Genomic DNA, 50,655 nt, shown 5'->3' with positions numbered 1-50,655 from the left:
TCTCAATTTTCATCTCTAGTTGTGTAAGTGATCCAGGGAGAACAAAGAGAGAGACTTACCTTACCTTACCTGTCTGTCTAGGAGACGAGCTGTGTCATTCCCCATGGCTGTTCGTTTCTGCTCGTCCCAGAGACCACATCCCACCCAATTTACAATAATTTTTATTTCTATTCATATATAAAATCGAACCAAGATTTTATGTCTTTCAAAGGAACAGGAACGACTGCTTTTCTTTTTATTTATTTCTTTTTCTTTGTGTGTTTCTCATTGTTTCCATCATGTTTATAATAAAAAAAAAAAAACAATGACAATTACATCGCAGTCAATCTTTAGTATTATGTTGTCGTGGAAAAAGGTTTGCCCAGTTTGACGTCCATCAACCTTGGCGAAAAAGAAAGAAACTGTGTGTGAGAACGTGGAGGATTGCTTTTGTCACTGCACATAATCTTTGTTTGAAGATTCTCTCTGCCACATAAAGATTCTTTACTGTACTGTGTTGTTTCACGAAAAAGAAGAGAAAGAAGAAACAACAACACAGAGAGATAGAGAGAGAGAGAGAGAGAGCTCAGAGTAGCGTCAAGCGTACGTACTGCTGTTCATGTTGTCGGAGAGGCTTCGGAAGTTGATCGGAGGAGACGGACGTGATCGGAGAATAATAGTTGGGAAGGATTAATGGTGGTGGTGGAGGAAGAAGTGGAAGAATACTAATATTCAAAATGGTTACTTACTAAAATTTACTAAATGAACAGTTTCTGTACTTCTGTAACAAGCAAAGTGATCGGACGGGAAGGGAAGGGAAGGAAATGGTAGCTTGCAGCAAAGCATGGGATGCTGAGCCACTGCCACTTCTTATTAAGAGTGAAAGCAAAGGCCCTTTCACTTCAGTCTGAGCCCTTTAATTAATTTTGCATGGATCACCATCTTTGACCATCGTCAATGCCATATCACACGTACGATAGATAATACAAGATATTAATATAAAGTAACTAAATGCATAAATTCCCCTTTTAACTTTATATCAATGTGTTTATCCCACTCTTTTTACTCATCTCCTCAATTTTAATAAAAATAAATAAATTATAAATATAAAATTTTATCTCATTACAAAAAAATAAAAATTAAACTCATAATCTATCGATACAAATTCGACATATCTCGATCGTGACTTATGCCAAAAAATAATTCATCATTTAATTTTCACTTTTATTTTACAGTGACATCTCATCTTTATTTTATTTTAATTATATTCCTCCATCATTTAATATTAAATGAAATAAATTCACCCTTTTAATTTTGACCTTTTTTTTGTATCATCCTTAATTTTATGCCACATAAACAGTTAATCAATGTGGTTTATAATGTATGATGTACACTCATCTAATAAATAGTGATCGATTATTAGTATTAATCATATAAATTTGGTTTGTATTACAAAATCTAAAATCAAAAGAAAAGATAAACTCAATTATTCTCTTTCATTTTTTTTTTTCTTAAACGAACTCTTAATAACATCCAAAATTCACCCACAAAACCTAAAAGAATTGGACAAATCCCCAATCCAATAGCTGTACCTTCATTATCATTGTCACCTTCATTGAAAGACATATCAAGAACAAAAATAATATTATTTGATCGGGTTAGATTAGAAAGCTTTAAAATCAAAACAAAGATGGTGTCAAAAATTTGAATTTGAATTTTAATTTCACGAGCATTAACAATAGACTATATGGTGAATCCAAATCTCAAGTTATCATAAACATGTAAATATCAGTCATAACTCCAAAACTAATCAATTATTCATATAGCCTGAAATTAACTAATTATATCATACGATTGGAACCAAACAAAGTTAAAAGATACCACAATAAAAATATATGAAAATTAAGAGATAAATTTACACCATATTAATTAGTTCAAGAGTGTAATTAAAATTACATAAAATTAAAAATATCACAATAAAACAAATAAAAGTTAAGGGATGAATTTATGTATTTTGACCATCAAATATTATCATATGTGTCTTGATGGATGGAGGTGTGTCCCTGACCCACCAACATCATAAAATGAAAGACTTTCCATTTTGTGACACAAAACTAGGTATAAATTTTGCTAAAAATTGTCAAACAATCCAATATGCTGTCTAAAGTATGTCTCCAGTGACTTGATGGATTCTTCCCCCACACTAACAATTAATTATTTTATTAAAAAATATTTTTAATAACTTTTAACATTTAAAATTTATTTTTTATTTAGGCTAAAATCTACTTAAATCCCTTCAAAATTTATAATTTGGGACACTCACCTAATTCTTGGAAAAAATCTATCACAATACTCCAATTAATGTTAAACAATTAATCACAATTCTGTAATTACAAAATAATTAACACACAATTCTCTTGCAACTTCCCTCACTTTTTCTATTGAGATCAGATTAATCAAATTAGATTGAAGCCAAAATGTTTTTCACGTTTGGATGCACAAACGGGGAACAATGAATGACTTGAGTCAACCTTGCTACTGTGTAATTGTGTACTACTATGCAAATCTTGCGAAGGTGGACCCCAAACTTTGCTCCCAGTGCAATTATTTTTGGTTATTAAAATTATTATTTAAATATTTTACTATGAAGTTTAGAAGATATTTTGTATTAATATATTATATTATATGTTATATAAATATAAATATATAATATAATTGGATGTTAAAAAATAAAATATATAAAAATATACATTGTCTACAAAATTAAATACATTTATTATTAGTTAATTAGTTTTTTAAGAGTAATGACTAGAGTTATTTATTTTTAAAATATTATTTACATATTTATATTTGACATTTATAATCATATATTAAATTAATATTTTTTTAAAATGTTATGTCAATATAAATATATAAAATATTATTAAAAGTGTTAAAATTTAAATATGTGAATAATATTTTGTTATCTATTTATCTAAAAGAATGGATGAGAGAAGAGAAGAGATATGTGGCGGGGGTGCAGTACAAGGTGAAGGAGGGGATATGGTTGGGAGCAGACGTTGACTTGGGTCGCTATCAATAGGCGCACACCATATATAATGTCAGTTGAGTTTCAGCCTATGATTATCAGCTCACCTGCTTTGCACCTACTGTAGGTACGGTGGAGTGCGATTTTGTGCGATAACTTTACCCTTAGTTTGGGGGGTAAAAAAGTCATTTTGGGTCTCTCCCACCCCCTCTCTCTCCTCTCCCTCCCGCCTTCCTCCTCCTCCTCTCTCTCTCCCCTTTCATTGCTCTCGCCGCCACCACTGCATCCTCGCCGCTGCCGCTACATCCTCCTTCTCCGAGGCGAAGGCGGTGAGAGGAGAGAGGAGAGGAGAAGAAAGGAGGGTTGCGTGCAGCGGCGGCCGGCGTGGCAGCGAGAGGAGAGGAGAAAGGAGGCGAGGCAGCGAGTCTAGGCGGCGGCGACGGCGGCAAGCAGCTTGTTGGAGAAGGAGAAGGGGAGAGAGGAGAGGAGAGAAAGGGGGGCGGGGGGAGTGAGAGGGGGGGGGTGGGTTTCTCGTAAAACTAATTAAATGGGGTGCACGAAATCGCACTAACTCCTCCCTCATCCATGACGCGCCGGCGCCAGACCTGCCGATTCCACTCCCGCGCCTTCCTCAACAACACTCTTCTTTTTTTAGTATCTTCTGGATTAATTACGTGTCATTAACAACGTCCACGTCATGATCACAAGATATTTCTGTACTTAATGGGATATTTTGTAGTTGAATGAAATTAGGGGGCGGAGGTGCGAGTAGGGGAATTCATTAAATTAGAATATTTGATATTTAATATTATAAAAAATTACTCAAATTGCCTCTTAGTGATACGAAATATATATGAAATATAATTCTTAAATGATAACAAATGATAAGAGTTGGACGATATATTCACAAAATCTCAATATACATACTGTAATCAAAATGAGATAAATGAATGTTAATAATAAAGGCTATTAGTACTACAAAGTTAAATATTTTTAAATTTGATAATTTTATTTTATATTTTTAATTTTGATAAAAAGTCTAATTTCTTAAATTAATTGCATGATCACAAGATATTTCTGTACTTAATGGGGTATTTTGTAGTTGAATGAAATTAGGGGATGGAGGTGCGAATAGGGGAATTCACTAAATTATAATATCTGATACTTAATGTTTTAAAAAATTACTCCAATTATCTCCATTAAATGGGTGATACAAAATATATATGAAATATAATTCTTAAATGATAGCAAACGACAAGAGTTGGATGATATATTCATGGAATCCCAATGTGTATATTGTAATTAAAATGGGATGGATGAATGTTAATAATAAGGGCTATTAGTACTAAAAAGTTAAAATATTTTTAAATTTGGTAATTTTATTTTATATTTTGACAAGAAAAGTCTAATTTCTTAAATTAATTGCATGATCACAAGATATCTCTGTATTTGATGGGATATTTTGTAGTTGAATGAAATTAGGGGGCGGAGGTTTGAATAGGGGAATTCCCTAAATTAGAATATCCGATACTTAATGTTGTAAAAAATTACTTCAATTGTCTCCATTAAATGGGTGATACGAAATATATATGAAATATAATTCTTAAATGATAGCAAATAACAAGAGTTGAATGATATATTCACCGAATGTGTTTACCGTAATCAGAATGGGATGGATGAATGTTAATAATAAGGGCTATTAGTACTAAAAAGTTAAATATTTTTAAATTTGATAATTTTATTTTATATTTTTAATTTTGACAAGAAAAGTCTAATTTTTTAAATTAATTGCATGATCACAAAATATTTCTGTACTTAATGGGATATTTTGTAGTTGAATGAAATTAGGGGTAGAGGTGCGAATAGGGGAATTCACTAAATTAGAATATCCGATACTTAATGTTGTAAAAAATTACTCCAATTATCTCAATTAAATGGGTGATATGAAATATAATTCTTAAATGATTCCAAATGACAAGAGTTGAATGATATATTCACCGAATTTCAGTGTATTTATCGTAATTAAAATGGGATGGATGAATGTTAATAATAAGGGTTATTAGTACTAAAAAGTTAAATATTTTTAAATTTGATAATTTTATTTTATATTTTTAATTTTGAAAAAAAAAGTATAATTTCTTAAATTAATTGCATGATCACAAGATATTTCTGTATTTAATGAGATATTTTGTAATTGAATGAAATTAGGGGGTGGAGGTGCGAATAGGGGAATTCACTAGAAATACTTAATGTTATAAAAAATTACTCCAATTGTATAATAGCCCAAATAATAATTGTGGTTTTCATGAGTTACGTGTGCCCGTGAGAATGGCGCCCGCGTTTTATTATAGGGTTCAACCCGGTGGGCGGAGAAGGGTGAGAAACGTGAAAGTAGCCCCCACTCACATACACTCGTTAATTTCTTTTTTTATTTATTCACGAGTGGGGCCCATACCAACTCCCTATTTAAACCGCTTCTTCACACTCTTCGTCTCACCACCTCTTCATCGTTCTGGTTTCGTTCCTTTCGAACCAACCCCCCTAACCAGAAACCTCTCTCTCAACCAGAAATGTCGTCGGAATCCTGCGCTGCGTTTGATCCTCTGATCGGTAACTCCTCCTCGGTGCTCAGCGCCGAGATTGTCCTCTGTTTCGTTCTCTTCGCGGCAGTTTTCGGATTCTGGCTTGCACCCGGCGGCCTGGCGTGGGCTTTGTCCAAGGCCCGATTTAGGGTTGCGCCTGGGCTCGCCATTCCGGGGCCGTCCGGCGTGCCTCTTTTGGGGCTCGTGTTTGCTTTCACTGGATCTTTTACTCACCGAGTTCTCGCCAAGCTTGCGACGAGGTTCGAGGCTGTTCCGTTAATGGCGTTTTCGGTAGGGTTTACGCGGTTCGTGATCTCGAGTCATCCGGATACGGCCAGGGAGCTTCTCGGAAGCTCGGCGTTTGCCGACCGTCCGGTGAAGGAGTCGGCTTACGAGCTTCTTTTTCACCGGGCCATGGGCTTCGCGCCGTACGGCGAGTACTGGCGGAACCTGAGGCGGATATCGGCGACTCACATGTTCAGCCCGAAGCGCATCGCTGGTTTCGGCGAGTTCCGGCGGAGAATCGGACTCCAAATGACGGCTCAGGTCAAGGACTTGATGGAGAAAAACGGCGTCGTTGAGGTGAAGCGAGTTTTACATTTTGGATCGTTGAACAATGTGATGATGAGCGTTTTCGGACGGTCATACGAGTTTTGTGACAATGGCGGCGATGGCGCTGAGCTCGAGGGTTTGGTGAGCGAGGGATATGATTTGCTGGGGATATTCAACTGGGGCGACCATTTTCCGCTTCTTGGCTGGTTGGATTTGCAGGGCGTGAGAAAGAGGTGCAGAAAGCTCGTCGCGAGGGTCAATGTCTTTGTTGGAAGGATCATATCGGAACATAGGTCGAAGATCTCTGAGAATGGTGGAGTAGTCGACGAGAGTTCTGGCGATTTTGTTGATGTGTTGCTTGGAATGGAGAATGAGAACAAGCTCAGCGATTCTGACATGATAGCCGTTTTATGGGTATTTTTCTTCAGTCTGTTCTCTTTTTGTTTTTTCTTTGTTTATCTTTCCTGTCTGCAACCAGTACCTCCTTGGGCGTGCACTTGATAAACTCACCGGCTCAATAGTTCACACACAACATGCAGCAGCTAAGCAGATGGAAGTCTGTGTTTGAGCCTGGTTCGGTAGTGATATTTCCCCACTGGCATAAGAGGCCACTATAGAGCCTTGCCACCTGGCCAACATGGGGTTATTTCCCTCTTCATTTCAACCTTGCAGAAACATTCAAGAAACCACTTTCCTTTTGTTTATTCTCTTTGTTAATATCTGTTGTGAATTAGGTGGGCCCTTTTTCTTATACTGGTATCATTGAGGTTTTGTGCTCTAGTTTCTTAGTCTGTTTATTTTTATATGATTTTTGTTCGTGGTTTGTGATTGTATGACTGTTTGCTGCATTTCTATTGCATGTATGTCCTTTTTATGTTTTCTTTTTTCTCATTTTGTATGGGTATTATAAGCGTATACTAAGTGCAAATCTGTTTCATTCTCTTTTTTGGGCAACTATAGATATGGAGAATCTGAATAATTTTCCCTCCTTTTTTGCCTGTTTGATTTGGACTGATGAAGACGGGATTTGTATTCCTTTCCTTGTCTCTTGCTTTTCTTGTTTTTCACTTGATGCCTGTGGAAAGAAAGTTCTTTTTGTTCTATTGGAAATTATCTTCTCCTATGTGATAATGTTAACAAATTTTCCATTTTATCTCAGGAAATGATCTTCCGGGGAACTGATACAGTTGCAATTCTTTTGCAATGGATCATTGCCAGAATGGTTTTGCACCCAGATATCCAAGCGAAGGCTCAGGCTGAAATTGATACTGTGGTTGGGAAAGCCAGAACAGTGTGTGATTCTGACCTGCCAAACCTCCCGTATCTTCAAGCTATTGTGAAGGAAACTTTGAGGATCCATCCTCCTGGTCCATTGCTGTCCTGGGCAAGGCTTGCTATCCATGACACTCATGTTGGCGGGCACCTCATTCCAGCCGGCACCACTGCCATGGTGAACATGTGGGCTATAACCCACGATGAGCGTATCTGGCCCATGGCTGACAAGTTCGATCCAGAGAGGTTCGTGGAGGAGGAGATTGCAATAATGGGGTCGGATCTGAAGTTGGCTCCGTTCGGTTCAGGAAGGAGGGTCTGCCCCGGGAAGGCCTTGGGGTTGGCCACTGTGCAGCTGTGGCTGGCTCAGCTGCTCCAGAGCTTCAAGTGGGTGGCTGCTGACGGAGGGGTGGACCTCTCCGAGGTGCTCAAGCTCTCCATGGAGATGAAGCATCCGTTGGTCTGCAAAGCTGTTGCGCGCGCTGCCTGAACAGTCTAGAATCTGATCTGCCAATTTGATCTAATCCATGATTTTGAAATCTCTTTATATGGATGATCAATTGTGTTTCTAGTAGTGAACCGGTGCTGCCTCTTAGTTGTTCCTAGGTTTTTAGTTGCTGAATGGAAATTATGTGGGTGCTGGCAAAGGGTTTAGAAAAGCTGTGGTTATTTTGTAATTTTCGGTTTGTTTGGGAGGGGTTGGTTTATTTGAGCTTTGAAACTCTCTTGCATGTACACAGCTTTTATTCCGACTTATATCTATAGCAATCGTAGTTTAAAAGTGTATGGTTGCCTTACATTTCTGTCCCTTTGAAAGGCTAATGTTATGATCACTGGGCTCTCTCAGTTCTATCTTTTTACTTGATTGCATCTGTTTTGAAACAATGGAGATCCTACTTTGAACTTGTGTCATGATCATTGGGCTCTCTCTCAGTTCTGTCTTTTTACTTGATTGCATCTGTTTTGAAACAATGGAGATCCTACTTCGAACTTGTGCCTTAGTTCTCTCTTGTTGCACGATCAGAACCATGAAATGATGAAGTTGACTTAGTCTTCCCATCCTCCGCTCAAAGGTTAAATCATAATAATGTTTGTTGTTCTTTGTTGGATCAAATCAACTAATTCTTAGACACGATATCGTAAAAAATATTATAATATAATGGTTCTATAGAATATGACCGTGAATTTATAATTCACAAACACGCGGTAGATGGGATTATTGTAATGCGCACACATGCACAATATCATCCATCTCCAGGCATCTCATTTTTAAACCCTGCTGGTGCTTTCTTTCGCTTTTATCTTTATTCTTTCAAGCTTTGTGCATCTTTATCCCACCCTACACAGCCTTTTTGAATGTGAAAGAAATGAAACCTTGTTGCTTATGTTTACATACAACACAAAAAGATTCCTTAGTTAAGGCTCCTATCCCCAGTGTAGAGAATTTTCCTTTCCTCTCCTCTCTCTCTAAATTGATCATCTTTACAGTACACAGAAAATTTAAAATGATTGGGGAATAAGAACCAAAGCCAAATCAATGATATGGCTGGTCTCTTTTGAGAGGGATCCAAATCCTCAGGAAGAATATATTTCTGCCGAAGTGCTTGTGAAAAGCTTCTCTCCTTTTCCAACCCATAAAGAAAGATGCATTTAGGATTTGAATATCCAAATTATCATTTATTTATAACTTCTTTATCCCTATCATTGCAACTTGCTTTGGTTCTCTTTCCCCTGATTCTCAATCTCCCCCGTCTCTATATATTCCTCCCTCTCTCTCTCCCTCTCAGATTTCAGTAGACATGAAAAATTCTGTGGTACCCATCTCTCGTGGGTAGTAAATTCTCTTAGCCAACAGCATATCCGTACGCTTGGGCACACATATGTTTGTCAAATAATGCAATGAAAATGAAAGTATCCATTTGTTTATATCCTTGCAGCATTGTTCCATTTTGATTCCCACTTGTTTTTATGTTCTTAACTACATGTAAAGCGAGATGTCTGGACGAATCAAATCTTTTTGTTCACAGAGATTAGTTTTGAGATCTCAGTTAGATTTCAGTGGATATCAAAGTGTGCACCAAAATTAAACTATTTGAGGGAGAATTGTTGCACAGTTAATGCCATTAATCTACTTAATGTTGCAGCCTCTTTTGTTCCTGAATGATTTTTTATTTGCAGATAGAACTTAGGTTGGTCACGGAAGAGGATTATTCCTTTGACCACCCAATCAGATCATTGCATCTCCGAATACTATCAGGGAACTTTGATTTTAATCTTCACATTCAAGTGGAATATATTTGCAACTAGCAAGCAAGAAGGCAGTGCTTTCTCGCCTGATTTTCTCTTTCTTTTTCCTTTTCTTTCCTGATGATTAGTAGTGAATACAGTGATCTTTTCTAATTAGTAATTTTTGTGCTTAATTACCCAACTTCCTTGTTTTCATTTTCTATAGCAGAATTGTTATTAACATGAAATCCCAGTTATTTAGGGTAAAATAATCTCTACAAACTTGCACAACCTAACCTTTCTTTTAACAGATTTAATTAATCGCGGAGCAGGGTGAAGGTTCATTAGCATGAGTAGCTTAATAAGTATGCAAAAAGTTTATCCATGTAATGTGGCATCATTCAACAAGGGACTAATATATACTGATTTAGTCGACAAGAACAAAGATGAGCATGGATTATTGTGAAATCTGGAATTTTTACTGACTTCTTAGTTTGCTTATCGTCTAATTAAGTATAGATTTTTCCATATCAGTAAACAATTCGCGACTGTAACTTTTTCTTTTGTTTTTGTAAAATTTAGAAACCAGTTCAATTAAGTATGTCCTCCTCATAGGACTTTTAGCAGTAGAATCATATATTCCAACCCTTATGTGTGGGGTTGTGTTAACTCTTTGGAGGTGCATCATTAATCACCGGCATTGCTAATTGTAGCATCTACTTTACAAACGCCGGAAATTCCATAAATGGCAAAACAAACGCCGGGAAATCCCTTATTCTTTCTAGTGACATGGATATATATGGCTCGCAATTGGGGTGTGCCAGAAAGAAAGAGACCATATAGGTGAAAGGGGGTATGTGTTGTTAACTGATCAGTGCCTTCCAAGCTGCAACTCATCATTGATTCTCTTTCTTTATGTGAATCCAATCATTTTCATTGCTACAATTATTTAAAAGAACAGAAGAACCACCACCACCCACCACCTCCTTCTGCAGCTTCCCAGTTGTTTTCTTCTCCTTTGCCTTCAGTGTCCTAATGATTATTAATCCTCATTCCTTTTCCCTTTGTCATCTTCTTCAGCTTGAATAAGCTGAATTTTCATCTGGCTTGCAACCAAAAAGCAGAAGATTATTCATCGACATGGAACACAGAAGAGAGAATAAGTTCTTGGTTGGCAACTAAAGCAATCTCCCTTTTACCACAAAATTAATTAATAACCGAAACCCGGGCAAATTAAAGCCCACAGAAATCTGATACTAATAAAAAGCATAAAGAACAATGTTAAGCTAGCAGTACATCTAGCTAGTGTTGTTTAATTCTGTCGATTCATGAGGCGCCTCATCATCAGCCCACATGAGAATGAGAATCATTCTGGGCATGAGGAAGCGCTATGATTTTAATTTGCAGCCAAGTTACAATAAAGAAATCAATCACAAACAGGAGCCAATCTGCAAAAGTTCATAGCCCCTCTAGGGTTCTGAAATTGGAAAATTTAATAAAGCATCTGAGGAAGAAGAATTGTGCCAAGAGCAGTGTTCCTAGTTAAAGAGTGATCATCATATTCCGTTGTTGGATGCTTCTCCAGCAATAGTACTGCTTTGGCTAAAACCAGCCACAAGCCTTAAATCATGAAAACTACTGGTCTTGAAAGCATCATTGCAGCGAAGATTTTGCTGGCTGCAGCAAAGTACTGATCAGTTCATATATATGCTTTTGGTGGCCCATTTGTGAGTGACGTGTCACATAAAAAATGGTCTTAGCATCTTTCATGAGAGCTTGCTAGAACAAGTACTGAAATCAATAAAAACTGGCTGGAAGATGATGGTAAAGCTGCTCCCTATGAACAGGTCCACATCTCACTTGCTTAAATAACTTTATGCTCTATAAATTTGATCCTGTTGTGATCGTCATCATGATCGCGACAAGTATTCATAGTAATAATGATGATGATAATGACAAGAGCATGATTAGCCAAAGCGCGATGCTGCACGCGATTCCCTTGTGGGAACATGCGGGCTCAAGCCATTGTTATACTGCAACTAATTAATAGCTAGTCTGTGCATTTGATTCTGAGGCTTTTCTTGAAACCTTAGTGTCTAGCTAGCTCTCTAAAACTTCAATAATTATTTCATGATGCAATCCTAATAATCAAAAGGCCATAATTAAGCAACCTGCGAAATGTCTAACTTTGATCTTCAGTTCATGATGGTAAGAAGCCTTCATGTGTGTGCTTTGTTCCGTTTCCATATGGATAGAATGATGTTTTCTCAGGCCAAGATTCATGTTGTTACCGTATTAATTAATGACCCTATGTTCTAGCCATATAATACAGTCATTATATCCTCCAGATTAAAATAGTTATTAATTTAATCTGTCATAAGATTACAGAAGCTTTGCAGCTTTTTTATGGAAGCCGATCATCATACATAGATCATGCTCTGTGATTAGTGCTTATAATTGCATTTCTTTTGGAACATTCTTTATCCACACTTCTCAGTTAGCTTCTTTTTTTTTTTTTTTTATGGAAATTGCTTACACTAGTAGAGTTTATACACTAATTTCATTTCTAATTAAACACAATGGTATGTGAAAGTGTGGGTGACATTTCTGAAGACATCAACCGGGGTTTAGTTATTTCGAGCTGATGTGATCCAATTTCACTACTAGAAAAATTATGCAACTTTTCTCTGTTTGTGTAGCACTAGCATCCTGATGACATGTAGACGTCGCAAGGGATTCTGGTCGGAGCTAAGATTGACCTGCAACCAAGAAGAGAGAGACTGCACAAGGAATGAAGGAAGAGCCTTAGATAACTTGGGATTGGGAAGTTGGGATTAGCTAACTGCATCTTGATCCTTTGGACTTAGAATGATTAGGGTTAAGATAATGCCAAGAATTTGTTATCGTGGCTTTGAACTATTTGGGAATTTACCCATTAGATTGCCAATACCGTTACTATTCCTTTTCTACAACATTGACACTAGGTGTGTTTTGTGGGCCCCACCAAATCAGATTCCTAATACCGTTACTATTCATTTATTGTTCGTGTGAATACCTTGTCAACTTACTAAAGTTAAGTTATTTCTCGTCCACATGTTAATGCATGATCTTGGACCATGTTAATACCGTTAACATTTTCTAAAAAGTTACATTATGCATGCGATTGCTTTATCTTTTATTGGTGTGACTTAATAAAATTAAACGAATAATTTAAAAGGTAAAGAAATACCCCAAAAGCATATCTTCTCTTCGATACTGAATTTGAATCATAAAAAAATTGAAATAGCTCCTGGGAGCCCAAAATGCCAAATGCAAAATTATAAGGACCAATGAGAGTTCTTGACTTTAAGATTGATTTCTTCCCTAATTAATATACATTCATCATAAAATGAGAATTTTGAGTTTCAACCAACCAACCAACCATAGAGAGCATTTGCTGCATGAAATCTTGTTAATTAAGACTTAGAAAGAAGATGAGTGAATTTTGATACTCAAGTTGGATTATTTTTCTTGTCAAAAACCAAAAATGTTAAATGGAAAAATGTATAGACCCAAATCAAACATTCAATTTGAATGGTTTGAAGCAATCACTAGCTTTCATTGTTTATACTGTAGTTTACAACACATGCATGTGAATGGAAGATTTGATATATATAAGAGTTAAAGGGAATATTTTTATTTTTTTTACTTTTAACTTCATTCTTATTTTATAAAAAAAATATTTTCACAGCTCAAACCCGACATCGGTTTGTTCGTTTGGTGGGAAGTTTTCAGTTTTTGTTTTCATTGTTTTAGGATGAAAATAAAAACTAATATTAACATTTATTATTTTTCATTAGCCTAAGCTTTATTTTCTTCATTGTATCTATAAGATAACTTAGATCAGACTTCTGATGGCTATGTGCACTATTTTCTTTTGTTATTTTTGTATGAAAACATATATATATATATATTACTGAAGAGTTATCATTTATAATTATAATAGAATTTTAAAAAATATTTATATGCTTTTACCTGACTAGACTAGATATTGTGTTGGGTCATAGGCCGTAAGGCCCATACCCAGAACAGCCCAACACCGTTTTTATTGGGCTGTGTTGGGTCGTCCCGTTTCGTTTCACTTTCACATCTCTAGATCTCTAGTAATCGGACGGCTTACGAGATGAGCGTAGCTTAGTTACAAAAGAGCCGCGTCACACCATAACACTGCCCCGTCTAGGGTTTACCGGTGAATGACTTTCATGGCGAAACAGAACCAGTGAACGCTCCTCTCTCTTTGAAAATGCGGAGACCATCGACGCCATTGCCCTCGCCGCAGCAGCTGGGGCGCGTCCTCCTCCTCCGCCGCTTTTCTTCCTCTCAACCGTCACTGCCACGACCTGGCAGCCACCTCTCTCTCTCCAAACCGCCATTTCTCTGTCCGCCGCCGCCACTCCACCGCCACCACTTTCCCACACCATCCTTCTCTCTCTCCCTCTCCAGACTCTTATCGTCCGCCTCCATTGCGGATGCAGAACCAGAGATCGTCCAGTCTCTCTCGTCCGAGCTTGTGAAGGACTCAGATTCAGATTCTCTCTCCATCACTCAACGCCTAGACCTTAACTTCTCTCACATCACTCCGAGCGCGTCCCTAATCCGCCAAACCCTAAATTCCTCCCCCGACGCCGGCCGTACAGTCATAGGGTTTCACAAATGGATCCTGACCAGGCCCGATTTCAAGCCTTCCGACGAGACGTTCTCGCACTTCGTGGACTACTTCGGTCGCCGGAAGGATTTCAAGGCGATCCACGAGGTCCTCGTGGACGGCCGTGGCGTGGCCGGGGAGAAAACTCTCGAGTCGTCCGTGGACCGGCTTGTCCGTGCCGGCCGGCCGACGCAAGCGGTATCCTTCTTCGACGGAATGGAGAAAGATTATGGCTATACTCGGAACCGTGAGTCTCTAAACTTGATTGTTACTAAATTGTGCGAGCATGGCTTTGCTAGTTATGCGGAGAAAATGGTGAAGGCTTGGGCGAACGAGTTCTTTCCTGATGAATATATATGTGATGTGTTAATTAAGGGGTGGTGTGTTGATGGAAAGCTTGACGAGGCCAGGAGGCTGGCCGGCGAGATGTACCGTGGGGGATTTGAGATAGGTACTGTAGCCTATAATGCCATTCTTGATTGTGCTTGTAAGCTTTGTAGGAAAAAGGACCCGTTTCGGCTTCAATTAGAAGCCGAGCAGGTGTTGGTGGATATGGATGTTGCTGGTGTTCCACGCAATGTGGAGACATTCAACGTGTTGATTACTAATTTGTGTAAGATTCGTAAAACCACTGATGCAATGAACTTGTTTCACCGAATGGGGGAGTGGGGATGTTTTCCAAATGAGACCACATTTCTTGTTCTAATAAGGAGTCTGTATCAGGCGGCAAGGACTGGTGAAGGAGATGAGATGATTGATCGGATGAATTCTGCAGGGTTTGGTGAAGCTCTTGATAAGAAGGCATATTATGAGTTTCTTAAGATTTTGTGTGGAATTGAGAGGATTGACCACGCCATGAGTATTTTCGGTAAGATGAAGGAGGATAGCTGTAATCCTGGGATCAAAACATATGACTTGTTGATTGGTAAGTTGGTTGCTCATGGACGTGTAGATAAAGCAAATGCTCTTTACAAGGAAGCTGAAAGCAGAGGGGTACCAGTAGCCCCTAAGGCCTATAAGCTGGACCCCAGATTTAACAAGAAACCTACGGTTTTGAAGAAAGAGAAGAAACGAGAAACATTGCCTGAGAAAATGGCAAGGAAGAGGAGACGGCTCAAACAAATTCGATTAAGTTTCGTAAAGAAACCAAAAAGAATGACGCGGAGGGCCTTTTGATCTTTCCCAAATTTTGCCAATATGTTATTGCAATTATCAAGTGACAGGTCCATTGTAGAACTTTGATCTCATTTGTTTTGATGAGTTTGGTTTAAGTTATACTTCTTGATTTTCTTAGAAATAAACTTTAGTTCAATATAGAATATCGGTTCATACTTTGTTACGTCCAGCATGAATATCTGCAGTTCTCTTGCAGCAAGACGAAGCTCTTGGGAGCCTGTGTCTTGATTCATAGAGCTTAGAAACTACTGCTATCCTGTAGTTGAATTACTTACAGCTTAAATGAAAGCTGGAGGTCCTCCTGCCAATCTTATTATCTCTTTTGCTCACCACTTATTGTTTTTGTTATGTGTTTGGCCGTTTCTCTCTATTGTTGTTTTCTTTTAGTCTTTAACTGTTGTCTGTATCATCCCGGTGCATAATCGTGAATTTGTAAGGCGTTTTGATTAATACTTGAATATGGTTGTGAAATGTACTAATAATTGCATCTTTAAATCACCTGGCTATTATTAGTTTAAATTGCATATAGTTGAACTGGATTAATCCGGACTGATGGTTGTGCTTGGTTTCAAAAGCATACTTTATTACTTGGAAATCCAGGAAATCTTTTTTTTGGGCTGAAGTTAGTTTAAGGGAAGTTCATTCTTTAGTCTTTCAACTTTATTAACACGATGATACTAGTCCGTCAAGAACATTTAAGTGAACGTTTGTTTTATTTTATTTTCATGGTCAACATTTAAGTGAAAGTAAACTATATTATTAAGGTGGTGAGTTGTTATGGAGGGAGGAGCTTGTACACCTCTAAAAAATGTTCTTTCTGTACCCGTTGATGTCTGAATGCTGGAATTTGGCAAGAGTAATGTATATTAACTGGTGCAGTGGGGATAAGGTTTGATACGGTGTTGTAGTGGAGATATTAATTGGTGCAGTGAGCACATATCTGTCAGCTCTAACCAAAGATTAGGTTGCCTGGCACAGTGAAAGGCCAAACTTAGAACACAGAATCACTGAGCTTGGGCAAAACCTTAGGTTCACTGAGCTCATTTAAATTTCTTCTGAAACCCAAGTTTTCCTTGGCTGGGCTATATCGTGGCTTGATTAATCTGGTGTAGCCCAATCAATGGAATGAAGAATAATGTACAAATGTTAGTATTCTATGTTAATTGAGGCAGTAGCAAGTCCTTGAAGATTGATAATTCTTGTGAAGTTTGAATTTCTTGAAAAATAAATAAATAAATGGAGATATTGTTGACCAGCCCGAAGATACACTTCATCAAGTAAAGAACCGACCGGAATAGCTTTTGATTAGGATAGGATGTGTGACCATTGGTCTGGTCAACATGACTCTGTTCTGTTCTGTTCTGCAACAAAATATGTCTTCGAATGAGATTCGGAACTGAAAAGGAAAATCAAGCCACCAGTACCAGATCTGGAAGCTACCCCACGTTGATTTGCACAGGGTAAAGTGAACTTACCTTGTCGGGGACTTCTAGGGTGTCCAATTATTGATACCTTGGACTCTTGCTATAACTTAAAAAGGCAATGCAGTGTAAATGCAAAAAGATAAGAGTGACATGAAAAAATTAAATAAATCGCTTAAATTGTCAAATCACCAAAAAAAATAGTTATAATTTGTTAATTTTAAAAATTATCTATAATAATTTAATTTGAGTTTTGAATTTTAGTGAACTATCAAATCAACCTGGCAAAAAAATTGTTTTTAATAATTTAAATTTTTTATTTTGTCATAAAATTATAAATTTTAGTTGGTTATTAAGTAAATTAGCAAATCCACCATAATTGGCTTAATAATTTGAAATTTTAACCTTTGAAATAATTAAAATATCATTATTGTTGATATGTTTAATATCTTTCTTATTAGTTGTTGTTAATGTTATAATTAAAATTACCCAAACCATCCAAACCACTAACCTACGAGTTATATAATTTTAAATATGTAAAGATTTAGTTATAATTTAAAAAATAAATAATGATTTGATTTAAATAACACATTCAAAACCTTCCTTCCTACATGACATGACTATTGTAGTGTCGCTAGATACTCTAAAATTTGCCTAATTTGTCACTTATATGCCCAAGAAAACTCGTCTCAACCAAAGAGTTCAATAAGAAAACATTGAGAATCGATTCAGTTGGAAAAATATGCTCAATTGAACTGGGAATTTTTAATTCTTTTGAATGTTAAAAATAAAATAATTTAAAATTTTAAAAGAAATTAAACGCCACTCATAGAATTATGTTAAAATTTGTTGATTCAAACTCTATTCAAAATAAAAATGCAACACAATGAAGATATTTATAATGATGATATGTAATAAGAATATGGTTAAGGAAAAGTCAATTTTTTGTAATTACTAATTTGCAATATAGTGTTATTTTAACAAATTTTTTCAATTTTATATTTTAAGTTCTAACTATCATATTGATATGTTGCTCATATCGACGCGAGATAGTAAGGGATGGTATGTGAGTCCCGCCACCCCCATGGGGCCACGCCCCTTCTCTGAAATTATTCGTATTAGGTAATTATTATGTTATCTGACACGAATAACATAATAATTATGTTATTTATTTATATAATAATAAACTATTATTCAACCTAATTTAACGATGCAATCCAAGCGGTTCAATAGCTTGTTTACTTTTTTTCACATTCCAAATGATGGATTGATTTGGGTTCTAAGAAAAATTGATCAAATAAGGCCGGGGGGGGGGGGTTCCAAATCCAGGCACAGAATAATAACCCACAAGGAAGGAATTGTTGAAACCACTGCTAAATTGTTGTATGGTGCATGCATGCGTGGACTCTGAGAGAGAGAGAGAGATGCAAGGCTTGCAAGCTTCGTTTTGGATGCGTCTAAATAAGTTCCTTCCAGAACCGAACTGACCTGTCGTTCCCACAGGAAACGAACGCTGCTTCTGTCGGGGAGTGTTCAAGCCAGCGGGGTGCACCGATGTGGTTGGACGGCCACCGTGCCACTTTTTCTGCTGTCAAGGCATCCCAGACGACGATCTGCACATCCACCCACAACAACAACATATATCAAGCCAAGCATTTATCCCAATATACAAAGTCGCCTAAATGATCTATCTATATTACCTCATTGCTGGGCTCATCTATGGATATTACAAATTCTTCTGTATCATTGAACACAGCCTGCAGAGAACAGAGTAAGGCGGCATTTTGATTACATTTCAATTCGACAAAGAAAGTTTCAAATCTTCTAGTAGTTTGTTTGCTTCTTCACCTTCACAATTCTAAGAAACATATATATAACTACATATCCAATCACCTGAAAGAAAACTTTTGTTTCACATTCAAGGAAAATCATACATATGGACTACTACTAGAAACAACAACTTTGTTAGTCTACTAATAATCAAGGGTTTAGTGTTATCAAGCAGTGGGATCAGTGGCCTGTCTCGCCAGGTGTGGTAATATCCAAAAGAAAGCGAATGCATAGTGAATAACCTTCACTAAATTGAACAGGAATCAATTTTAGCAAATCACCCGGAAAACCTTAAATTCAGTAACCATTACTGGCTTTACAGCACATGAGATCCTTCCCAAATCACACGTTTGAGACAAACTCCATTACTAAACATGCCAACAATATATGAAAGATTGATGTTCTTCAGGTACCCCTATCATCATCTGTTTCCCATGGCAATAAATTTGAACTATCAAGCATTTCTATAACTAGAAAGTATTTTTCACATTCTTGGAATGTTGCACTCTGACCTGCAGTATCGTGAAAAAAGATTGTTTCAAGAGGTACTACAAATGCCTCTAACCTGTAATTTACAACAATAATTACAAGTCTTGATGTCACTATGCAGGGGCGGAGCTAGAAAAAATTTCCAGCGAGGGCGCAACTTACTAAATAAAAAATAATATAGGAATATAAATATACTAAAGATTAACATTATTTATTTAATACTTTACAATAATTCTTTGTGATGTTTCATATTTTGATAACGTTATATAATAACTTCATTATTAATCTTCAAAAATATCTCTTTCTCAACATAAACAACTAGACTATCATTCATTCACTCATCTCCCATTCGATTGATCTCGAATATTAACATCATAGTCCAAAATTGGAATCCTTAGTCCAGGATTGGTGGGAAGTTGTGTAATATCAAAAGTAACACTTTTTTATTTTTCCTTATCAATATCTTCTACAACCGACGGAGATTTTCGTTTAAAAAATTTATCCATAACTGTTTCAAATTCAATATAACAAATGATAATTAAAAAATGCACAAATTCATAAATTTATCAAGTGGGAATATGCAAATTGTAATTAATCAATATCCATATTATGTGTGCCTGTGCAATTGATCCAACAATCAGAATATCAAATTACGTACGCCTGTGCAATTGATCCAACAATTAAAATATCAAATTATGTGCGCCTGCGCAACTGATCCAATAATCAAAATATCAAATTACATGCACTTGTGCAACTGATCTAACAATTAAAATATCAAATTTCATGCACCTATGCAATTGATAAACTTATTTATCAATCTTAACATCACATTAATAAATTTATTTTCGAAAACAAAACCCCAACATCAATTAACCAAACATTAGCGAACAAAATTTAAATTCATTTAACTTTAAAAATGAGATAAAAAAATTTACCTTTTTGGATAAAATTGATCAGCGTAGAGGGGTCGCCTCGCTGGGTCGGAGCCCTCAGCTCGGAGGAGCTGGCCCTAGCCGGCGGCGAGGGTGAGGCAGACTCGCAGAGGCGGCGAGCGAGCGACCGATGAGGGTTGGGAGTGAGCGACCGAGGAGGGTGAGCGAGGCGAGCGACTCAGCGGCGACCCCAACGATGGTTCGAGTCGTCAGATCCGACGCAGGCATGGAGGGAGGCCGGAGCAAGTGAGGGTGAGAGACAAAAAGTGGAAGCCGACGGGGCAGCAGCGAGTCGCTGCGAGCGAGAGCTAGCGACTCTGCGAGAGAGAGGGAGAAGGATAGAGGGGGTGGGCGGCGGGCGAGCGAGAGAGGAACTGTTTGAGGATGAGAGAGGGTTTCAATTTCTAGCGGGCCTGAGTGCAGGCCAACTCAATGGCGGGCCAAGGCCCAGTGAGGGCCATGGCCCTCACTGGGCCTACATTGGCTCCGCCCCTGAGTGCAGGCCAACTCAATGGCGGGCCAAGGCCCAGTGAGGGCCATGGCCCTCACTGGGCCTACATTGGCTCCGCCCCTGTCACTATGCATGGTTGGCTACATGAATTCTAGACCTCTGTCCATCTCTAAACTGTAATTTAATTAAATCTATTTCCTCAGCTGCATGGAAGCCTCAGTTCGTGAACATGATTGAAGTAGAAGCGAGGTTAAAAAAATAGACCTGCAAATGCCCCACTAACGTTCTTTAAGAAAGACCTAGAACCAGAAAGTACCTGACATCGTAACACGGTATGTGTAGCTCCAAGATATTGTTTGACCAATCTTCCAGTGCCAACTTCCCACAGCTTCACGGTAGAGTCCTTCCCAGAGGAGAGAACATACCTAAGCAACTTGACGAGTCAGTCATGCCACATAGCCAGCATGCAAAAGCATGAGATCCAGTTGCATCATCAAAGTTAAGTGGTTTGTTTCCATAGTTTCTGCTTTACACCACAAGGTAGACAAAATATCTACTTTTGGAAAATTTAACATTTTGTATAGCTTGTGTTATACAATTACAGGTATTTCCAGAAGATCCAAAGACATCAAAAACATAAATAAAGTTAATGAGCTACAATTTACTAGATTGATTATCAAGACAAATCTTGTCATACAAAAAGGCCAGCATAGCCAGATGTCATAACTCAAATTCCTCCCAATCTACCACTTTCTGTATGTTCACAGAACAGCAATTTAACACTTGGCATTGAACCTGTCGGAAGCAAAGAAGGGAAGAAGACGGGTTCATATGCTCGCCCAGATATATGGGTATTAAAAATCCAGATAAATTCAATTTTGCCAAAATTTGATGGTTCATTCGAGCAAACACAGCATATATAATGTTTCAAAAACTAACGAAAGCATAAAGTATAAATAAATTACTAGAACTTGAATTCCTATAAATCTGAAACTCCTCATTTATAAATTTCAAGAAATTAGAGAACGGATTAAGAAATCTGAAACTAAAATAAAATCTTGAAATAACAAACCATCAAACATAATACAATACAAACAACTTTTCAGGAGCAGCACCATCAGATATCATATACAGACAAGCATCTTAGAGCCAGCATACAGTTTACCTTTGGTCCTTTGTAAAATGGGCGCTGATGGCCTCTGTTGTACCATGGGCACCAATTATTGGACGTACACAAGTGGCTGTCACTCCATCCCAGATCCGAATAGCACCATCTTTAGAAGCTGTCACATACATGCCACCAGTTGGAGAATATCTCACCTGCAAATACCAAACCAAAATTTAAAAAATGGCCCTTCATGACCTTGGTATCTGCACTTCTGCAGTATGAAAATAACCATTTCTCCTCCCCCCCCCCCCCCCCCCCAAAAAAAAAGAAAAAGATAGCAAATATAGAATACCTGATTTATCGCTACATCAGTGCCAATTTCTTGGACATTTGCTGATAGGTAACACTGGAAAGTATTCACATCATACAAGTGTGCAACAGGATGATCAGTGCCTGCAAATGGTTTCCAGCCAATAATTCTTAGAAAAGGGAGTGTGTCATTTATGTAGGTTTTCTGAAAGAAGACTAAAAGTTACGTTCCACCAAATTTCCAAGGCACAATATTATGGATAAAAAATGAAAACAAATATGATTCTTTCTGAAAAGAGAGAATATTAGAAAATGCCCAAAAAAATCAGCAGAGAAAGCAAATGACACTATCAGTACCCACCAGATAATCACTAATTTTAGGAATTTTTATTTTATTTTATTTAGTTAGGATAGTAGTTTTGTATCATTAGTATTGTCTAAGTTGAGAAGTGTTAAGAACTGAAAACATAGTCGCTTTTGTTAGCACCTCATTTAGAACTTCCAGGCAACTTTAACATTACTTAGGTAAATCACAAAAAGATACCCAGTACCTTAATTCAAACTGATCAGACAGTGATTCAGAATGGTCAATGTAAAGAATATAAAAACCTGCCAAAACAAACTCTCCAGAGGGATGAAAACATACAGATCGCACATTGTGAGTATCCTGCAATAACAAATGAATAAGTAAATAAATACATAAATAATGAAATAACGAATCACAAATCCAACAATGATGTTCCAGAAAGACTGTAAAATTAAGAGGCAAATAAACCTGGATAACTTTGAAAGCTCTTTTTGCTACTGTTTTTGAAAAATCAAAAAACCTGAAATTGAAATGAAAATTTTAGATGTCCACCAAAAAGACAAATGAATTGTCTAATGAATTACAAATATGTACAAAATCTACACAGGATAAACATAATAGATTTTACGACAATAAAGTGCTGAGGTGAACTCAAATAACTGAAATTTTACTTTATTGTGTGATCTTTGGCTCCAGTTATCAGCACAGTATTTTGAGGATGAAAATCCAAATCATTTATGGGCTGCAGGAGAATCAGCAGAACATCACACAATGAACAGATACCAATATATGATCTAATTGTCCATAAAAACACAATGGTTAAGATTTTGTCAAAGGATACACCATATTGACAAAAGCGAAAGTAGAAAGTAGGAGAAACCTTGCTGCAAAGCAATATCATCATTTAAATTAGAAGAGCATGTGAATGTATAAGTCTGTCTTCAACAGTATAAATGCCACTGCAACTTATAAGAGACAAGATCTCCATTAATCATCTGTTTTCATAGGTCAGAGACCATACAGTAAACCTGGAATGCGGGGAATGGCATTTATATGCAGTACCTACTGGTGGTTCTGCTTAGCAGGCTGAAGAATGTCTTATAATGCACCTTTTGAAATGTAGGACCCATTTATCATGAGACTATTTATATCTCCGAACTAAATATCAGCAATTAATTATTACATTTCCAGTTAAAGGACTTTTCAGGAAAATGAAATGAGAAAAAGGAGTTATTTGCTTAAAGCAAATGGGAACCACTATGTGAAAATTAGAAGCAGGTGAATATGCCAAACTCCAGGGAGATTACATTTATTCATTTATCAATTTTTAATATTATTATTCAAGTATCAATTTGAAGAGATAAAATTCTTTATTCATCAAAAGCCGCTTAGCCAAGTTCCATTTTACGGTGTCAAACTTAAGCAGTCTAACGCAAAAAGTAAAAACTATTGAGACTTGAACAGAATGCCAAAAACATATCAAACAAAAGTTGGACATTTTTCTGTAAGATCAACTGTTTATGGACTTTGAGGCATATGATTCAGGGAAGTTGGGCCAGATAAACTAATTCTTGTTTCTTGCATATCATAAATGATGAAAAGAGTAAAATAAGTCCAGAGGTTTAGACAAATGTTATTAGGGGAATCAACTACTCCACTCCCACTCGCCACAAAAAAAGAGAAGCAACTTTTAAATATCTTCCAACAAGTGTTTCCCCTTTCACAGGTTAAAACTTTCAGAAAACAAAAGCAAGCTCTATGGTAAATTCAGAATTAATGAACTTGAATGAACAGCACAGCTGTCAGCTGGAGTCTTAAACTCAAAGGTTAAGTTCTTTAAGCAGGTTAATACTATAATGAACTCCGCAATAGGTTTAATTGATTATGGTGTTAAAAAGGAAAAATCAAGGACATTATAAGAACAATTAGCATATGTGTGGCTAATTTGTTTATCGAGGTGTAAAGAAAGCTTAACCTGTAAATGGTCATAAAATGTTCGTATGACAGGTCGAATAGGACCATCCCTTGCATCAGGCAGCATCATTTGTTTGATTTTTGCTATCTGTAGGGGAATATAATAGTTTGTGAGTTTCAAGTGAGTCTGGATCAAGCAAAAGATTGTTCACATGACTAGAGAAGAACACCTCAAAGAGCTTAATGGATGTGTCTGCACTCCCTGTTGCAAGAAACCTTCCATCAGGACTGAATCTAGCACATCTGGCAACATTCTACAGGTTATGATCAAACAGTTCTAAGTTAGATGGGAAAGTATGCTAAACTCCATTGTCTCCACGCTAGTGGTATACAGACAAATGGTATACACCATCTTTCCTGTCTCTTCTCACAAGTACAAACCTTGTGCTCTGAAACATGTCGTGTCTCATGCTTCCGGAAGCTCTTTGATAAGCCTTTTGTATCATGAACAGCACTGTTTGGAAATAATATTAATTAGGTCTATAGAAGAATTTCCAAAAAATAAAATAATCAGCCTTATAAATCTTCCAACTGTGAGAGGTCATGGGCTTCATTGTAGCACCACCCAATGAACTGAACATTTTGGAGCAAAAACACATCTGGTTCAATGAGGCTGATGCAATAACTTTGTCAAGAAACAATTGATTTGGCAAACAGAAAAGATAAGGAATAATAAAAGTCACACTCTACCATTATTCTTTTAGACTAGCATGCTTAGAGTTCATAAGATGCCCCAGTTAATAAAATTAACAATGTCAATATAGAGGAGAGCTATACCTAACCTGGTTCAGGATAACAGAAAAAGGCATGGCATTTTGTCATTTAATGGAAATTACAGTCCTTGGTAGAGGAGAAATAGAGAAAAAAAAAAAACATCCAAATGGCTAATCCCAAGTAGTTGGGAAGAAGCCTAGTGGCGCTAAGTATGCTAAATACGTACTACTCCTTGGATGTCTAGTCATTATTATTTCCTACCAATTCCATGGCTGCTCTGTAAATGTTTAGTAGAGGAAGGCAATCAAGGAGTTCAGATTATCCATTATCGCACAAATATGGAGAGTAGGGAAAAGCACACATGGGACTGCTGGAAGCAGTTAACAAGAAGATTACACATGTCAGTGCAGATACAGAATTCTAAACATATTTTGTAATAGCCTACCAGAAAGCATAAGTTTTGTGCAGCACCCTAATTGCAAGAACAACCATATGTACATACATAATGCGGGCATATAGGCATTTATACATAGGTTTTATGGAGAAATAAAGATCATTAAAATGATTAGCACTATTATCACCCTATGACTTTTTATTAGCACTTCATGAGAGGAACATCTTAATGATAAGAACAAGAGCAAACAAGTAAAAACACAACACCAATATGTAGATGGGCAAGACTGCAACTAGAGAATGAGAGGAGGGAGAGGGAGAAGAAGCACAGATCTGTTATCAGAAGCATGCAATGGATTTTCTACCAGTGATTCTATACCTGTATGGAAAGGGTAGTGTAGAAGGATCAATGTACCCTCCACAAAACATGCTGTCTCCAATGGACATTTCATGTCTTGCCGTAATAGTGCCATACCAAAATCATCTATTAAGTGATGATAATGAATAGAAAGGTTCTCATAGCAAATTTATCCATCTCAATTCTTCATCCATCAGATACAGGACATTTGATATAGTTTACAAGCTCCCTAATGGATGACGTAAAACAATTGAATCAAGCCTAACAACAAAGAATAAGAGGAGAAAAACTAAAACTGTAATTTGGGAAGAAAAAAATGCCTGAAATCAACAGCAACAGTGCGAGTAGCTGGTATTGAACCATATCCTGTGGGTATTGCTGCACCTGAATCAAACAATGCAGGTGAAGGAACCCCTCTTAAAATCTCATCTTTCTCAACTGCAAGACCCTGTTAGCTTCTTAGATTTGTAATATTGTCCCTCTTGCCAGTCAAGGGAAAACAATTAGAAGTGAGAAAAAAGATAAACAAAATATGGAGAAACCTTAGCGACCAGTTCAAGAAGCTTGTTCAGAGGAGCTTCAACATTCAATGGCGTCATTGTAGCTGAGGCAACTGCACTTGCTGCCTATAGAGCACAATATTTCAAACTTTCATAATCTCAACCTTCAAAACAACTAAGACTCCATTTGATTTCTGAGAAATTTGAGGTAGCAAACATTGACGTTCAAAACGACTGATAATGTTATATGCATTGATATTATAATTTAGAGCACTGGCAGTTGATTAGACAATTGATTGTATATCCGTGTGAAGGATAATCACTGTATATAGTTACCATATAAGAATGTCTATTTTCACATAGGCTTGGAGCGGTTTCAGAGTTTACGTTTAAGATTAGTTCAATCCAAAAGCAACCACCATTAAGTATAATTTCAATTTATGGTTCATTCTTGTTCAATTGGAAAAAAAAAAAAGAAGTCTCGTGCCGAGAAAATTATGGCACTTCCACCACTATGATTGCAATATCAACTGTGAACCCTAAATAACCATTCAAGGAGACAAAACCAAAGCAAGTGCAATTTCTTCGTCCGCTATGTTCTTTCCACAAACAGTTTCTCAGCAAACAAACGGCGACGAAAAGAAAGTCGAATTCAAGAAAAGACCAAACTGATTTGTTTCCGTATACCTGATTGAGATTGTTGTCGCGGAGATGAGCAACGATTAAAGCATTCACCTGACGGTACAGCCTCCCGTCCTGCAACGTCTGCTCCAAGCTGCTGCCAGTACTATTGCCGCTTTCCATTCCGAACAATTTCCGACAACCCCAACGCTTTCTAAATCTAAAGTTCTTCGCTTTTTCTCTTAATTATGCGAAAATGTCAACCGGGTTCGTCTGAGAACCCTAGTTCTGTTCTAGGGAACAAATCGGAGAGTAGTTTCAGTTGTAGCTAGTTTGCTCTTGTTGCTGGTAGCCATTGACAGAGTAAGGACCCGTTTGGCTCAAAATAATTATTTTTTGAAAACAATATAGATTTTTTATTAAAAAAATATTGAATTTACATAACTTTTATTTTTGCATGCAAGTTATTTTTGAAATCTATGAAATCAATTGGACCTATTTTGTATGTTGTTAAAAAAATAATAATACTTTCACGGGTTTCTTTGAATTTAGAAAAAATAGTATGTGTAACTCAGACACTATATTTATTATATGATTGTTATAAAATTAAGAATTAAGAGACATAATAGGTTTAAAATTAAAAATTGGGGGAACTAAATGGCCTTTTATCTAAAATTGAGGGGCATTTTCATGCCTTTTGCCTTGACATTTCTTAATTTTTAGAGTGAAATCACCATGTCACATACAGAAATTTAATATGATTTAGTCTTAATTCCAAGACAATATCACAACTTTTGCATGACGAATTTCTTAATCCTTGTATTTCTCAAAAACTAATGACTCATTATCAATTTTAGTTTTTGAATCGGGACACCCACTCATACTAAAAGTAACTTGTTTATAGACAATTATTCAAATGATATTAATCTCTTATATTCAAAATAGAATTAAGTCTATTTTTATTTGAATTGAATCTAAATAATCCAACAATATTCTTACACAAGCTTATGATTCACGGGATCCAAATAAGATGTAATGAACTAGACTTCAAATGACTATGTTATAAATATGTGATTCGTTAACATGTTTATTTGATTATACATGATAATATTATCCAAAAATATTTTTATGATTATGAATAGTTATTATCCCTTTATGATTGGATTCGTCTAGATTGACTTGAACATGTGTAGTTGATGCAAATACAATTGCAATACAAATAACCTATATAGCTAGAGATAATACAAGTCAATGTGTCTTTTTGAGTGTTTTATAGTTTGTTTTAAGGTAATTCTATGTGATAAAGTATTGATCAAATATTTATTCAATTTCTTAATTTATACTTGCTGTGACATAGACATGAAACATTACACATATTTAAAATTTCTACCATAAAAAGACATCCATTCATCGTGTCTCCACCTCACCTCATTTAAAGAGACTAAGCTTGCAATGATGAAAATGGTCCCCAGGTGTCCAACTTACAATTTTGGCTACCCAAATAATATAACTCAACTGGGAACAGATGTAGAGTCCACCGTCTAAAGAAGTCTCATTTTTTAGTAATTTTTTTCTTTACGGTTGAGCTTATTAGTGATGATCTCTCATTCCCTATAACTCATGTTACCTTTCAGTTCAGTCTCCGAGATGAATATCCCTTCAATTTATCAACTTGTTACAATATTGTTGTTTTTTGTTGCCTCTAAATGTCTTGTGAGTTGCTTGGGGGTGACTAAGAGGCATCTTTGTGCAAGCCTCCTACTACAAAGATTTGACTATTTAGACACTTTTGATTGTTTCTTTCTGAAATATCTTGACATGTACGCCATCGGGTTTAAGTTTGTTCTTATCCTTCATCTCCGTCTCATTTTGCCTTCTCAAGTTCAAGTTGAATTTGAGCATAACGTTGCAGACAAGATAAGCACTCAAGTAGTGAAGGAAAAGATTCACTCTTCACAATCCACAAGCCTCACAATCCTCTTCCCCCAACTTTTGTTTTCTCTGTAAACTACCATCTGGGAATCACTTCATAGTTCTTAAGAATATGGCGATTCCTTTAAACCTTCTACCTGGGAATTCACAAAAACCCGAGCCTGTGGTGACAGGAATATGATCAGCAGATGGACAAGATCATTATCAACAACAGCATGGACATTGCAGGCCCTAGAAGTATCGTGGCAGGATTTCTGCTGACAGAGTTTGGTAAAAAGGGGTACGCATCAGGAGGTGGAAGCTGGCATTCCTCGCCATTGAAGTAAACCTTCCGAGGAAATCCCCATCCTTGCCTGAGGGTAAACGTTTCCTTGTTCTTCTGAAGAAGCAGCTCAGACTGAACATTCCCTAGTAGCCCAGCTTCCATTAGCACATCATTGTAGAATTTCATGCCATAGAACATGCCGGTATCATCTGCATGCATGTATACGTTCATGATCATGTAGCTCTATGCAAAATGTGATGGATATAGACATCTTCTACGCTATGCACACTTACTGATGGATTGATAAGGCAGAAGAGGCTTGTATTCAAAGCTAAAAACTTGAGTCACGTTGTCGAGATTCGGATGCTGCACCACGAGAGTCCACTCCGTATAGTTCATTCTGTAATTGAAATTAGTGATTGCTATCTTTGCCCGCCAATATTCCTTGTAGTTGAGCTTCACATGCCAGTGCACTCTTATCGGACACATGTGATGCGTGCACTGCAGTAGCGGCGTAGTATCCTTCCTCATCGTGGCATTGAGTTCTGGCCTCTTCACATCATCCGATTCAACCCTGCATGCCCATATCAACAAGAGAACAAGATTCAGCATACCTGTCATTCATTAATCGTTGTTCATTTCTTCTTCTGTTGGAGACTTACTTGATGCAGTTTTCTATGTTCTGGCAGCCACAAGAACACGACGGACAAGGAATGATGGTGTTATTGTAGAAAGATGAGAAGGAAACACAGCACGCAGGGTACTTGGAAGCCAGGAACTGTGAGTAAGTGCATGTCACATTCCAAGTCACTGCATTAAGTTTAAGGGATCATTCATGGCTAACTAGACTTTGATTTCATTGACATTGGCTGAAACTTTGAAAGCAGTCTTAATAATCTTACTCAGTGCTCGGGTTTTTCGCCTGTGATCAGAGCTGAGAAATCCCGAGGGGGGAACAACCTTTGCAGGGCCACAAGTGTAGCCTGGTCCAGGACCAAGCAGAGTGAAATTCTTGGGCAGTTTCACTGTTTTATTGGAGGTTCCGGACAGTCCAACACCGATCTGGAAGGCTGCGACTGCAGCTGCTGGATCTTGGCCCCACGACGACAACACGCCGCCTTTGCAGCAGTTTGAGTACTGCTGGTTGTAAGGGGCTCCAGGAAGCAAGTCAACGACCGTGGGATGTCTGGAGCAACTGTGAGGTACGTTTCCTTTGAATTTCGAGCAGTCTCCTTGTTCTGTTGCTTGTGCTCCGACCATGGTCCAAATGATTTCCTTCTTCCGCCACGACCATCCCAAGGTCCATCCGGGGCTGATTATGTGCCGAAACAACTGAAAATTGTTCAGTGTCACTGTGGCCTGTACGAGTTTGTTTTAAATAGCAAGCCATTAATTAGCACCTTCTCATTATACTGTTTTGAGCTTTGGAAATGAAATCGGATTGAGATGATGCTCACCATATAGCCATCTGTAGTCCAAGACATGATATCCCATCGGACGGTTATGTTTCCAAATGGATCCAGTGAATCATATGCCTCTGAAAATATATAATTAAACCAGGAGCAAAGGAAATAAGTACAAACCACAAGAACTTGTGAGCATTGAACCAATAGTACATTTTAAGCAGTAAAACTATACCTGCATTATTGAATATTATGAACAGGATGACAGTGGATGAGATGAACTTTAATCCAGCAAATGTTTGGCACTGAAACATTGTTTTGCAGGAAATTTTCGAACCCGGCTGGGCTGATGGATCGGGTGCCCTTTCCTGAAGCTCACCAGGACTGCAAGTTTCCTGATGAAAATGTGAATGAGACAATGGCAGCAAGTGAATTGGTGCCATAAAAGGGTGAAGGAAGAGATCCAGGTGAAAATGATCAGTCCATGGAGATGGCACACCTACTGATTGTTACCTGGTTACTGCTTGTGCGTTTTTCATCTCTCTCTCTCTCTCTCTGTCTCTCTGAATTGTCATTTCCATTTGATTACCATGTATGTCAGTAGCTGGGACTGAAGGAAACACCTTGATGAGAAGCTTAAGATCAGGAAGAAAGGAAAGCTGAGATGTTTGAACACAGCAGCTGAAGAGTTATTCACTTGGATGAATATGCATTATCTCTTGTAAAATTATGGATTACCCATAATCTCAAAATCATGTAGAAAACTGACGGAATTGAAATGTTTTAAACCTCCCCCCCCCCCCCCCCCCCCCCACCAAAAAAAAAAAAAAAAAAAACTTAAATTATTACTAATTATGCAAAACTTAAATTTGTAACATTTCAATGGCAAAAGAAACAACTTTATTATTATTATTATTATTATTATTATTATTATGAATGGTACTTGCCCTTGCATAGTGTTTGTGTTACCAAAATTTTTTGTTAATGTCAGCAATATCATTTTCACTTTAGCTTATCAGGGTGGGGTTGGTCTGTGTTCCCCATAAGTTATTTCTTTTAATAATCGATAATCCCACTGTTAAATACAGGATGTATATTACATTCAATTTCCTGAAAATTTGGTATAAGTAAATTAGTATCTTTCATTTTCAAAAATGAAATTACAATCACAACTGTCTAAAAATCATATCAAATTATGTCCTAAGTTTAGATTTACAGTAACCTTGAAATTTTTTACAAAAAATTCTTAACAATTTTTAACTGATAGGAGGTCAACATAATTTTTAAAATGTGCAAGTACATGTTATAATTTAATAAAATCTGAAGCCAAGTATGGTTTACCCAAAAATAAATAAGCATTCACCAAATACAACTAGAAAGAGCTGTGATGCTGCAAACCTTGAGATTTATGTCCACAGGGGCAGGAGGAAGAAAGGAAGATTCTACATAAATTCTTGGTGGGGCTTTATGGAGCTGAAGCTGCTTGGGAGAAACAATATACATAACTCTCAAATTTTATTGGAAAAAGAAATCACCCATTAAACTACTAGAAATTATTTTGATAAAATTTTCTACACAAAAATTTCATATCATTTTCCCTCCCCAGAAAATATTTTGCCAAGTGGGGATAGATATGATCAGGTTCAAGGCATATCCAAAGTAATACCAGAACATTGAAGTAACTAGTTTTTTTCCACACTTAACTTTCCTATTGACAATTGATGGATGTAAAATGAGATAAACAACATCCTGATTATCCCATCTCAACACTTCCAACCTACAAATTGACAAAGCATGTATATCAGCAAACTTTGTGGAGTCCCTGAACCATCAATCATTTTATCTGGAAGACATGAGATTGAATGCTGGATATCGATTCTCCCTGAAGCTGTTTCTACCAATTTTGGAACTTGATCTCTGAATTTGAATCCTCACCTGCAAAGAAAGAGAGAAGACACCTTCCAAGCAGCACCAGAAGCCAGAGCAATGGAAAACTTGGAAGTAATTTTCACGAGATAATAATAATGCATGAATCTTCTAGGAAAAGAAGGACTCATGTCACGCTAGTTGGAAGTATTATTAGCTTTCTATTCAATGACATAGTAAATATTTCAAGTTTTCGTGTATATTATAGCTCAAACCTTTTATATAATATTTGTTTGAATTTGTTGTGTTGTGTTGTTTTGTTTTACTTTTTATATGCCATTGCTATGTACTCTCTACAGGTTAGAAAATAGGTTTGTTTAAAAAAAAATATTCTTTTTAGCTATAAAAACTTGCATGCCATGCACACGTTTAGAACAAATAAATGTATTGGTGCTCTAAATACACTCATGTCCTGAGTGTTTATAGATCTGAGCTATAGACACTCATGACACAAGCATTTATAGATCGCCACTATATTGCCCCTATATTAATGTCCCACATCAAAAAAAATTTGAAGTACGGGAAGATAAATGCTTGCAGCACAAGCACTTATATGTTAACATGATAAATGTCAGGGCCACGAGCATTTATGCCTCATGCCTGCTGCACAAGCAACCCTACTCGCATGGTATCCTGTTTCAGGTAGCGTTTATTAAAATGAGCAAGATAAGAGAGTATCAAGATAAGACTGGAATGATTTTCGAATCAAAATATGGAATGGCCAAGATAAGATTGGAAAGCATTCCAAAATTTTTATCAAACTATTTGTTAATTTTTTTGAAATCCATTTAGAATTGTACTTTTTTTTTCCATATGTTTGTTAAATACATATAATAAGCACCGATATAAGGGTTTTTTTACCAAAATATCCCTATTACCAAATATTTAAATTTATTTTCAATGAAAATATTATAATTATTATAAAAAATATATCCAAAAAAACAAAAACAGGGAAGTGGGTAAACAATTGAAGGTGGACAATCTGGAATTTTGAAAAAGAATGTGGAACACTGATGGTGGTGGCAGAAGATTAAGGACAGATCCGAAGAAGAAATTTGAAGAAAATCAGGAATCAAATAAGAATAGGATCTGGAAATTGGAGGAGGAGGAAGAGGAGATCTGGAATCAGAAATCAGAACCGCGATTAAGAACATATCAGAAGACAAAATTGCAAATCAGATTAAGAACTGATATGTAAATTAGAAATCAAAACTGATTTTAAGAACAAATCAGAAGAAGAAATCAAAAATCAGATTAAAAACATATTTGGAAATCAGAAACAGTGGCAGTGGAGAGTAGCGGGGATGGGGCTGGGGGCAGTGGTGGAGGTGGGCAGTAATTGGCGGTGGCAATGAGGATTTTGGCGAAGGAGACCAACAGTGAAGCGAAGGGGGAAGCTCGGTGAGAAGATGAAGAAGATGGGGAAGAAGAAATGGGTGAGGAAGAAGATGAAGAAATTGGTGAACGGGGGTTTTCCGGTGGCAGGAAGAAGATGAACATGTGAAGAAAAGAAATGGGTGAGGAAGAAGATGAAGAAGTGAAAAGAAATGGGTGCGATTTTTATACGAGGGCATATGAATAATTTGGACTTTTCTGTAAAATGTCAAATAAATTTATATGAGGAGGGAAGTCAAATAAATTTATCTAAAAAAAGTGAAATAAGAGGTCACATGAAGACTTTTTTAGAGAATGTTCGATAACTTTAACAAACACGTTGAAAAGTACAAATATTCGAAATACTTTCCATATCTGACCCTTCCCTCCCCCAGCCAAATATCTTGATTAACAAACACCAACTCAATAAATAATTAGCACCCCATACTATTCTAATACATTTTATTTAAATAACATTACTAAAAAAGTAATCCTTGTGTGTTTTTGAGACATCAATAGGGGTAATTACGCTATTTCAAGTAGAGAAAAGCAACTCAATGTAGAGTCAGTGTGGACTTAGTTAAGTCCTTATGGGCGTAGCACGGATGATTCACAAGGTAGAAAATTGCACCCGAGGATATAGGTTCGAATCATGACAGTCGCAGTGTGAGAATTTTATCCTCTTGTGGGAGTGGCTCCTTGTGGGCATTATACACTGTGCCTTCTACCTTGAGAGCCGTCGTGTACCGTGATTAACCCCTCTTACGTGCATAGGACAATGTGTGGGGGCCTTAAGGTAAGGGATTTCACCTTTTGCACCCAAAGTGTGGACTTAGTTAAATCCCAAAATTAGAAATTGCCGTTGTTTTCTACATTTGCTGATTGAGAGACTTCAACTACCTTTAAGAAGTGTTTATGCGCCTCTAAGTCTTGAGAGTTAATTTCATCATTTTCTATCTCCTATAATTCTAACATTAATATAAGAAAAAAAACTTATTAAACCAGAACTTCTCGTCTTTTCACTTCTTTGAAAACTGCAAAAATCAAAACTACCATTCATTCCGTATTGGTACACCATTATTCTCAGTTTTATTCATTCGTACTCTAAACTATAATACACCTGTGGACTAATTCCTCAGGACGGATGGCTCCAAAACAGGAGATGCCCATGCTTTTACCCAGAAGCTGACATTCGGGGTAATGGTCCAAGCGAAGATGCGAACCCTAATTCCTTTCTTAATTATTTTTTCCCTTTTCTATTGTGCAGTCTGTCCAGCTACCATGATGTGCAGATAAATCGTGAAACATAGAAACGGCTAAAACAAAATCAAACAAAAACATGGAAATAGAACTGCAAATTTAAGCATGGACTACCACTCAGAGCCCAAATTCAAAGCCACGGAAACAGAAGCGAGATTTATCTTCGTCGCAATCAAACACAACAGAAAACACCAGTCACAGGCCTAAGGATCAGATCAGAGCGCACAGAGAAAGGAAAATATAACTGAAGGAGGAGACAGACAAGATTAGAAGAACCCCTTCCTTCCCCAAGCTTGCAGCTCTGCTCCATCGGCTCGAAGAAAATGAAGAGGCTGTTTGGCTTACCGTTTTTTGAGATGATTTTTAGCCTTTGTAATTAAAAATTGTGTAAAACTTTAAGGATAATAGTTATATATTTAGTTTGAAAAATTAATAAATTATTAACATTTAATAAAAAAAATTAAAATAGACATGTAAAATTATTAATTTTTAATAAAAATAAATTATAAATTAAGGTTTAATTAATAAAAGTTTTACCATTAGATAATGATAAATTATATATAATTATTAAAAAATATATTAATATAATATTTTATGTTTAAATTTAATTTATAAAAATATTTAATATATTAATATAATAAATATTAAAATATATAGAGGGAGAGAGAGATTAATGCGACATACAGAATAGATATAGAAAATTACAGCGACAAGCTAAGATGATAGTAATGGACCGAAAAATAGAGGCGACAACGAGGGGCTAGAAGTGGCGATGGAGGCGACGACAATGGGCTGAATAAGACAATGCTGAAAGCTAGAGGCGGTGATAGGCTAGAGTTTGTAATATTTAAGTGCAAAAAAAATTAAAAATATTAAAATTTTTAGAAGGCAAAATTATAAAATACTTGATCAACTATATAAGGTGATGATAGTGTTTTGAGAAAAGTTACAAGAAATTTTTCTAAAACGTTGTTAAAATATGGTTTAATTTTGATAACATTTAAACTTTTAAATTTTTAACAAATGTATAATTAAATAAGTTATATGACATTTAAACTTTACTAATAACAATTTGTAAATGGTCAAATTGAAGTGCCAAACACTCTTTAAATGATAGTGTTTCAGTTGTTGGAAATATGTTTATAAAGTCATCTCTAATGATTTTGTCAAATCTAACCGTCAAGCCATTTGTAGCAAATGTAGTCCAAATTTGACCCTCCAACACCACTTGCCATCGCCAAGGCTAGCGACCCAAATATGCGCATTCAAGTTTGCTATCTCTTCTCATCACAACGACAATCAATGCCAGAAAAGGGTCGATGCATGTTGGAAGAGGACCATCAACGTTGAAAAGCAAAATCAGAAGTTGCAGACCCGACAAACAGTAGATCTAACGAAAATCTTGGACTGAGCGATTTGCAAAATCGACGATGACCACCAGTAGAAGAACGATTGGCGACCTAGATCCAACGAAAACCTTGTTGAAAAATCGACGAAGAACTTGGGTTGCGCGGCTTGGTTTGATGAGCAAATCATTCAACAACTTCATCCAATAAATTTGGTTTGTGATTTGTCGACGTTTGATTTCGGCCGACCGTGATTCGTTTTGGGCCGCGGTGAGTCAATCCAAAAAAAAATACCGAGAAGGAAGGAAGAAAAACCCCCCCAAAGTTCCAAGCGTGTACACCAGAATCTTTTACGTGGTTCGGCCAGAACGATGCCTAGTCCACGGCCGCCATCTGATTATTCTCCCAGAGTGGCGGTATCTGATTATTCTCTTTTTTCTTTATTTCTTGCTCCTCATGGCCCCCTTTATTTCCATCTTTCTTGAGGGACTTTTACAATCTAGATAATATATAAAAATACAGTGTTTGTATAATGGGGGACAAATAGTTCTTACCGCCTTCGCAAGACCGGGAGTGGGATCCTCATTACGAGGGGCATGGGCTGTTACAGATAAAGTGATCGGACCCTACCTCTGACTTCTTAGCAGCTTTGCTGCTCATGCGAGCTGGAGGTTTTAGGCGAGCGACCTGGATGGTCCAGCGATCTGGAGGATATTTCAGGAGCTCGTTAGTCGATTGCTCCGAGCTCGTTGGGGGATTACCGGGAGCTCGCCATACGCTCGCTTTACGAGTTCCGGATCTTTGATGGAGGCTGGACCTTCCTTGACGAGGTCGTCCGGGCCTTCTTGGCCTTGGGTGATTGGGCCGGTCTATCGGACCGAGTCTGGCCCATGCGGGAAATACATATAACATAAGCCCCCCAGTTCGTGGCACGATCTTCGTGCTGGGAACTGACGCGTGCCAACTGTTCTTCCATCCCTCCAACTTCTGTCCAATCACCTTAAGTCTCGTCGTTCCACGCAGCACGCTTTGTCGGCAGCGCATTTAATGCGCGCCCCCTCCCCATTTCTGCGCATGATTAAACTCGTGGGACCCACAAGCTGTTGTGCGGCCGCTGGATGCGGAGCATGTGATAAGTCGTCGTTCGATCCGACGGTTGGGATGGATCAGGCCGTCAGTATAAATAGTGGGGAGTGTCCACCCGCTTCTTCTTTCACGTTATTTTGAAACTCCCTCAAACCTTTGCCTCCCTGCTTTCTCGTTTTTTTCTTTCTCGAGGCCTCCGTTATTGCCGTGCTTTCAGACGTCTGCCGTTCTCGTCCGGTGCTTGGTACGAGAACGGCCGACTGTGATTCGTTTTGGGCCGCGGTGAGTCAATCCAAAAAAAAATACCGAGAAGGAAGGAAGAAAAACCCCCCCAAAGTTCCAAGCGTGTACACCAGAATCTTTTACGTGGTTCGGCCAGAACGATGCCTAGTCCACGGCCGCCATCTGATTATTCTCCCAGAGTGGCGGTATCTGATTATTCTCTTTTTTCTTTATTTCTTGCTCCTCATGGCCCCCTTTATTTCCATTTTTCTTGAGGGACTTTTACAATCTAGATAATATATAAAAATACAGTGTTTGTATAATGGGGGACAAATAGTTCTTACCGCCTTCGCAAGACCGGGAGTGGGATCCTCATTACGAGGGGCATGGGCTGTTACAGATAAAGTGATCGGACCCTACCTCTGACTTCTCAGCAGCTTTGCCGCTCATGCGAGATGGAGGTTTTAGGCGAGCGACCTGGATGGTCCAGCGATCTGGAGGATATTTCAGGAGCTCGTTAGTCGATTGCTCCGAGCTCGTTGGGGGATTACCGGGAGCTCGCCATACACTCGCTTTACGAGTTCCGGATCTTTGATGGAGGCTGGACCTTCCTTGACGAGGTCGTCCGGGCCTTCTTGGCCTTGGGTGATTGGGCCGGTCTATCGGACCGAGTCTGGCCCATGCGGGGTGATGCGGGAAATACATATAACATAAGCCCCCCAGTTCGTGGCACGATCTTCGTGCTGGGGACTGACGCGTGCCAGCTGTTCTTCCATCCCTCCAACTTCTGTCCAATCACCTTAAGTCTCGTTGTTCCACGCAGCACGCTTTGTCGGCAGCGCATTTAATGCGCGCCCCCTCCCCATTTCTGCGCATGATTAAACTCGTGGGACCCACAAGCTGTTGTGCGACCGCTGGATGCGGAGCATGTGATAAGTCGTCGTTCGATCCGACGGTTGGGATGGATCAGGCCGTCAGTATAAATAGTGGGGAGTGTCCACCCGCTTCTTCTTTCACGTTATTTTGAAACTCCCTCAAACCTTTGCCTCCCTGCTTTCTCGTTTTTTTCTCTCTCGAGGCCTCCGTTATTGCCGTGCTTTCAGACGTCTGCCGTTCTCGTCCGGTGCTTGGTACGAGTTCCCATTCAGTCGTCAAGCGCAGCTTTTAGGTAAGTTTGTTGTGACTTTCTTCTTCTTCTTGTGAGGCCGTCCACCGTTGGTTAGCCGTCGGTGGTTTCTCTGGCTTCGTCGATCGATGTCGTTCTCATTTTTGGAGAAACGGCACGATTCGGTTTGTCGTTTGCTGGGCCTTTGGGTCCAATGACCTTAGGATTAGCTTTTCATGGAACACCGGGCTTGCGGCTGCAGCCCCTCCGCCCTAGGCGGTACCCCTTTTGCGAAGCGCTCGGCCTGGAAGACCTAGGGGACGTTTTAGGGTTTTTCTTCTAGTTTCTTGAGGTCTGGTTCGCGACTTGCGACCTGACTGTTCTCTCTTTTCCTTTGTAGATGTCCGACCAACACCGTGGAAATTCAGGTCAAAAGCGCTGCAATTATATCGTAGGAGAAAACGACACTTCGAGCTCCGAAGATTGTCTCATTATGGAGGGCCAAAATCTTGCGGGTGCGAGCTCGGGGTGCAGGGAGGTCGCCGTCCCGACCTCTCGGGAAATCGAGCTGAAGGTTCAAGATCAGATCGCTGGTGGGAGTGCTGATCTTGCGGTCTTCAAGAGATTCTCGTCCAAGGCCAAGCTTCACGAGGTGATGACTTGTGCCCAGGAGTTTCGTCTCCCCAAGACCTGCCGAGTATACATTCCTGCATCGAGCTCCCATGCAGCCTACCCGCCAGCCAATTTCATAGCTATTAGCCCCCAACACCTCGAGTCTGGCTTTAGGTTCCCAATAGCCCCGTACCTTATCGCCCTCTTGAACGACGTCAAGCTCGCCCCCTTCCAACTAACACCGAATTCGTATGCCCAACTTACTTCTTTGGCCGTTTTATTCCTTATAAACAAACTTCCTCTCCCTTCCCCAAAACTGATAAGATTTTTATTTTCTTTCAAAAATGCCAAGGACGGGCTGTATTACCCGGCGGCTCGTCCTTCTCCGTACAAGGCCGCCCTTCCTCAGGGTAAAGCAAAGGGGAAGTCCAACGTGGGCGATTACAAGTCCAGTTGGTTCTTCGTGTCTTGCCCTTCCCTTTCTCTACTTAGGAATTGTAGCTTCGTACTGACCCCTGGTAAGAGAAGATGAGCTCTCACGAATCTTTCCTTTGTTCCGAGAGTGCTTGTTTTAACTTGCTCATGCTTTGATGCAGATTTTGGGGGGAAGAAACCGATTTTATCGGCCGAGGAGACAGATATCCTTGGCAAACTTGTGGCTGCGGAGTCGAGCTCGGAGATTCTTGAACTTTCGGACGAGCTACTTCGCGAATACGAGCTCGCCCCTCCTCTTGGCACCGAGACTATCGAGGGAGATCATTTCAGGGACTTGGGTGCGGAGGTTCTCTCTTCCGGCTTACAGCTCGCTGAGACGAACAGTTCAAGAGGGGAAGCCGACCAAGACGATAATATGGTTGATCTCGAGCTCCTCCAACCGAAGCGTCATAGGGCGAGGTCGAGCACTACGTCCTCCATAACCCCGAGCTCTAGCTCGCGGGATGGCAGGTCGGAGCAGCCGCAGCCGCAATCACGCCCCCAGCAACAGCAAACCCAGCAGTCGCGGGGGGGGCAGCAGGAGCAGCGGCAAAGAACACTGCCCCGTCAGCCCCAACAGTCAAAGCAAGCTCATCTGCAGTTGGGGCATCGGCCCCCTACCTCCCGAGACCATGGTTCAAGTGGAGCCCGTGGGAAGGAGGTCGCAGTGGAGGTTCGAGATGCTCCTGCTGCCAGCTCGAAACGGAGATCGGACCAGCTGCAACAGGGGGAGGATATCAGGGCCAAACGGGTCAGGGTCCGTGAGAAGGAGCTGGCCGTGGAGGCCCTGACAGGAGGGGTCTTTGTTGGTCCCCTCCTGGATTCCGTGCCCGATTTCCTGGGTTCGAACTCTAAGCCCCTTGACGACCCGAAGTTAAAGGGAATCCCCCTTTGTGATTTTGTCGCCCGTCACAGCCTGGTGGTAAGTAGGAATTCTTCGTACCTTGGTTTCTTAACCTACTTTTTTTTTTTTTTTTTAATGAGCTAACATTTCTTCTTTTGCAGACTTCTCTTGCTGCCGTGAAGCTCCGAGCTCAATACAAAGATTTTGAGGAGCAGCTTCAGTCGGTGAGCATGTCCCGTCAGGCCGAAATCGCGAAGCTTGAGGACGAGAAGAACGCCCAAAAGGCCGAAATAACGAAGCTCTCGGACGAGAAGAAAGATCTCCAGGTCGAGCTTCTTGCCACTCAAAAGGAGGTGGAGGGTTGCTTGACACGTCTGAGGATGGAGATCCAGAAGAATAAAGATCTCGACGAGGAGCTTCGCAGGTCGAAGAACATGTGGGAGCAAGCCAACTCCGGGCTCACCGGCGAGCTAAATGGAGCGAAGGCGGAGTTGCGGAGGGCTGAGGAGCGACTCAAATCAACCGAGGCAGAGCTTAGGGCGGCGAAGGAGGAGCGGACACGGGCGGATGATCGTGCCGTCCGATGCGAGGAGCTTGCCAAGAGGACCGTTGACGATATAAGGGCGGAGGTCGGAGAGCGGATGGACGCGGCTCGTAGGGAGACCAGATCCGACACCTGCTCGGCATTTCTGTACACCCTTTGGGTGAACCATCCTGAGATGGATTTCTCCTTTTTCGGTGCGCAGGCTGTCGAGGAGGTGGCTCGGTATGCTGCCGAGGCCGCGGAGGATGCTGATGATGCCAATACCCTTGACTCGTTTTTGGTCGCAGCGCAAGCTCCTCAGGTCGGGGCCGAGCTATCCGGGGTCGCCGCGGCTCAGCCTGGTGAGACTGCCAAGGAGCCTCCTGTGGAGGTTGCCGAGGTTTTCCCAGCCGGGATTGTCGAGATCGATCTCCAGCCGACCATACCTACTGAAGCTCGCCCTGTCGAGGTTGATTCTGCAGAACCAAACGCCCCTCTTAGCTAGGATTCCCACATGTATTTTTTTTATTATTTTTTTGTAATGTGACCTTCATCTCATAATAAAAAATTGGCATTTTGTGCACGTTGCCTCAGATTTCTTCGCGAATTCAAGTTATCTCTGATGACGATTCTTGAATCATGACTTGAAAGTAACTTCTTCACGGTATAACTTGAAATTTCTTCAACAAAGCTCCCGTATTTTTGAAAGGTCCACTGATAAGGAACTTTTGAGTATGTAACTTGATAATAAACTGTTCGAAAATAGGTCCAGGTAGATCCGGAGTTTTATCAGCTCGTAGACTAACGCTCTTTAACTAGCTCGTTGATGATAGTTGTAATAATCAGCGCGAACACTCATACCTAGGCAATTTCCAGGAAACCCCGTTCGGCATATTTTGACGAAATAACGAGAGCCTTCCCGAGATATATGTAAAGTCGGACGGCCTTGTGATCTTGTCTAACATGCGGTGGCTGAGAAGCTCGTTATAGGGCGTGTGCCTGATAGGTCGCGAATGCTTTATTTTTAGCCAAGTTAAGACGGACCTCAGCTGATAGGGTCCAATACGCAAAGTTTGCTAGGGTATGAGCTTATGCCATGGCCTCGACCGGCATGTTGAGGCTTTAATAAGTTTTCAATAAATTGGGAGCGAACACTCAGGTAGGTCGCAGACCATGGCTTTAAGCCAAGATAGGAGGACCCCAGCTAGTGAAAGCGCAGCCTGTAGCACCAAGTTATATGTTCAGGCGGGTCATAGAGTGACCTCAGCTAACACACCATGGCTTGTTATTTCGTTTGACTTGTACGGCCGGGATATGTGTCCAGGTAGGTCGCGTTACGTCCTCAGCTAACACCCAGTGGCTTCTACAAGTTTTATTTGAACTGAGAGGGAACACCCAGGTAGGTCGCAGACCATGGCTTTAAGCCAAGATAAAAGGACCTCGGCTAGCGAACCCAAGCTCGGGGTTACTTGTGGAAGTGGTTGCTCAGTAGGTTCCGAACCATGACATAAAGTCAAGATGACTGGTTCTCAGCTCGCAAACCACGACCTGATGGAGGGACCGAGGTAAATGCTCGGTTAAGCCGTTGACCGTAGCGCCGTGGCTAGGTTATTTAGGCATCAGCTCGCAAACCATGGCTTCTCGACCCCTCGTTACGGGGGCATTCAATCGAATACCAATAAGAATAAAGTGTAATGAAAGTTCATAAATTCTGACCAGAATCATGAAAGTCATTCGTAATGAAAAAGACGGAGCATAGGCAAGAACGATTACATTTATCTGAAGTAAGGACGAAGATGTTCTGCGTTCCAAGCTCGTGGGAGAGGGAGACCGTCCATGTTTGCCAGATGATATGCTCCGTTATTCAGATTTTCTTTGATGATAAATGGACCTTCCCAGTTAGGCCCTAAGGTGCCATCGCTTGCCGCCCGTGCTCCTGGTAGTACTAGGCGTAGTACCGGATCTCCGACGTTGTAACGTCGGATTCGGACCTTCCTGTTATAGTATCGTGCCACTCTTTGTTGATAAATGGCGATCCTCACGCGAGCTACATCTCTTGATTCCTCGAGCAGGTCCAGATTAGCAGCCAGTAGCTCGTTATTGCGATCTGAGCTGAAGGTGGCCCTTCGGTGGCTGGCCACTTTATTCTCAGCGGGGATCATAGCCTCCGACCCATACGCCATTGAGAATGGGGTTTCTCCAGTGCTGCTTCGGGCTGTTGTTCGATAGGTCCATAGCACTGTTTGCAGTTCATCCACCCAGGCCCCCTTTCTAGCCTCAAGCTTTGTCTTCAGGGTCTGCTTGATTATTTTGTTGACTGCTTCGACCTGCCCATTGGCCTGGGGGTGATCAACGGCGGTGAAACTCTTTTGAATCCCCATTGACTCGCAGAATTGGGTGAATTGCTCGCTGGTAAATTGGGTTCCGTTGTCCGTTACTATTTGCTGTGGCACTCCAAATCTGCAGATTATGTTATCCCATGTAAAAGCTTGTGTCTTCGCACTGGTGATCTGTGCGAGCTCTTTGGCCTCTGCCCATTTGGTGAAGTAGTCAACTGCCACTATGGCATGTTTGCATCCTCCGTGAGCCGTGGGCAGCGGCCCGATTAGATCCATGCCCCAAATGGCAAAGGGCCAAGGGCTGCTCATCTGCTGCAGGTAAGCCGGCGGAGCTCGCGGAACCTTGGCGAACCTTTGGCACTTCTCGCATTTCTTGACCGTCTCTATGGCATCTTGCTTCACGGTGGGCCAATAAAACCCTTGTCGGAGGGCCTTTTGTGCCAGAGAGAGTGCCCCTGCATGATTACCGCAGTGGCCTGCATGAATTTCTTCTAGCACAGACTGGCAATCGGTGCCGTCAATGCACCTCAGGAGTGGGGCTGAGAATCCCCTCTTGTACAGTCTTTCATCGTAGATGCAATATCGGGCGGCTTGAGCTCGCAGGCGACGTGCTTCCAGCTTGTCTTCCGGTAGTTTCCCGTCTTGCAGATATTCCAAGATGGGGGTCATCCATGAGTTTTGGGGCACCGTGATCAGTAGCGTTTCATCTCGTTGTTCTGTGCTCGGGGTGGCCAAAAAATCGACAGGTATGTCCCCCAAGAATTCTGCGTCCCGGGCAGTTGCTAGGCGAGCCAGAGCGTCCGCATGAGAGTTCTGGGAACGGGGGATTTGATGCATTTCATATTTTTCGAAAGTGGCTAAAAGTTCGCGTGCCTTCTGTAAGTATGCTGCCATCTTCGTGTCTCTGGCCTGGTATTCTCCCCGCACCTGGTTGACAACTAGTTGAGAGTCGCTGAAGATCTCCAAGAATTCAGCTCGTATTTCCTTTGCCAGGCGGAGTCCTGCTAGTAAGGCTTCACACTCGGATTCATTATTGGTGGCTAAAAAATCGAACCTCAGGGGGCAGAGGATTTTGTGACCTTCGGGGCTTATTAGCATAACCCCGGCTCCCGCTCCTTGTTCGTTCGATGATCCATCGACGTATAGTTCCCAGGACGGTCCTTTCAGGTTTTCCGGCTCTTCGTCAATCGGCCCAGTAAACTCGGCAATGAAGTCTGCCAACGCTTGACCCTTTATCGCCGTCCTTGGTTTGTACTTTATGTTGAACTGAGCGAGCTCAATAGACCATTTTAGTAAACGACCTGAGGTATCCGGTTTTTGGAGGATTTGTTTCAATGGGTATTTGGTCAGGACTTCGATCTCATGAGCTTGAAAATAGGGTCGCAGCTTCCTCGACGCCACTATTAGACAGTAAGCTAATTTTTCGATTGGTGCGTACCTTGTTTCTGCATCGATTAGGCTTTTGGAGACGTAATAAATGGGGTGCTGCACCCCTTCTTCCCCCCGAACGAGGGCCGCGCTGAGAGCCTGTTGGGATACTCCTAAGTACAAGGTCAACCTCTCTCCCTCCTTAGGTTTGGCGAGCAGCGGGGCCCGTCCCATGTACTCCTTTAGTTGTTGGAATGCGAACTCGCATTCTTCTGTCCATCTGAAGTCTTTCTCCTTTTTTAGAAGCTCGAAGAACGGGGCACACTTGTCAGTTGCCTTTGAAATGAAACGGCTCAGAGCCGCGACCTGACCATTGAGGCTTTGCACCTCCTTCTTTCTTATAGGCGACCTCATGTCGAGCAGAGCCTTAATTTTGTCTGGGTTGGCTTCAATGCCTCTGTTGTTTACCATAAACCCAAGAAATTTTCCAGAGGCTACACCGAAGGCGCACTTGAGCGGGTTGAGCTTCATCTGATATTTCCTGAGGACTCCAAACGTTTCTCTTAGATCGGAAACGTGGTCCGTCACTTGCTCGGATTTTACCAGCATGTCGTCAACGTATACTTCCATGGTTTTTCCGATCAGTGTTTCGAACATCGTATTGACCAGCCTCTGGTAGGTCGCGCCAGCATTCTTCAATCCAAAGGGCATGACCTTGTAACAATAGAGCCCCCGGTCGGTTATGAACGAGGTGTGCTCTTGGTCCGTTGGGTTCATGGGGATTTGGTTGTAGCCTGAATAGGCATCCATGAAACTGAGGAGGCGGTGACCAGCCGTTGCATCTACGAGCTGATCGATTCTGGGGAGGGGAAAGCTGTCTTTAGGACAGGCCTTGTTCAGGTCGGTGAAGTCGATGCAGGTCCTCCACTTCCCGTTTTTCTTTTTTACTAGGACCGGGTTGGCCACCCAGACCGGATAGTGGGCTTCCTTGATGAAATTATTCGCCAAGAGTTTGTCCACTTCTTCTTTAAGAGCGGTATAACGCTCCGGAGTCATTGGCCTCCTCTTCTGGCGCACTGGCCTGTAGCCTGGATCTACGTTGAGCCTGTGTGACATGACTTCTGGGGCGATTCCCACCATATCTTCGTGGTTCCATGCGAATACATCAAGGTTAGCTTTAAGGAAATCTGTAAGTTGGAATTTTACCTCGGGGGCTAGACTCTTGCCTAGCTTGAGGTGCCTTTCCTCGTCTGCCTCGCCAACTGAGATATCTTCGAGCTCTTCCATGGGACCGGTGGGCTTTTCGCAGTCGACCTCGCGTGGATCCAGGTCCTCCCATCGGCCGGTTGATCGCGGGCCGACTTTTGCTATGATATTTATTTTCTTTCCCTTTGCTCCCATTTTCAGGGCGTCCTCATAGCAACGTCTTGCGAGGTGCTGCTCGCCTCGTACACACCCTACACCGTCGGGGGTCGGGAATTTCACCGTAAGCGACCTGGTTGAGGTCACTAGATCCAGGTCGTTCATCGCCGGCCTTCCGAGTACGACGTTGTATGCTGAGGGGCAGTCAATTATTAGGAATTCTGCCAAAGTAGTGGCCTGGCGGTTCGCATCCCCGATGGTGAGGGGAAGGCTGATCCGACCGACGGGAATCACTGCGTCTCCCGTGAACCCATAGAGTGGCTCTGGGGACGAACCCAACTGTTCCGGTCCCAAACCCATCTGGTCGAAGCATGCTCTGTACATTACATTTACCGAGCTGCCCGTGTCCACCATTATCCTCCGCACTTCGGAGTTGCCGACCTGGGCTCGTATAACGAGTGCGTCGTTGTGCGGCCAATGGACGTCTCTGGCGTCTTCTTCCGAGAAAAACATCTTCTCTGGGATTGGGTTACCCCTAGGCCGCTTCGCGGGAACTGGCTGTTCGCCCGATCTCGCTAGCAAGACATGGTTGGCCTCTCGTATGTATTTGTCGCGGGATTTGTGGGAGGAACCAGCGAGGTGGGGCCCGCCATGGATCGCGTAGATGGTTCGTACAGCCGGTGCTTGGTCGTCATCGGTGGGAGGCTGCTGCTGTACCGGCGGCTGGCTTGGTTGATTAGTCAGCCGCACCACGTAATCTTTCAAGCGACCTCTTCTTATCAGATCTTCGATGGCGTCCCTTAGGGCCCAGCATTCCGAGGTGTTGTGACCCGCCTCGTTGTGGTACGCGCAAAATTTTTCTTTGTTTCGGAATTTGTTTGGGGTTCTTAACGGGTTGGGCTTCCCTAATTCCTCTTTGTTCCTTTCGATGGCGAAGATCCTTTCTTGAGGGTCTGACAGGGCACAGTAGCTGTCAAAGCGCTGTGATCTATGAGGTCGCTCATCTCCCTCTGCCTTCCGAGCTCGCTTGAACACTTCATTGCTCGAGCGCTCCCCCCGAGCTTCTCTTCCGGCGTCTCCGTTGTGCCTTCTCTTATTCTGGCTGGAGCCCCCAACTTCTTCTCTCGACCCGACGGGCTTCTTCGTCCCGAAGGCGTTTCCCATCGGATTTCCTTGGAAGCTCGTTCATAGAATTCCCCCAGGTCTTTGACCGGGGTTCGGTAGATGCTCTCGTAGAGCTTTCCGTCTTTTCGGAGGCCGGCGGAGATCGCCGTTAGGATACTTTCATCCGAGGGATCCTCGACGTTGCTCACCTCGCGCCTGAACCTGGCGATGTAATCCCTTAATGGTTCGTTTGCTTTCTGGAATACGGTGGCGAGGTGGCAAGGTGGCGCGAGCTGCCTCCTTAGAGCCTTGTATTGGTTAAGGAACCTCTGTTGGCACTCCTCCCAGCTATTGATGCTACGAGGCGGAAGGCTCCTGAACCAAGCTCGGGGGATGTCTCCTAAGATTGCTGGGAAGGCGCGACATTTAGCCAGCGAGCTGGTTGTCTGTAGATCCATTTGCACGTTGTACGCATCCAGGTAATCATAGGGGTCGCTGTCCCCATTATATTGTGGCATGCTCGGGACCTTAAACCTCCGGGGCAGGGGTTCGAGCTCAATTTCTCTGGCGAACGGCGTCCTATCCCCACGGCCATTATTCTGGCTGCGGACTCCTTGTCGTTCCTCCAGCTGTCGCACCCTCTGATACAGCTCTTCCACAGTTGAGTCCGGTCCTACTGATTGCTGGGCTTGCGATCGCCTGCTTCTTTCTCGGACTGGGGAGCGGTGAATTGGGGACGGGTAGTTATCCCCGATATCTTCTTCCGCAGGTGGGTGTCTCTTCTCCCGCGGTTGGCGGACCCTGCGAGGCGACGCCGGTGGGTCGTGGACAGCCCGTGTTTGAGCTTGGGCCAGAATTCTGACCGCGTCAACGAGTTGCATTACCGTATTCTCCAATGCTTCCTGGCGCTGTTGCCAGTCCCGGATCGTCCCTGTCCCGGTGATTTGGACAGTAGGGTGGACAGGGAATCGTGGTGGTATGCCGGGAGCGTCTCCGGCGGGCGGCGGCAAAGGAGTATCGGCTGTCGGGGCAATGGGTCCTCCATTTGGTGGTAAGTCTCGTGGTCGGTCGTGGTGATTTTCAGGTGGGTCGACCGCCGCCTCGGAACTTCTAGTATTCCTTCCTCTAGCCATGGCTATTGATCAGAGCGGCCCCTTCCTCTAGCGCCAAAATGTCGACGTTTGATTTCGGCCGACCGTGATTCGTTTTGGGCCGCGGTGAGTCAATCCAAAAAAAAATACCGAGAAGGAAGGAAGAAAAACCCCCCCAAAGTTCCAAGCGTGTACACCAGAATCTTTTACGTGGTTCGGCCAGAACGATGCCTAGTCCACGGCCGCCATCTGATTATTCTCCCAGAGTGGCGGTATCTGATTATTCTCTTTTTTCTTTATTTCTTGCTCCTCATGGCCCCCTTTATTTCCATTTTTCTTGAGGGACTTTTACAATCTAGATAATATATAAAAATACAGTGTTTGTATAATGGGGGACAAATAGTTCTTACCGCCTTCGCAAGACCGGGAGTGGGATCCTCATTACGAGGGGCATGGGCTGTTACAGATAAAGTGATCGGACCCTACCTCTGACTTCTCAGCAGCTTTGCCGCTCATGCGAGCTGGAGGTTTTAGGCGAGCGACCTGGATGGTCCAGCGATCTGGAGGATATTTCAGGAGCTCGTTAGTCGATTGCTCCGAGCTCGTTGGGGGATTACCGGGAGCTCGCCATACGCTCGCTTTACGAGTTCCGGATTTTTGATGGAGGCTGGACCTTCCTTGACGAGGTCGTCCGGGCCTTCTTGGCCTTGGGTGATTGGGCCGGTCTATCGGACCGAGTCTGGCCCATGCGGGGTGATGCGGGAAATACATATAACATGATTTTTTTCTTTTGTTTTATTTATTTGATTATTTTGTATATTTAATTATTGATTTGTATATGTGTATATTTGAATTATGAAAATTTTTCAAATAATTTTGTTAAATATTTTTTTAAAAAAATATTAGTAAATTTATTTACAAATATATTAAATATTATAAAAATATAATAAGGTTATATTTATTATTAAATAAATAGTAAATTTTTATAATAGTGAAAATTATAAGTGAAATAAAATAAATAGAATTAAAATTTATTAATAAATAAATAAAATAGAGAAGAGAATATGGATTGTGATTGGAGCATATATAATTTGTAAGATAAAATTAAAATAAAAAATAAATTATTTATAATATAATAAAAAACAAACTCATTGGAGATGGCTAAAAGACGAGGGCAGTCGAGTACATGTTTTGTAAAACCAAGCTTTCGCTGGCAGCTGCCAGCTATGGCAAATGGGCTGGACATTATAATTATACCTGGGCCAAATCAACCTCGGCTTGGCCCAACTAAATTAAATTTCAGTTGTCCCCCCGGGGGCTTTTTGTCGGTCGAATTGGGGGTTTGAACAATTTCCGTGGGACAACCATCCCTTAAATATTGGAGCTTCGTTGCTTTCGAGGCAGCCCCTCATTAGGGACAGGGACAGACATAGTCAAATTAATCTAAAAGAATCATTATTACTAATCACAGTAGTAATTGACAATTATATGTATAATATATTAATTTTCATATATAATATAATACTAACCATAAATTATGGAGCTTTGTTGCTTTAGAGTTTATTCAAATTAATAAATTCTAAATAAATTACTGTATAAGTTCAAGAATTTAGATTACCATAAAATTATAAATTCAAATTTTTCTTTATGTAATTATTAATAATCTATATATATCTGTAACGTTATGGTTTGAATTTTGACTTGTCACTCACTTATGGGTCTATTTAATTTGAAATGTGCGGTGAAGACTGTATATTCATCGGGACCCCTCCTATTTAAAAAAAAAAAAAAAATTACTGACTTCACGCGGAGGAGGAAGAAGCTGGATGCCACACTGCAGATACAAATAATTGAATGTTTCCTTTATTTGTTTGTACAATATTTGCTTTTCTCTAAAGTTTTTTAATTAAAAATTATATGTCGGTGGTGACACTTCTTTTCATAAAAAAACCTTTTTTGTTTCTTTTTACCCAATTTAAGAGCGTTGATTTGGGAAATTTGATTGGATTTGTTTGAATTTTTTTTAATTATTAAATAATTTAAATGTTATAAAAATAAATATAATATCCACATTGAGGATATTCTTTTCTTGGTTAAAGAATAAATATGATAT

The 50,655-nt window shown here is 40.3% G+C and overlaps 4 protein-coding genes across 6 annotated transcripts; 2 read left to right on the top strand and 2 right to left on the bottom strand.

The window, feature by feature from the left end:
* Positions 1-5,496: 5,496 nt before the first annotated feature.
* On the top strand, positions 5,497-8,258 carry LOC127792759 (cytochrome P450 78A5). Its single transcript, XM_052323331.1, has 2 exons — positions 5,497-6,555; positions 7,301-8,258. Exons 1-2 carry the CDS (start codon positions 5,578-5,580, stop codon positions 7,901-7,903), a joined length of 1,581 nt encoding a protein of 526 aa, XP_052179291.1. The 5' UTR covers positions 5,497-5,577; the 3' UTR covers positions 7,904-8,258.
* A 5,596-nt stretch (positions 8,259-13,854) lies between these two features.
* On the top strand, positions 13,855-15,807 carry LOC127792765 (pentatricopeptide repeat-containing protein PNM1, mitochondrial). The gene has a single exon (XM_052323337.1). The coding sequence runs from the start codon at positions 13,922-13,924 to the stop codon at positions 15,497-15,499; it is 1,578 nt and encodes a 525-aa protein (XP_052179297.1). The 5' UTR covers positions 13,855-13,921; the 3' UTR covers positions 15,500-15,807.
* Positions 15,808-18,207: 2,400 nt separating this feature from the next.
* LOC127793194 (cleavage stimulation factor subunit 50) lies at positions 18,208-27,274 on the bottom strand. The gene is made up of 14 exons (XM_052323990.1): positions 26,973-27,274; positions 26,328-26,411; positions 26,106-26,233; positions 24,702-24,774; positions 24,491-24,574; positions 24,322-24,408; positions 23,018-23,088; positions 22,815-22,866; positions 22,649-22,706; positions 22,083-22,183; positions 21,788-21,942; positions 20,939-21,047; positions 18,621-18,677; positions 18,208-18,533 (listed from the first exon to the last, which is right to left on the bottom strand). Exons 1-14 carry the CDS (start codon positions 27,087-27,089, stop codon positions 18,378-18,380), a joined length of 1,332 nt encoding a protein of 443 aa, XP_052179950.1. The 5' UTR covers positions 27,090-27,274; the 3' UTR covers positions 18,208-18,377.
* A 1,039-nt stretch (positions 27,275-28,313) lies between these two features.
* Positions 28,314-35,426, bottom strand: LOC127793196 (COBRA-like protein 4). 3 transcript variants are annotated; one of them, XM_052323993.1, is made up of 9 exons: positions 32,211-35,426; positions 31,905-31,985; positions 31,020-31,141; positions 30,742-30,901; positions 30,561-30,640; positions 30,006-30,462; positions 29,766-29,913; positions 29,397-29,677; positions 28,314-29,312 (listed from the first exon to the last, which is right to left on the bottom strand). In XM_052323993.1, the coding sequence occupies exons 4-9, from the start codon at positions 30,818-30,820 to the stop codon at positions 29,020-29,022; spliced, it is 1,338 nt and encodes a 445-aa protein (XP_052179953.1). In that variant the 5' UTR covers positions 30,821-30,901; positions 31,020-31,141; positions 31,905-31,985; positions 32,211-35,426; the 3' UTR covers positions 28,314-29,019. The 3 variants fall into 3 exon arrangements, with proteins under 3 accessions (XP_052179953.1, XP_052179954.1, XP_052179955.1); XM_052323994.1 differs by having other exon boundaries at positions 31,020-31,129; XM_052323995.1 differs by having other exon boundaries at positions 31,020-31,116.
* Between the last annotated feature and the right edge of the window lie 15,229 nt (positions 35,427-50,655).

This window comes from Diospyros lotus, unplaced genomic scaffold (genome assembly GCF_014633365.1).
Source record: "Diospyros lotus cultivar Yz01 unplaced genomic scaffold, ASM1463336v1 superscaf1, whole genome shotgun sequence".
Taxonomy (NCBI): domain Eukaryota; kingdom Viridiplantae; phylum Streptophyta; class Magnoliopsida; order Ericales; family Ebenaceae; genus Diospyros; species Diospyros lotus.
This window is presented reverse-complemented; position numbering and strand designations above follow the sequence as displayed.

Excerpts from the sequence above, each read along its gene's own strand:
- LOC127792759 (XM_052323331.1), top strand. The coding sequence starts at position 5,578 with ATGTCGTCGGAATCCTGCGCTGCGTTTGATCCTCTGATCGGTAACTCC. Across the intron at positions 6,556-7,300 it reads ACATGATAGCCGTTTTATGG|GAAATGATCTTCCGGGGAAC; the intron begins GTATTTTTCTTC and ends ATTTTATCTCAG.
- LOC127792765 (XM_052323337.1), top strand. The coding sequence starts at position 13,922 with ATGCGGAGACCATCGACGCCATTGCCCTCGCCGCAGCAGCTGGGGCGC.
- LOC127793194 (XM_052323990.1), bottom strand. The coding sequence starts at position 27,089 with ATGGAAAGCGGCAATAGTACTGGCAGCAGCTTGGAGCAGACGTTGCAG. Across the intron at positions 24,775-26,105 it reads ACTGTTGCTGTTGATTTCAG|TGCTGTTCATGATACAAAAG; the intron begins GCATTTTTTTCT and ends ATTTCCAAACAG. Across the intron at positions 22,184-22,648 it reads TGGAGAGTTTGTTTTGGCAG|GCACTGATCATCCTGTTGCA; the intron begins GTTTTTATATTC and ends AACCATTTGCAG.
- LOC127793196 (XM_052323993.1), bottom strand. The coding sequence starts at position 30,820 with ATGTTTCAGTGCCAAACATTTGCTGGATTAAAGTTCATCTCATCCACT. Across the intron at positions 30,641-30,741 it reads CATAATATTCAATAATGCAG|AGGCATATGATTCACTGGAT; the intron begins GTATAGTTTTAC and ends ATATATTTTCAG. Across the intron at positions 29,914-30,005 it reads GCGAAAAACCCGAGCACTGA|TGACTTGGAATGTGACATGC; the intron begins GTAAGATTATTA and ends AACTTAATGCAG.